Raw genomic sequence first — 72,089 nt, forward strand, 5'->3', positions numbered from 1 at the left:
TGATTAGTAGCAAATCGCTAGTTGACGTAGATGTGAAGAGTTTTTCTCCCTATATATATGTACTAACCCTTGGTCAAAGTACACCAAAACTACATAAAGAGAGTCTAGTTTGGAAATCTCTTGAAGTAGTAAATAATATTTTGTCTCTCTGCTTCATACTCCGTTGCCGGAACGTGCACATACATCTTCCCCGGCCGCCAGTGGTTGTCGTCTATCCATCACTGGATCCGCGCTGTGGTGGTCATCCTCTCTAAGCTCCAACCAAGCCAATGCACCGGGCAAGTCACTATCTTTTGATGGTGCCGTTTACCTCCAAGTAACTATGTGCGTCATCTACATGTGAAGTCGGATCAGCTGGTCTTATTCTCCGTCATCGGCTTTCGATTGGAACAATTGCCCCTGCGATGTCGATGCTGCTGCCCTGACTGTCATCAGTAACCAAGGCCAAAGTAGCTCCATCATAATTTTCATCAAAGAAACAATAGTTGACATTCAGTACATGACTGGATGACTCAAAGTACGTATCTACTTCTCTCTTAGTTTTTTTTATTATCCTTAGATGTTTTGTATCGTTTTAAATTGCCTTAGACACATAGTGGTGTAATCTACGTCTTAGAACCAATAGTTCATGAAGTCACGTTTGTGAATTTTATAAATAAAACATTAATCTGATTAAATATATATGCCATGGAGTTTCTAATAAAAAGCAATTAGGGCTCAATCTCGGCTTTTCATATTTAAATATTATCTTGATTAATATCATGAAAATGTATCTTTATTAATTATAATTTGCTTGGTTTAAACATGACTCATAAAAAGTCCATTTTGAAGCTGTCTCGCGTGCACTTTATTTTGCAAAGTCAAAGCTTAACGTAATTAAATTATAAAACAATGTCTATAAATAAAATGCGAGTAGTTTATTTAATCTAGATTTTGAATTAAATTATGTTTTTATTAATCTGATCTAAAGAACTTTTCACATAGTTTTGCTCAACTAAAATGATAAATCAAGCATATACAGGGTTTTTCTTTAATATAATATAAAAGTCTCTATAGTCGTTTCTTTTGAACTGTAGCTCCCACTAGAGTGTTTTTTATGCTTGTGTGCCGTAGCAATGCGTAGAGCCGTTTTCAAACCTTTTTATTGATTGGTGTACTGTTCTAATTGTAGTCTTGTTTGCTTCGTGTATGTTGTCTCCGATTGTTTGTATGTTGATGTATCGATGATCGAAATTAGACGATGATCGAAATTAGACGGTGAGCAATTCGTGGTGAACAAGAGTGCTTCAGTGATCAAGATCAGTACTTGGACAACTAAAAGGATCAACAAGAGCATTTGGATTAAGGCAAGTATAGCATTTGGATTTTATTTCTGTGACCATGATCCTGTGACTAGATTAATGATAAGTAATAAACAATAAAAATGACTTTTTAGCAACTTGATGATTTATCTGTACGTGATCACCCAGGACAACAGTGCAACCATGAGGGCTATAATGGCTCTGGCTTTAGCTCAGTATGAAGACCTTTTCTAGCTTGTTAGAGGTTACCCGAAAGGGCAGAGGGGCTGAACCGTTTTGGTATAGTGCGAGCCCCTATCCTTATGTGTTTAGGCTGCGCGTCATTGTGTCATTTGGAAGGGGGGCATCTATATCTGCGCGCAAAGGAAACCTTGCGGCCCTAACATGTTAGACGAACTTTTGAAAGGCTTCATAGTGATCCCTGCCGACCTTCCTTGGTAGTGGGTTAAGAGGTCGACGGGCCTCGGGCGAAAGGGTAAATCATGACTCATGGGTAAAGATGTACAACCTCTGCAGAGTGTTAAAACTAGTATACTAGCCGAGCTCACGGTCAGGAGCGGCCTTAGGGACATCTACATTAAGGGTGATGATTCTTGTGTGTTAAATATACTCATTGTTTATTGTTTAATGCTATACATTATTTATGTCACATTGATCATGAGATTGTGGGATCTATACAATCTAGTTGCTATACTTGTGGTGTTCGACATGGACTCACTCTTGCTATTTCCCCCAAACCTCAGGAGAAGTTTAGGCTTGTGATCAACCAGTCAGTTGGATCCTGTAGAGTGAAGTTAATACCCGAAGTTTGGAGTTATCTATCCGTTGTTTGCTATCAAAGGTTATCTCTTTTATACTAAGTACGTTATATATTTATGCATTGTCTTTTGATATTACCCCTTATTTGTAGCTATATGTGGGATTTGACTTCTAAAACTCACATATGGTGCATATCTGATTTTATCCTTAAAATCGAGTATTACAACCTTCCATGCCATCCCGTCGAAGAAACCGGGGTTGTAGGCACAAGTGTCCTCGAAGGTGTGGCCTTGTGGTGAAGGCTTCATGTGTTGATGGTAAAAATAACATGGTTTTCATCTTGAAAACACGGTCAACATACCTCGAAATAAAAGAAATTGTGCATGGCATGAGCATATTTTATTCAAATAACAAAGTTCCACTTGTCTTAAAATTTCATATGTGTAGGAATAAAAATGGAAGATAGTGGGACCAGAGAAAGAAGAGTGCTACCTTGTTTGCCTCCCTCCAAGATCGGGATTGATTAGATAGCTGATTCTAAGGGTTGGATTGAGTTGAACCAAACCAATAAGGGTTAGAATGGAGTTGGACCCAGTTCTAATTCAACTAGTATTGAAGTAGGGTTAATTAGGTATATATAGCTCCAACCAACTCTAACTGTTATAAGCTCTGGTTGTAAAATAGTGAGCACCAGATAGCTTTGATGACAACACCGGATAAATCTAGCACCCTACCATGTGGACTAGGCATTGTCGCTCGTTGGAAGCCTCATTTATCTAGTTGTTTCCTTGGTGTGCTGTTAAGAGACTAAGACTTCTTTGCAGGCGCGCCCCTATAGGGGTGCGAGCAGAGCAGACGAACTAGGCCCTTGAGGCCAGGGGGGCAACCCCAAATACGTTAGTAGTAGATATAGTATATAGTATTTAGCCCAAGAAACAAGGAGGTCATCATACAAAGAAGAAATCAGGTCATCGTACGTCTGTACATCTATGCGAGTCTACGTGACCGAGTTGAGTCGATTCAGCTGGTCTTCCGCAGTTCCACAACGTCAGCGACTCCGTGCCCTTGCGTCGCACGGTCACGACTTCCTGGTTCCTACGCAAGGTTGTGAGGAATTGGCCATCGACGATCCTATCATCTCGGACGAGTGCGAGCCGCCGCCAGCCTACATCTGTTCTGTCGTTGATCATGTAGCTATTGATCTGCATTTGCTTGGTTGCCTCCATATACATAGGTACAAAACTGCTCTTGTCCCCAATCTTTATTCTTGATTGATTTAGGTTTGGGATTTAGAAACCCTATATAATGCAGCGATCATGTTAAGTTTAATATGGCATAATTTTATTTAATTACCTACTACCTTTCTAAACTTACAGGGAACTCGTGTTGCCAAAAAAGCATGCATCTGAAAGTGAGATAAAGAAAAAAGAAAAAGAAAAGAAAGATAGAGGACTTCAAAGAATCACAAAAAGGAGCTTTTGATAAATTTTTGAAGAGCAATACAAGCACTACAACAAATCCAGATGGGTGGGCAATAGTTCTTGTGGAGGAACAAACTACACATCTAGAAGATGAAGGCCCTATAGAAGATAATGTTGGCATCGACACGGATGATGATAATGTGAGTGATCATAAGCCCATATTTAATTTCCTACAATGAAATCTACTCGTGTTTATGAAGAACTAGGTTTTACTATTGATATGTATGATCTAGTAAATTGGGATAATCTTCATAACAAATCAAGGGACATATTAGTGGAGAAGAGGCCTATAAGAGAAGAAAATATTATGTTGCCTATGGATGCAAGATCAAGACATTTTGCATACACTCATTATTCTAGAAGAATGAGCAATGGAGAGGTACGTGACAGGATTAGAGGAAATGGTTGGTCTATTCAAAAAGTGTTGACAAAGAGTTTTCCTTTTGTTGTAAGTTGTTTGGTTCTAGCAACAACAAGAATTCATTGGGGCATGATGGGTTTAGAGATTGAATCCATGTTAGTGAGAGACCAAAAGAGCATGAAGTTAGCATGGATCATATGGGCCATATGATCTTTCTGAATGAATTGAGAGTTAGATTAAGCAAACATGAAACAATTAACAAGGAGTTGCAATATCAAATCACAAAGGAGAAAGAACGCATAAGGCTAGTTCTACTAAGAATTGTTGCCATTGTGAAGTTTCTTGGTAAATACATTTTAGCTTTTAGAGGATCTAGTGAGCCATTTTACAATGATGTGAATGGTAATTTCTTAGCTTGTTGTGAGATGGTTGCTGAGTTTGACTTGGTAATGCAAGACCACCTTAGACGCATTCAAAACAAAGAGCTGCAATATCATTATCTTAGTCATAAAATTCAGATTGAGTTGATTTCGCTTATGGCTTCTAGAATCACAAACTCTATTATAAGGATTATTAAAGAGGCAAAATATTTCTCAGTTATTCTTGATTGTACCCCAGATGTGAGTCACTAAGAACAAATGAGTTTGTTGGTTTGATGTGTTGATATGTCTGATGGAAAAATAAAACTTGGGGAGTACTTTCTTGGTTTCTTGAAGGTGGATGACACATCTGGCTTGGGGCTTTTCAATGTATTGGTTGACTCCATCAAATCATTTGGTCTTAATGTTGATGATATCAGAGAGGTTGTGACAATGACTCTGATATGAAAAGAAAACATAAGGGGGTACAAAGTTGTTTGCTTGAAATAAATTGAAGAGCTTTTTTATATGCCATGTCACCCATGTGCATGCCACATTCTTAATCTCACTCTTTGTGATATGGCTAAATAATGCAGTAAAGCTATTTCATTCTTTGGAATTGTGTAGAGGATATACTCCATCCATTCTGTAATAACTAATAAAGTATTAAAGTGCATTCTAGCATTCAAAAATTATTCTCAAATATAATGCATTTTGAGGACAAAACCCGATTTTATATTATATACTTTCCACTTAACCACTAATCATGTTGATGATAGTGTCTGATTAGGAAATAAAATAAGGGTACATGCGTCTTTTATGTTCTCTCTTAATTTGTCTAAATTTTTTTAGAATGCACTATATTATAGGACAAAGGGAGTATGTATTATTTCCAGGTTCTACCAAAAGATGGAATGTTTTGCTTGAACATGTTCCTAGATTTAACCGTAAAATCATTGAGCAATACTCATTGGGAGAGTCGCATCAAAAGTGTCTGAGCAATTAGATAACAAGCTCCTCAACCGAGGTCAGCTTTGTTGTGGCTAAGTGAGGATGGAGATACTAAACCAAAGGATAGAAGTGATGCAAATTTTTTATATGATGTGTTTGGCAGCTTTGAGTTCATACTTGGTATGGTTATTTGGCATGACATTTGTCAGTAAGAAGTTGCAATCCATTGCTTCTAGAACTATAGAAATACTGGGTTTGTTGATAGTGTGGTTGCTGCCATAGAAATTACACTTGAAATGGGAATAGAGGCATCCTTTCCAGTAAAGCATTGTTCTATTAGAAAGAAACAATTTGATGAAACTAGATGCAATGAAGCTATCTTGCAAGCTAAGGGGGTTTTTAAAGCTTTTTAGTTCATTGAAAAACATATTCAAAGAACTCTAATCTTTCAACGAAAAAATCAGATTTCTAATGAATTTAGCATGCTTGAAGACATTGGATGGTGTTGATCTAAAATACCATTGCATTAAATTTGCAAAAACTTTCTCTTTAGATGGTTCGTCGGATGTTGATGTAAATGACATAGTTTTTTAAGTTAGCTATTATGCAGTCTACTTTGCCAGATAAGCCAATGTCTGCTATGGAGATTTTTGAGTTTGTCACAGAAGTAGATTGTTATCCTAATATTTCTATTGCTTATCGGATCCTATTCACTATGCCTGTGACTGTGGCCTCAGCTGAAAGAACCTTTTCGAAACTGAAATTAGTGAAGAATTATTTGAGGTCTATAATGTCCCAAGAAGATTAAATGATTTGACAACTTTATGCATCCAGAAGAAATTATTAGATGAAACTAATATTGAGGCCTCATTAATGACTTCGCAACAGCAAATGTTAGAAAAAAAATTTAAAGTAAGATAAGATGTATAACTTGTTTCATAAGAATTTTTTTATGTATTGCACTTATTAGAATCATCATTATATTACTAGAGGTGTATTAAAGGGCCAATCGCTTATAGCTTCGCTCCAAGTCTATAATTTGACAGGGTCGGACTTGCTTCTTTGGACTGCACATTTATGCTTCAGTGCATGCATATGTAATGTCTCTATACTTAGACTCTGGTGTTGAACTCTAGTGCCCTCACCAGAAGTACATCGTGCACTGCTTCCATGTTTGTCTAGGGCTGCATGTTTGGGCCCACTCCACTTCTCTAGTGCTCACACATGAGAGCTTCAACGCACACCAGGAAGCTCTCGTGCTCATTTTGAGTGTGTTTGTTTATGTCTAATTGTCTGATCTTCACTTATATTATGTCTTGAGCTTTTTTCTTGTCTTTTAGGGTCTTCAATGCTCTTCTTTGATCTCTTCACTTGTATGATGTCTTGAGCACCTTTGCTAGAAGGTCACAGAGATCTCTAATTGTTCGATCTTCAATTAACAAGGGAGACCTTTTGTTCTTGGTGTGGAATGTCATTGTATCGGTGTGTAGGGGACAAGGATACCCCCCTCCCTTTGCATGGAGAAGCTTCATAGTGTACATGGTGTCAAGGTGACTCGAAGAGCCATGTGGTTATGGTGAGACTTCGTGACTCACGACACTACCCTTTGGTTGGTGGCCAAGATGGCAATGGGGATCCGAAACCCGATTCCCCGCGGGGAATTCCTCAACTAGGGATCGGGGATGGGAGAGTTTTGCTCCCCACAGGGAGACTAATGGGGAAAATTCCATCCCCATCGGGTGTAACGGGTTCGGGGATGTCCCCCCTGTCCCCGTACCCAAAACCCACATACCCGCCCCGCTAATAGACACAAATGTACAGAACATGGATGAAAGAGGCCCAAAACGCTAGATCCAACATCGAGCCCAACTAGCAGAAAGTATATATTGCAACAACTAACCCTAACGCCATTCCCTCAGGCAACCAGACCATCCAGCCGCTAGCTGCTCCCATCCCACCCAGCCGCCAGCTGCTCTCACCCACCCGACGGCTGCTCGCAACTTCACAAGCGATTCTCCAATCCAGCAGGAACAGGAAGCTAGCAAAGTAGCAACCAGCACCCAACGGCTGCTCCCATCCTCATTGCCATTTGGATCACCCCATGGCTGCTTCCATCCAGCAAGCAGCACGGACTGCAGTGCAGCACGGCCAGGCGGCTAGCGGCGAGGGCGTGACTGCGTGAGGCCATGACTACCAGAAGTGTCGAGTGTTGTCTGCAAGGTCGCGAGCGCGAGCGTGATGGCGCGAGGCCACAACCCTCGGGCCCTAGCAGCCTGCCCTAGCGCATCTGGATGCGGGCGAGCAGAGGAAGAGGAGGGAGGCCGGAGCTGAGCCAGGCGAGGGCGTGGGCGCACGAGCCGCAAGGCCGGAGCGGCGGCGGCGGCGTGCAGGGGGCGACGCCGCGGAGGGGGGGGGGGGCGTGCGAGACGGGCGCATGCGAGCGAGAGGGACGGCGCGCGGTGCCCCTGGAGGCTGAGTGACTTTGGTTTGCCCTAATTTTTTCTTGATGAGCTTCATTCTTGGGCCAAAATTGAAGACTTGCTCCCAAAAATTCTGGGCCACGACTAGGGCCATGGCCCTACTGGCTCTAGGCCTGGGCTCGCCCCTGCCCCGCGGGGAACGAGGATGGGAGAAAAACTTCACCCGATGTTCTTCGCAGGGACGGGGATGGTTGGTCAATCCCCGACTGGGAATTCCCCATTGCCATCTTGAGTTGGTGGAGCTCTAACATGTGGTGACCATGAGCGTATGGTGGAGCTCTAACATGGACTTGGAGTTGTGTTTAGGCAACCAATACCCCTCTTGGATGTTCACTGGACCTTAACAGAGGTAATGTGGATTCAGATTTTACTTCAAAAAATTGGTATACAATGTCCTCTTACATCCAAGTTATGGTGGTGTGATAATCTTGATACCAAATATCTTTTAGCTTATTCTTGATGCTCGAACAAGTATAGAAGTTAGTTATCTTTTTGTTAGTGACCAGGTATCTAAGAAATTGTTGGAGATTCCTTTTGAAGATCAAATTGCATATGGCTTCACTAAGGCATTATCGGTGAGAGTATTGGAAAAATTTCAAACAGTCTTAATCTTGTATGATTGTCATTGAGGTGAGGTGGGTTTGCTAGATAAGTTATATAATCAGACTATATATAGTTAGTATGTGTGAAGTAAAGTAGACATTTCTAATAATGTATGATATCCGAGTTTCGCGCATCGTGTACATGTCATGCGAGAGTCTCATCCATAAAACATGCAATCGCCAGGCAAAAGAAGGTCACAATGTTTTAACTAAAACTTACACACCTATGAGGTTTTACACACTGAACAACATGGGCCAAATCCTTGGTGGTGTCATGGTGTGGGCGACAATGAGGTGGAAAGAGTTAGGGGGAGGGTTGGCAAAGGTGGATGGATCATGCGGTTTAGTTGGCGGTTCACAAGGAAGTGCCCAACTAATTAATTACTTGTGCTATGTATAGACTTGCATGTCTTTGATTTAATTCAGGAACATACTATGACCGGTGTGAGAGGGAAAGAAAACAAAAGAGTGGAGCGCCGTAAAACAGATTTTGTTTTCATGCTATGTACTTTCACATATGGGTCTGGGTTTCATGACTCAGTTTCAGCGCAGAAGAGTTTCATCCTTACGAAACTCTCTCTACTTCCATAAAACTTTTATCATCTCTTATTTTATTAATACGATGTCACATCAATATATTTAATATTCATACAATTCTATTTAAATCCCATTAAAATTGGCTTTAGATTTGATCGCCTTTTCCTCTAATGTACTTCGCCACTTGGGATGCGACACTCTGACAATATATGTGCATATACCCATATCCATGTTACGCAGCCACAGCCAAAGTTGAAGATGCCCTGTCGATAATCCACCCACGGTTTCTCAGCTGCAAAAACAACGGGCTCGCGCGATGCCTCTCTTTTCTATGGGCCGGGCGTCGTCAGGGCGATCTGCTCGGTTCTTCTAGCTAGGTGCGACCGCGGTGTCGTGCCGTGATGCTTCCAAGGCACTCTCTGCGTGATTCTTCTGTCGTAAAGAATGCCACTTGCGTAAATATGTGAATCAATGATGTGCTCGTTGCCTGATTCGTTGTTTACTTCTACGGTGACAAATTCTACCTCAATATATCGACCGAGACTGTGCGTGTGAATAATTCTATATGATTTTTTTTCACTTCGATATATAATAAAATGGCCGTACAATTTGACATTCTATACATTCTCCCCTCCAAATTTAGAAAGAAAAGAAAACGAGTGTTCAATTTTACTACAAGAATCTACGAGGGAATGAGTTGGCATGAATTTCGATCATATGCATAATCTCATCATCGACAGACATATATTGTTTATCACTAAAAAAATAAAACTACTAATTTGCTAAAATGTAACACCCTAAATATTGCTTCTTTGAAAATAAAGCTAAAATAATTTATCTTATACTTCTATGCTCATGAAAATATAGTAAAATAAAAATTTTCCTAAATTAAAATTCATCATAGGGTTTAGCAACGTTGTTGTGCATACATACTGGTACATATGTTTTATGTGATGTTTATTTATTGCTCCTTTGTATGTTGAGACTAAGCAAAGTTTTTCAAATTGCGATTAGTAGAACGATCTTCCTTGGTCAGTACATCTTTATCTTTATCTACAACCAAATTCCTTGTTTCTAAGCTCAAATTTTTATTAGAAGCTTCCTAAAATCTTTTCTCTATCACTCAAAGCACTTCTTTTAGTTCCTCGTCCATCAATCAATCTCTACAAACTTTTCGGGAATTTTCCATCTTCTGTTCTCACTTTTCTCTGAGCATGATCTAATTTTTTTAGATGCTCCAAACAATCCTATCATGAGCTCCAAAATCTTTATTCGGGTTCCCCATGTTCTATAATATCTCTAAGAATTTTTCTCGAATTTTTGGAGCTTTCGAAATATTTTTCGTGGCTTAAATAATAATTCTGGACTTTTCTAGAATTATTTTATCCACGAAATTAATTAATTTCGAAAATAATAAATCTCTTATTTTCCAACAACTATCAAAGGCCTTTGACTTTACTTACTAATGGGCTTTAATTTTATTTAGGCCTATTAGTAAAGGTGGAAGATGTATCATCAATTAGTACCATATTGCTAATTGATTTAGATGTGAAGAGTTTTCCTCCCTATATATACGTACCGACCTCTTAGGCAATGCATATCAAAACTACTCTAAGAGAATCTCTAGTTTGAGAATTCCTTAGGTAGAAAATTTATTTTGATCGTATGCACATGCTTGACGCCTGCCGACATGTGGAAGTACTGAGGTTTATCGCGTCCAACCTTCATCATCGGTGGTGTGTCGTCCTTCTCCTACCACGGTGCACCTAGCCGAGATCCTGCTGGCATGCACCTCCTGTGTGCGCTCACTTCCGTGCCACAACTCACCGTCGCCTATAGCTGAAGTGCTTCTCGCTGGTATGCCATGACTCCCAAACAACCATCCTTCTCAATATGCCAATAGCAGGTCCTTCAATATTCATGCGTTTCCATGCATATCAGGTCCGGTAGCCCATGCATGCTCAGTCAATCTCTTTCATCTTTGAAGTTCCAAGATCCAATCCTCTAGAAAAGCTAATGCAGAACACAACATCAAGCAAATATCAAACCGTGTGCTCTGCAAGCAAGTGGCGCTCCGCACCCATGCCTATACATGGCCAGTAAAAGGATCAGCAGTCAAATATGTCCATGGACGGTACATATCTACTCATCTACTTTAAACCTTTGTTTTTCTTGCTAACTCCCAATATTTATAGTTAATCCCGCTTAAGAAATCATTTAGCGTTGGACTTTGTAGCTCCGTTTTGCTCTGTTCGTTAGTTTAATTTCATACGTAGCAGCAATGTTAATTCGTCACATGTTTCCATACATAAATAAATATAATTTTATTAGTAATTGTTATGGGTACGATTAGCTTTCTATTTTTTTTTAAAAAAATAATAACATATGAGTTACACTTCAATAAGTTATACGCAAGTGTGAAAACAATTTGATTGCTATCACTAATGTGTTCTGAAATTAAAATTTGATTAAATTAACTCACGTCATATGCAATTGAAAGGGATGTTTTCATATATTTATTTTCTTTAACAACTTAAGTTTAACTAATCTGAATACTACTTAAATATTTCTAAATAAAATTTGATTAGTTTTACCTTGGCTTTCTAAACATAATTTGACTTAACTCAATTTAGGTGTTTTTCTCTGTAGTATCTTATACATATTATATATATATAAATAAAATAAATAAAACTCATAGTTTTCTTTTTCTCATAAAATAAATCTTATGGTAGTCGTTTAGTTCTATTACGCTCTCATTAGCGTGCTTTTTACGTCTGTGTGCTCGTGGGCTCGTGGCGATACGTGGATTAGTTTCAAATCTTTTTATTGTTTGGTGTTTGTTCTAATTTAGTTCTATTATTTGCTTCGTGTATGGTTGGCTCCGATTGCTTGCGTGTTTCTATTCAATGGTCGAGAATAGACGATGAGCATTACTACAGTTATCAAGATCAAAGCATTGGCAACAAGTAAGATCAGCAGAGCTAGCAAGACTAGCAGGAGCAATTGGATCAAGGCAAGTATAGCATTTGGATTTTATTTCTGTGACTATGATCCTGTGACTAGATTAATGTTAAGTAATAAATGATAAAAATGATTTTTTAACAACTTGATGATTTATCTGTAAGTGATAACCGGGACAACAGTGCAACCATAAGGGCTATAATGGCTCTGGCTTTAGCTCAGTATGGAGACCTTTTCTAGTTTGTTAGAGGTTACCCGAAAGGGCGCTAGAGGGGCTGAACCGACACGGGTATAGTGCGAGCCCCTGTCCCTATGTGTATAGGCTGTGCGTCATTGTGCCATTCGGAAGGGGGGTATCTATATCTGCTCGCGAAGAAAACCTTGCGGCCCTAACATGTTAGACGAACTTTTGAAAGGCTTCATAGTGATCCCTGCTGACCTTCCTTGGCAGTGGGTTAAGAGGTCGACGGGCCTCGGGCGAATGGGTAAATCATGACTCATGGGTAAAGATGTGCAACCTCTGCAGAGTGTTAAAAACTGGTATACTAGCCGTGCTCACGGTCAAGAGCGGCCTTGAGGATTCTTGCATCGACGATGATGATTCTTGTGTGTTAAATATGCCCATTATTTATTATTTAATACTTTACATTATTTATGTCACATTGATCATGAGATTGTGGGATCTATACAATCTAGTTGCTATACTTGTTGAGTTCGACATGGACTCACTCTTGCTATTTCCCAAACCTCAGGAGAAGTTTAGGCTTGTGATCAACCAGTCAGTTGGATCCTGTAGAGTGAAGTTAATACCCGAAGGTTGGAGTTGCCTATCCGTTGTTTGCTATCTAAGGTTATCTCTTTTATACTAAGTACGTTGTATATTTTTGCATTGTCTTTTGATATTACCCCTTACTTGTAGCTATATGTGAGATTTGGCCTTTAAGACTCACATATGGTGTATATCTGGTTTTGTTCTTAAAATCAGGTATTATAAAGTGGTATCAAAGCAATGCTGACTGTAGGACGCAAGTCTAGTTAGAAATTGGTCGTCTTAAGGTTTTGGAATTGTCATAAAATCCTTGCTCTATAAACCTTGGTATTTTCATCTATACTATATCCCTATCCTTGCTATTTGTCTCTACCTTGTTGCTTGTTTTAAAAGTACTTGTTCTCACCTTCACTCCTTGATTTGGTATGCTTTTAGAACCTTTTCTTACCACCTTCTTGCGTCTTTGAAATATAAGTTTTAGGATCTTTACCCTTAATAGGAAGAGAACGATAGTATCGCAAGTTAAGTCAATGTTTGAAGTATGAAACTTTAATGCCTTGTTGGTTTGTCATTATGCTTATGCTTGATTTGGATCTTTGTAACGAGTGCAATGATCTTGTGGAATTTTTTCACAATTTCATTAGTTTATAGACCTAAGGCATAAGGATTAATGAAATAAGTAGTTGGGTTTGGTTATATCTTGTTTCTATCCCCTACTGATTTCTGGAGCAGTCTGCGATGATTCTGGAGTATCTCAAGTTTTGATCGTGCAAAGTCTATCAACTTTTTCTGGTAACAACTAGACTTCAAGATCTTTCCCTGACCGCAAGAAGCACCCTCATAGCTATTATGGTTTAGAAGTTACAAAAATCACAAGATGATACAAATGTGCTGTCAAGAATCTGGACCAGTTTCGGTTGGTTACTGTTTAGACATATATAACTATAGAATTTGAAAAAGTGTTCTATAGAAAAGTTATAGACGATTTGCTAAGCTTTCCAACGGTATAAGCTGGAACTTATTTGGATAAGTAGAACCTGAGATATGATATTTACACCTGGATGTTTCTGTTCTATTTCAAAATCTGGATAGATCTTGTATTCCCTATTTTCAGATACCTTAACGTCAGAATCTGGGAAAAAGTTGTATATGAAAATTGTAGAGGATTTTCTAAGCTTTTCAAATATGTAAGGATCATCTCCAGATGAGTTAAGTAGCTCGGGATATAACTTCTGGAAGCTGCTGCACCTTTGCTGAGACATTTTTAGGATGGATATTAAGTTTGGTTGTTTTACCTGAGCTTAAAGACAGAACCTAAGGAGGTCTTCTACAGGAAAGTTACTGGAAATTTCATAAGTTTTCTAACGGTATAAGCCACAACTCTATTGGATTCACAGAATAAGAGTTATGTCCATTTTACTACGCTGGTGTTTTTCATATCGCGAGGAAATTTCAGGATACCTGTTTGCTCTATTGCACATAAGTTCTTTGGAGTGTCAGAGGTTCTCAATGTTAGTTAACTTGTCTGGAAAAATATGCAAGCTAACTTTCTTGTGTCCCCTAGTTGACCCTTTTAAGGGGGGTAGTCCAATTAAAGGAGTTACAATGAGACGGATTGGCTAGTGTTGGATCATATGTGAGGATCACAAGCGCTTGGTAAATTGGTTTTGATTCAAGATATCATCCCATTCAGAGAATATTAATGGAGATATATGTCATTGCTGATACTCATGGATTGAGAGTTATGGTTATGAGGATCAGATGACACCAAAGGTTACGAAGTTATATGTACAGTATGAGAGTGAAACAACTTAACCGTGATAAAGGTACCGATAATTGGAACTTGGTGATGAAACTAATCTTGGATTAAGAGACTCGGTACAAGCAAACTTAAAAGACTATATGATGTGTAGCATCTAAAAAGGAGAAGTGGCCAAGTGATTGTAGAATAGAGCCATTTGGAGTACCTGTCAAAATCTTAGAATCAATTGAGCTCAGTTGAGATAGTCACATAGAGAAAGATTACCAGAGGATGCAAAGTAAAGCCAAAGCCTCTACAGGAGGATGGAACTACTCGAGGAAGTGAACAACATCCAAAGTGAGAGTATCCATATCTCTTTGATCACCATCTTTTCGAATCTCGAGGACGAGATTCATCTTAAGGGGGGTAAAATTGTAACACCCTAAATATTGCTTCTTTGAAATAGAGCTAAAATAATTTATCTTATACTTCTATGCTCATGAAAATATAGTAAAATGAAAATTTTCCTAAATTAAAATTCATCATAGGGTTTAGCAACGTTGTTGTGCATACATACTGGTACATATGTTTTATGTGATGTTTATTTATTGCTCCTTTGTATGTTGAGACTAAGCAAAGTTTTTCAAATTGCGATTAGTAGAACGATCTTCCTTGGTCAGTACATCTTTATCTTTATCTACAACCAAATTCCTTGTTTCTAAGCTCAAATTTTTATTAGAAGCTTCCTAAAATCTTTTCTCTATCACTCAAAGCACTTCTTTTAGTTCCTCGTCCATCAATCAATCTCTACAAACTTTTCGGGAATTTTCCATCTTCTGTTCTCACTTTTCTCTGAGCATGATGCTCCAAACAATCCTATCATGAGCTCCAAAATCTTTATTCGGGTTCCCCATGTTCTATAATGTCTAAGAATTTTTCCCGAATTTTTGGAGCTTTCGGAATATTTTTCGTGTCTTAAATAATAATTCTGGACTTTTCTAGAATTATTTTATCCACAAAATTAATTAATTTCGAAATTAATAAATCTCTTATTTTCCACCAACTATCAAAGGCCTTTGTCTTTACTTACTAATGGGCTTTAACTTTATTTAGGCCTATTAGTAAAGGTGGAAGATGTATCATCAATTAGTACCATATTGCTAATTGATTTAGATGTGAATAGTTTTCCTCCCTATATATACGTACCGACCTCTTAGGCAAAGCATATCAAAACTACTCTAAGAGAATCTATAGTTTGAGAATTCCTTAGGTAGAAAATTTATTTTGATCGTATGCACATGCTTGACGCCTGCCGACATGTGGAAGTACTGAGGTTTATCGCGTCTAACCTTCATCATCGGTGGTGTGTCGTCCTTCTCCTACCACGGTGCACCCAGCCGAGATCCTGCTGGCATGTACCTCCTGTGTGCGCTCACTTCCGTGCCACAACTCACCGTCGCCCATAGCAGAAGTGCTTCTCGCTGGTATGCCATGACTCCCAAACAACCATCCTTCTCAATATGCCAATAGCAGGTCCTTCAATCTATTCATGCGTTTCCATGCATATCAGGTCCGGTAGCCCATGCATGCTCAGTCAATCTCTTTCATCTTTGGAGTTCCAAGATCCAATCCTCTAGAAAAGCTAATGCAGAACACAACATCAAGCAAATATCAAACCGTGTGCTCAGCAAGCAAGTGGCGCTCCGCACCCATGCCGATCAGCAGTCAAATATGTCCATGGACGGTACATATCTACTCATCTCCTTTAAACCTTTGTTTTTCTTGCTAACTCCCAATATTTATAGTTAATCCCGCTTAAGAAATCATTTAGCGTTGGACTTTGTAGCTCCGTTTTGCTCTGTTCGTTAGTTTAATTTCATACGTAGCAGCAATGTTAATTCGTCACATGTTTCCATACATAAATAAATATAATTGAATTAATAATTGTTATGGGTACGATTAGCTTTCTATTTTTTTAAAAAAAATAATAACATATGAGTTACACTTCAATAAGTTATACGCAAGTGTGAAAACAATTTGATTGCTATCACTAATGTGTTCTGAAATTAAAATTTGATTAAATTAACTCACGTCATATGCAATTGAAATGGATATTTTCATATATTTATTTTCTTTAACAACTTAAGTTTAACTAATCTGAATACTACTTAAATATTTCTAAATAAAATATGATTAGTTTTACCTTGGCTTTCTAAACATAATTTGACTTAACTCAATTTAGGTGTTTTTCCCTGTAGTATCTTATACATATTATATATATATATATAAATAAAATAAATAAAACTCATAGTTTTCTTTTTCTCATAAAATAAATCTTATGGTAGTCGTTTAGTTCTATTACGCTCTCATTAGCGTGCTTTTTACGTCTGTGTGCTCGTGGCGATACATGGATTAGTTTCAAATCTTTTTATTGTTTGGTGTTTGTTCTAATTTAGTTCTATTATTTGCTTCGTGTATGGTTGGCTCCGATTGCTTGCGTGTTTCTATTCAATGGTCGAGAATAGACGATGAGCATTACTACAGTTATCAAGATCAAAGCCTTGGCAACAAGTAAGATCAGCAGAGCTAGCAAGACTAGCAGGAGCAATTGGATCAAGGCAAGTATAGCATTTGGATTTTATTTCTGTGACCATTATCCTGTGACTAGATTAATGTTAAGTAATAAATGATAAAAATGATTTTTTAACAACTTGATGATTTATCTGTAAGTGATAACCGGGACAACAGTGCAACCATGAGGGCTACAATGGCTCTGGCTTTAGCTCAGTATGGAGACCTTTTCTAGCTTGTTAGAGGTTACCCGATAGGGCGCTAGAGGGGCTGAACCGACACGGGTATAGTGCGAGCCCCTGTCCCTATGTGTATAGGCTGCGCGTCATTGTGCCATTCGGAAGGGGGTATCTATATCTGCTCGCGAAGAAAACCTTGCGGCCCTAACATGTTAGACGAACTTTTGAAAGGCTTCATAGTGATCCCTGCCGACCTTCCTTGGCAGTGGGTTAAGAGGTCGACGGGCCTCGGGCGAAAGGGTAAATCATGACTCATGGGTAAAGATGTGCAACCTCTGCAGAGTGTTAAAAACTGGTATACTAGCCGTGCTCATGGTCAAGAGCGGCCTTGGGGATTCTTGTGTGTTAAATATGCCCATTATTTATTATTTAATGCTTTACATTATTTATGTCACATTGATCATGAGATTGTGGGATCTATACAATCTAGTTGCTATACTTGTTGAGTTTGACATGGACTCACTCTTGCTATTTCCCAAACCTCAGGAGAAGTTTAGGCTTGTGATCAACCAGTCAGTTGGATCCTGTAGAGTGAAGTTAATACCCGAAGGTTGGAGTTGCCTATCCGTTGTTTGCTATCTAAGGTTATCTCTTTTATACTAAGTACGTTATATATTTATGCATTGTCTTTTGATATTACCTCTTACTTGTAGCTATATGTGAAATTTGGCCTTTAAGACTCACATATGGTGTATATCTGGTTTTGTTCTTAAAATCAGGTATTACATAAAATAAATCTAACTAAAAATAGCACACGAATTGTTAAAATAAATATAGGAAAATACAAACACACATGCTAAGTGTGTAGAATTTGAGCCTTTAATTTGTAGACAGATCTCCCATAAGGCTACAACGTGTCTAACTAGTTGAGATACACATGATTCACAAATGAGTTATCACCTTCTTGGCTCATAATGTCATTGCCATCGTCACATGATTTATTTCCAAATCTGTTTATGTCGACGTGTATATTAATTGATTTGTGGACACTATTTCTGATTTAAAAACTGTTCACTGACATTTTCAAAAAATGTTACCCAGAAGCTTTGAAAGGAATTACGTGACCTCGAGCGATTCAGTCTGGGGCACAAAATACCGAGAACCGAACCGAAAGTACCAAAACCAATTTTTGGTACCTTATTCGGCACTTTACCTCGGGGAACCGAATTTACTGAAATATGCTGAGTTTGAGGGTAGTTATATTATTAATAGCACTATTTTAGTCTATTATATTTTATACATGTGGTACTATACTCATATAATTGTGTGGACTTGTATATGTATGTATTTTACACTATTATTCTTTAAGAATTATTTCCAAATTATGTCAAAATTAGCTTTTGAACTTGCTATTATATATTCATGTGATCAGTTCGGTATTTTTTGGTAAATATCAGAACCGAATCGAAAGTACCGAAACCGAATTTCCTCGGTAGCATTTTTTTCGGTAGCATTTTTAGAAGAAACCGATCAATACCTATTTTTCAAGGAACCGAATTTCTATAAAAATTAAAGTACCGAATGCCCAGGTGAGATGTGATACCATCAATCGATGTCATGCATGCGCCCCGTGGTTAATTCTGCATGGTTTTGATTAGCCAATGCAATATATCTATCTAGGATCTTGTGTACTTTTCTAAGTGCTTTAGTTTAGTTTATGATTGGACAATATTTATCAAATATAAACGAAAGTGTTATAGTGTCTATTTCATAAAAATTGTAACTAAGGCCTTTCCCAAAAATTTAGGTTTTTTTGTACTATAGCACTTTCATTTTTATTTGACAAATATTATCTAATCATAGACTAACTGAGCTTTAAGATTCATCTCGTGATTACAGGCAAACTGTATAATTAGTTTTTGTTTTTATCTATATTTAATGCTCCATGCATGTGCCGCAAGATTTGATGTGATGGGAAATCTTGAAATTTTTTTTAAACTAAACAAGGCCTAAACAAACTCCAACAATTTTGCAATTGAGTTAGGCATTCTTATTTTTTTAGAAAAAAGCCCAAAAGTTACTCTCCAACGGTTTGGCAATTGACTTTGACAAATTTGATAACTTAGCAAATGGAGAGTCAAACTGTGCATATATGCAAAAGTCTGCGAGGCTTGTCATTTGTGTTTTTGCGCGACGGAGAGACTCCTCTTCCGCACGTGTATCCTTTTCCCGCACGCCAACTCCTTCTCCTACGCGATTGCTCCATGTGTCGCCATCTTCATTGCTCTGTGATGTCGTCATCTTCTGTCAAAATTCTCGTTGCCGGTTTGATGGAGTCTCTAGTGACCTGAAATCTATCCGTGCTATGCCTGCTAGTTAGCCTAGACGTGCCTCTCCCTAGGAAGACTTATCGGGCGGCTAGATGCAATTGACGGCGAATAGGCAAATTGGCAAAGGAAAACAAAAACTACGTGAATACGCGAACTCACAGCGGTGCACGAGAAAAAAAAAAGCGCGGATAACAAGTGAGTCCATAATTCTATTTTTACAAAAGAATTATAAAAACGGTTGGAAATAGACTTTTTTACACTTTATCATTTTCATTTGTGAGTCGGTAAACTTCATATTTTGAATTTTTTTTTGCAAAACCGTTGAAGTTAAGCCTAATTGCTGCGTAGTTTCTGTCGCCGGACTAATCGAGCTGGTGTGCCTGATTTACCAACCAACTCCACTGGGCACTGGCACTGGCCTCCTTTTTATACGTGGTGCCGTCCGTGGTGGCCGTACGCACCCACGAGACGAGAGTCCAGAGAGGGAACCCGGTTTCTATCTCGCTCAATCCTCTTCATGGAGCAACCTGCAGCTGCACCTCCCCGGCAAGCCGCTGCCGCAGCGGCAAAGAAGAAGCCTACGACGCTCCTCGACGCGTACGAGGTGGAGTGCATCCGGCGGGAGCTGCAGCGGCTCGTCCTGAAGCACACCCAGAGCGCCTGCGCCGGGGGCGACACCGCCGCGCCGGGCGCGCACGCGCACGGCCACCATAACAACGTCGGCGGCCACCTCCACCACCATCGCGCCAGCAGCGCGAAGAAGGCGACGAGCGCCAAGAGAGTCAGCCCGTCACCGTCGCCGTCGCCGCACCTGACGACGACGACGACGCCGGGGCCCAAGAAGGACCGCCGCCACGGGGTGCGGCTGCTGGGGCGGCACGCCGTCGCGATCTGCAGCGGCACCGTGCCCTTGGCCGCTGCCGCCGCTCCCGTAAGCGGCAGAGGGCGGCGCGCCATGTTGATATGCAGCGGCACCACCGCGCCCGTGACCGCCGGCGGCAGAGCGAAGCAGCGCGCCGCCGCGTTGTGCAGCGGCACCACCACCGCGCCCGTGGGCGTCGACGGCAGGAGGCGGCGGCCGCGCGGGGGCTACCGGGAGGTGGAGAAGGTGTAGCATGCCCATTTCTCGTCGTGCGCGCGTGGTTTTTAGGGGAGCCGACTAAGTGACAAACACGCATGCCCATTTCTCTAGTTTTTAATATAACGGTACTTTTTCTGTCCGGCAATATTATTTTTCTCTCACAATAACGGTACTTTCAGCCTTGATTTTGCAAATAAACGAACATACTCTTATATTCTGATTTCCCCAATCGCATATATAAGAATTGCGTCCCCGGCCGTGAACCTCTGAATTGCTGTAAATTGCTGTAAGATAAATAAGTTAGGGCCTCTTCGATCTTCTCGTCTAAATTCAGAGCTAAACTTTAGAGTAAAGTTTTAAAAAGTAATCTAAAATTAGCTTTAAATTTTAGCACACCTTATATTAAAGTTTTTGACTTAACTAATAAAGTACTCTAAGAGCTTTAAAGTTTAGAGGAGCAGATCAAACAGACCCTTAGTATATGCCCATGAAAATTAAAAAAAACTCGACTTGCGGAGGACACATAACCCTGGGCATTGTGTTTAAGAAGAAGAAAACATTCTCACGCAGGTCGAAAAAACCCTCGAACTTCTGCCCTACCCATACACAACGGCACCGCAGCTTACGTGGGATTGGACTGGCCTTAGACTTGTGCTTTGACATGGGACAGATGAGGAGATTTTTTTTTCAACGCGCAGATAAACCGTACCACCTCTGGCCACCAAATTCGCCCCAATGTGGATTCGAACCATGGCCAGCAGGGTGAAGGCTCAACGCCGGACCAACTGGTCTAGCGGGCTCTTGAAACTGCCGCGCTAACATCTACGGAAGGGAGTAGGGGTAAAGTTTATTTTGTTATTGAGGGCATGTGCCCTCACTCTCCTACCCATTGGATTCGCTTTGAGAAGTGTGCAAACACACATCTCAATGTGAAACTGCTTTGAGATGTGTGTTTGCACACTTCTTAAAACGAATCTAATGGCCGGGAGAGTAAGAGCATATACCACCCTTAAGGGCAAAAAAAAAAAAAAACCGCGTCCAGGGAGTAGGTACTAGAGTTGTTTGCTTTGTCTGGAACTCTCTTTGCTCTGGTGGTTTCTGGTGGTGCGCAGCGCAGTGATTGGGAACAAGAGCATATCTTGGGGTTGACAGCATCAGTGCAAGGCATCTGATATATGAGTTGTTCGGCTGATGAATTTTGTGCTTGATAATTCTGCTGATGCTATTTTGTTACTATGACTGATAAGTTTAAGTGAATAGGATCATAGTTTTTCTTTTTTAGGAAAAAGCATCTTATCTAATGCAAGGCAACTCTTACCCGCTGCAGCGCAAAGGGCAACCTATTTCCAAAGTTGGTCCATCTTTTTTTGTTTCAAAAAAGGCAATGCATTATTTTGCACGTGCGCATTTCTTGGCAAACAGAAAATGTCCGCATATGAGCAACCCCGGTATTTCTTGCCAAACAGACAAGACAAGCTTCTAACAAAAATATGGTACTGCCTGAAATGTGGAAAGGCAGCACCACACAATCCTTAGATAGCCATACAACTTCCTGACAGGTGTATATACAAAAAGGTGAAAAGATGTTACAAACGTCTTTTCAACGATGAAATAAATATGCATGGCATCGAAATACGGTGGGTGGCAGGCTGACTTTGTTCATCACCTTTTTTAAAAAAAAAGTTTAGGTTCATCGCTTAATAATAGAGTATTCAGGAAGTTGTATGGCTATATTTATTTCTCCCGGTGGATTTGCATCCTGAAACATGTCCCAGTAATACAACCCAAAATTGCAAAAAGGCGCATTTCAGCTTCATTATATTGTTAACAATTGGATACAAACTACCTGCAATCATGGAACCATAAGAATGCTATGAGGAAAACAGCATCGACCAACCAGTTCCTAATATACTCCCTCCGCCCTAAAAGAATACAATTCTGGAACAATGTCGTGTCATGTTTTAGTATATTACGTTTGACTAATTATTAATAAAATAGTATAAATATTTATCATATTAAATAAACACCATTAGATTAGTTACGAAATGTATTTTCATAATAAATTAATTTAGACCATAAATATGAATACTATTTATTAGAAACTTGGTCAAACGTGAAGTACTTTAACTGGCACATAACCCATAGTTGCATTCTTTTAGAGGCAGAGGTAGTGCATTACGACTGAAGAGAAGCAAATCAGTTGTTAGTTAACAATAATATGAACTTTAGTGTCCAAAGTACTTGGTTACAACAGAATGCCATACGTTAAGCAAAACTATCTGGGATAACAAACGTTGAGATGGCTTTCCGAGCTCAATTTACATGTCCCCAAGAAAGCTTGCCACAAAAATAAATCTTACCGCTTCAATCCTTCCTTTTGGTGGGCTTCTGGTGTGGCAAACAAGAAAAGAAGCCTTGGGTAATTTTCTGCAGCGGATGAATCAGAGCCTCTTTTCATGTTAGGTGATATGCCCCGACAGAAATCCTATATGCGGATGATGGAGGCGTTGGTCTTGTCGATGCCCTCATTGTAGTAAAGCTCCACAAATGTGCCCCCACCAATACCCTTTGCCAACCTCCCAGGGTTCACACAGATAAACCGTTTCTGGTCGTCACTACCTTCTCCAAGGGAAAGCACCTGCACATAATAGCTGTTCAGTATCATTCCATTCAGTTGAACAATGAGCTCGCAGATGGGCATAATTCAAATATATGAATATCAATTAGAAGTTTACAATAAATGTGCTGCCTGTACTAAAAACTTGTTATTACCTTCACAAATGGTGCAAGATCAGAAGGAAGAAGGAGAACATCTGGTGCTGATGAGATCTCCAGTGCTTCCTTAGCAAGTGAGAAGTCTAATGGCACACCAGCAGCAGAAGGATATAGAGGATAGTAACTGTAGGAAGAGTGCTACATCAGAACTCATAAACTGCACACGATCCGTCCCAACTGATACAACATAAAAAAGCTAAATGGAATCACCTTTGTTGCTTTAATATGTGTGAGGCAAGTCTACCAATCCTGTCTGCAGGCTTTCCGACAGGTGGCTTGCGAGAAATTTCCTCACCACTGAGCTGTTTCAGAATGTCCACTGTACAACAGCCAAAATGTATCTGGAAAGAAGGAAAACAAACATTTTCGGGTAAGACGACACTTATCAACACATTTCTAACAACATATAAGATGAATTTTGCTCATAATATGCATGAGAAGTATTAAGAAAACCATTTCCATTCTTAATATAATGGCACACAGCTCTCCTTCGTGTTCGAGAAAAAAAAATCCCAACAAGTTACAAATTTGGAGAATATCTCATGAGCAAACACAGGAACAGTGTGGCAGTAGGCCTGGTAATCCCTAAGCATTGAATGGATTCCTCTAGACAATGAAACATGAGAGAAAAATGCAGAGATGAGGAGCATATTAAGATCACAATATGGAGAAAAAGATTCTTTTGAGTTCAATGACCATGTCTCAATTTTATTTTGCAGGACAATAACAAAAATAACTTAACCAAAATAAAGGCGTACCCATTCGATAATAGACAAGGAAAACCATATATATTTTGCATGCTCCAACCATTACATTATTTCATTACAACTATTAATATAGCGTACCTCGTTAGAACTGAAGAGGCATGGATTTGCCAGACAAGTAATCTGCATAATGTATGTAAACCTTTTAAAAACAAAGGAATATTATTACCAAATACTCCCTCCATCCCAAATTGTAAGTCGTTTGACTTTTTTTACCCCAAGTTTGACCGCTCGTCTTATTCAAAAAATTTGTGTAAATATAGTCAAATTTAAGTCATTCTTGAAGAGCTTTTATTAATAAACCAATACACAACAAAAAAAAGATGATATTTTGTACAAAACTTTGAATAAGACGAGTGGTCAAACTTGATATTAAAAAAGTCAAACGACTTACAATTTGGGATGGATTGAGTACCTCACAAGAGCAACCTTACAGAGTAACATATATACCTGATGTGTGATATCTTCTGGAAAATTCAAATCAAATGCAGGCTGCAAGTAGCGTCAATACAGATATATCATTAGAGATTCTTGTGCTCAGAACATTACAAAAAGGCTTAAATAACAATAACACAATTGATTTGCACATACTACCAGACTATAAAGCCTAGTACATTGGAAGTAAACTTGTTGCACTATGTCAGCAAAATTTGCATCTAACTTTGCAGACATTAATTGATAAGTAATGATACAGCAATATGTTTATAATTATTAAATCAGATTTAAATCTCAATAAAGAAAATTACAAACCTGAGGGAAAACAAAGTCATGGTGAGCATCACGCACTGATGGAATGAGAATTACACGGACAGTGTTCCCCAGATACTGGGTAAAGTCTTGAATCTGAACACAAAAATATAACACACATGAATAACTATTGCATTTGACAATGTGCCAGCATTACACCTTCAGAAATCAGCATTTACCTACCTTTCTCAGAATTTCAAAATGGAAAATGTCATGAAAGCTCTGGTCAACAGTTCCTTTTTTTATGTCAGGATGATCAGAGTCAATGAAGGGTCCCATCTGCCAAAGAACAATTGATATGTACAGTAGCAGGGCATTTCAAACATCAATATGCTGTCCCATCTACAGAGTTGAGAGGCCTCACCAATATGAGTAGCTGAGGCTGCTTACGACAAGCATATGAAAGAAGTTCTTGCAGTGGTTCAAACAACAGATTATCGGTTGTTGTATAGGGACCTGCTGCGATGACCTGTAAAAGACATGAGGTAGTTTTTTTTCTCAAGACATGAGGTAAAATGGAAATTATTTAAATCATTAATGATTGGCGTACTCTCCTTTGATTGAGCATGTCCATGCAATAAATGAAGAAAGTATAAACATGCGATTCATAATTAAAATAGAAGAACAATGAACTGATATCAGTTTAAGCTTGGACAAAATATACTAATTGTTCGTTAAACAGATATGTTTGGTGCAGCATTATTTCGAACAAAAAACAGACAAGAACTAACCGATGACAATGCTCTTGACAGAGTGCCAGCGTCGGAATTTTGGTTGCTTTCATTATCAATAGCTTGTTTCTTAGCACTAGGAAGTTGAGCATCCACAGAGACCGGTATGGAATCAATTAATTTTGATGCAACAAAACAGTGTCCACTGGGATTGTGGCCTTCGATACCCACCACCTGTTATTTAAATTTGTGTTAATTTAACTCAGTAGATAATGTATATGGCATTAGAACTGGCTGCGCTTACCTGCCCAGGAAACAAAGAGAAGTGATCAAGATCCTTCAAGTCAAGGCGCACACGCTGTCCCCTGGAGTGTTGAACACTAGAAAAAGTTGTTTCTGTAGTTAGCCAAAAGAAACAACAAAATGGTGACTAAGCAAAGATCATCACATGAATGAGTCCAAGAAGCACACTCACCTGCCCTGTAGCAAGATAGACTTTTCATTCAAATGACCTTCCCCATCACAAGCTACTGTACCGACTGCAAACATTTTCTCCTGCAGTGGGCAAATAATTGGATATCCTATCAAGGAAAGGGGTGATGATGAGTTAAGTAGTTAAAAGAACAAAACTAGGCAGTGCAATTACCTCTGAAGCAAGGGTAGCATCTGCAGGTTGTCCACAAAACCCAGATGCAGAAAACAAGCTTGCTGATTTTCGTATCCGATCTTCCAAGTAATTAAACTGGAAAAGGGATGCAGTCAAAGAGCAGATGCTTACGACAATTAATAAAACAAATTAGCAATGCCCTTACTCTGTCTTCCATTCTGTCATACATGAATCTGCAACCTGGTTCAGGCTGTGAACGCTGAACTTGTAAGGAACATCTTTGACTTGGTTGAATTCTTCTAATTACTTCATCTTCTGTGATTTCAGCATTTTTACTTGGCACACTAACTGCATTATCAGCATTGAGAACATACTGTTGGGTAAATTTATTTACTCGTGTTGCAAAAGGGGTAATACGATCAGCATTTGTTTTGGCCACTCTGCTGGATGATGGTCTGTCACTTGTCAGAGGAGTTAACTCAGAGTTAGATGACTCTTCAGGTGGCTTTTCCTGTTTAGAGCCTGGCGTGTCATGAAATGCCACTTCATCTGCATGTGAATTGCTCAAGAGCCTGCAACAATTACTTCTAAATTATATTTATATTTTTTCCTTGACAGTGAAATAAGAAACAAAGGTACTTCTGTGACAAGCATGCACGTAAATGAATCTGATATGTGGAACTAACATGTCGACATCGTTACTGGAGTAAATGTGAAGGTTGGCTTCTTCTTTTATTATCCTTTCTTTAACTTCATTCTGAAGATGTGACAGAAAACCATCAAGATATGAGCTTTCAAGCTTTAAGCCATCCAATTGCCTGCATAAATTAGTTCTTTCAGTTTCCTTAGCTGCATCATGTAAAAGAACAAAAAGGAAATATATGGACCCTGGAATCACAATCATCAGGGAGGCATCTCTTAACACAGACAGGAGAATATTGAACTTATGAGCTGCAAGATTTTAGTCACACCAAAATGTTGACGGGATTTAATGACTCATCAAGACATCAAACAAAGTTTGATCATAGTTAATAGAAAGTGGTTGTTTATGCTCCAGCCAAAAAATAAACATTGGTGTTGAGATGTTAATCATCAAATTTCATAGAAAGCAGACGCCCTTTCTGCAGAGCACTCAAACGACCTACAGTCACGAAGACTAGCCTAATCTAAGCTGCAAAAGATGCTACAATATTGTTATTCGCAACATTCTTATCTGGGACGAGCTGACCTGTTGAGGTAATAGACCTCCCAGTTGGAGACGAGGTCCGCGGGGCTCATCTTGTAGTTGATGCAGTAGGTGAGCACTGCAAGCAGAACCACACACACCACAACCATATAAACATAAATGAATCAGCACCAACTTAGAACCAGGTAAGGGCAAGGGGGAAGGTGGGGACGCTTGTACTTACGCGTGGAGAGAATCTGGGCGGCGTCCTCGGAGCTGGCTCCCCCGATGGAGAAGCCGCTATTCTGGAACTCCGCTCGGATCTCCTCCTCCATCGCTTCGCCGCCGCCGCTTGCTCGTTGCACGGCCGAGGGAAATCGATGAGCGGGGGCGGCGAGCAGGTGGCGTGCGGGAGCGGAGAGGGAAAAGGGGGCGAGGGATCTGGGGAGCAGAGCGAGGCGGGGTGGCGGGAAATGGAAGGACGAAATGGCGGGAAACAGCGGGGGCGGGGCAGGCGGCGGAGTGGCTAGGGTCAGGTCGAGGTGGGCTCCTGCCGCCTGCACCTTGTTGGGCTGGTTGGGCTTGGGCCGTATCCAACCTGTAGATTTGGTATTGTGAAAGTTTTTACCAGTTGCTCTGTTATTTCGTATAAGCAATTGAGATGTTTGTTCTTACCAATTCCGAATAAGTCACATAATCAGTTAGGCATTTCTTTTTTGATCCCTTTTTCTGCCCTTTGGGTAAGCAATGAACAAGAATTGACAGTTTGTATAATTTGTTCAACAAAAACACCAGTACTCAGGTTCATATATTGTGCATCGCAGCTCTGTTCACTAGTCTGAAAAGTCATGATTGATTTATTGTGAGAGAAAAACACTGCTGGCTGGCAGAAAAAAGTACGGCTGATATGCTGGCTCATGCTTGTTGTGTGCTATCTTTTACTTAGTGGCATTACCTGTCCTCAGAATTTATACTAATAGCTCGCTGGAAGAGATTTAGTTTTACATGAAACTTGTTTTCCCCCCATTTGTTACACTTAAAGAAGTACACAGCAATATACATTTTCCTCTCTTGAGTTCGTGCATGCAATAACTTGTAAATACAGTGGCCTCCATTTTTGCTAAAACAGACCAACAAATTTGATTCACTCTATTTGGATTTCTGTAAAGTAACATTTCTAATGAGCTGTGTATGTTCTATCTTTACCTGAGGTTTGTTCTTGGAAAAGCATCTAAAAGAGCATGCTCGTTCATGGTCATCTAATTCTTAAGCTTTTATATTCATTTTCCTTTTTTTAGGGTGGAAAAGAACTTGAAGCTGTTGAATCAGCAGAGTTTGATGTTGAACCATCAGAAAATGATGTGGAAGATGAAATTGGAGACAGCGAGAATGAGGATACTCAAGCTCGCGATGGATCCTGGCGAGGAACAGCAGAGGTAATTTTCTGAACATCCACACCATGGGAACACAGAATTAAGTGATCAAATACCCTTACATTTCGAAAAAGAAAACTGCAATGTCAAAAGTTTGCAAGTAATCATTTGTTCACATCAGGTGTGATGCCCAGCTTGAGGAGATGCTTGATGAAGCTTATGAGCGCTTTGTAACTAAAATGATATACGAGTACAGAGCACCAACTGAAAGCATACCTCAATGTGGGACAACAAAAATTGAACCAGACCTGGCCTTCAAACAACAGGGAACGCACATTCTAATTTCTAAGTGCCGCGGTCAGAGAATTTTTTACCCCACATTTGTGAGTGTACAAATGTCCATAGTTTAACAAATAAAAAACTCTGACTTGGTCACTAGGCCTGGGGCTTATCTTCGGCTTTCTTTGGCTGTCAAAAAAAACAGAATAATTCAGTCAATAACTGAGAAAATAGAGAGGCATGTGCAAAGAAACCCGTTGAGGATATCATCCACAGCACACATGACAGACTTTTGATATAAAAGTCCTGTGGTAACGATGTAGAATATTCAACAGAAGTTGTCTTAATCAATTTCAAATATAAATGAAAACATTATAAATAATTCATATTGCACAATTATCCACTAAATGTAGATTAATTGGCCACGTAAAGACTAATCACATAGCGGTATCTGGTAATCAGACAAGCACATACTCTTTTTCTTATCTCTGGTATGCAATTCTCACATGCATATGGAGCACATTATAAGTATATTTTGTGCATAGTTGCATACAACCTGCATGTCAGAGTTAGATTTTAGGTCGAATTAACTATAGTAGAGTTGAAAAATCCTGAATATATACCCTGGACAACTGTTGAGCAACCTTATCATATGCAAGCAAATTGGACATATATGGAGTGTGAACAACTTAAAGTCCTAAAGGTGCTGCTGTGTAACTTTAATTATAGCTTGCTAGAAATTCTCTCAACCACGAACTGCTACTAGATTCCTTTCCTGTAATCCTTTAGATTTTAACTTGACCTTCAAAGTTCAAACTAGCTACACCAAATTCTACAATCTCATGAATATCCACATCTCCAAGAATGAATAAACCAATGATCCAGGTGACACTAAATTAAACGTTTGCACAAATGTGCTCTTTACGACTAAGAACCTATTCGCTTGGTAGAAAAGTCATGGCTGAAAGTACTATTCGTTGATTTAGTGTGAATGGCTGGCAGATTCGGCAGATAAGCTCAAGCGAATAGACTTCCGCATTTAAGCGTTGCATGGACATGCTTTTTTAGACTAAGTATCATATACGACAGCAATATTTATTGTAACTCTTGCTCATAATGAACTGTGACTAGGTGCTACTCCCTCCATCCCAAATTGTAAGTCATTCCAAGAATCTTGGAGAGTCAAAGCATTTTCACGTTTGACCAAAATTATAGAGAAAAATACTAAGATTTGTAACGTAAAGTGAGTATACTATGAAAATATAATTAAGAAAGAATCTAATGATACTTAGTTAGTACCATAATAATAATTATTTTATAATATAAATTTGGTCAAACTTAGAAAAGTTTGACTCTCCAAGATTTTTGGAATGACTTACAATTTGGGATGGAGGGAGTACATGAGATGTAATAGAAACAACATGAAACCAACCCAGATGATACCATTCCAGGCAACTACTCCCGTTGTCCCAAATTATATCCTATTTTGGCTTTTCTAGGTCCATAACTTTGCTATGCACTTAGATATATAACTTTTGTTATGCGTTAGATATACTCTATGTAAAGACTGTCTAAGTGTCTAGAAAAGCCAAAACGCTCAAAAATACGCACGAAAGGGAAAACATGCCGTACCTTGATGCCAGGGAACGACATGCCGAGCTCCTCCTCGGGGATGACGACGGGCCACTTCTCCCCGCCGTCGCGGAACATCTGCTCCGTGTCGATGAGCCGGCCCCGTGCGAGGATCTGTTCCCGGATGCTCTGCGCCGTAGCGCCCTCAGCGGCGATGATAGCCTCCTCGGCTCCGTTGAGGTAGGTCACGAGGACCCGCGGAGGCGGGAGAGTCGGCTCGACTTGGGGTCCGTGGACAGAGACGGGGAAGGGAGGCGGCGGAGCTCGACGGAGCAGACCGGGTTGGAGTCCTTGGCCTTGCGGCCGTTGCACTGCGCGAGGAGCTCCACTGCCGCCGCCTTCCGCGGGTCCAGAGGGCAGTACTCCACCACCACCTTGGACAGGAACTTAAGCATGACTCCTCTCGCCGCTGGCCCCGCCGCCTTAGTCGTCGTTGTCGCGCACTCGCCGCACCGCAGCCGCCTCTTCGCTCCCCGGAGATTTGGTGGCGGCGCTAGGTTTCGTGCCTGGTTCCACGTATGGGTAGGAATCTGGGCAGCAGGTAGACGCGGACCCTCAGCAATCACCACTCGCCGTCGCTGCCTCGCCGGAGTCCAGAGATCGCCGGATCAACGCGATGTCCCGTCGGTGGAGAAGGAAGAAGAACTCGCCACCTCGCCGGTAGGGCCGCAGGATTCCGCGGAGGCTCGTCGCCGGCGGCCGCTGAGCGACGGCGCCTTGCCTGCGCGAGCCACGACCCACGAGCGCGTGCGGGAGGCGGCGCGAGTGAGGAACGGGAGGGGTAGGGTCAGCCGGTCAGGTCCAGGTGGTCAGGTTCATGCCGGCTGAACCTTGTTGGGCTGGTTGGGCCGGATCAAATGGCAACCTGTAGATACGTATCGGCCCACGCATCTATAATTGATTAAAGAAATAAAATAAAATATATCTATAATTGATTAAAATACAGATACTCCGAGGATACGCATATCCGAGACAGGATAGCCCCTGACCTGATATGTCGACTATCCAGATACGCTCGACATGAAGGTGCCATTTGGATATTGGGATATAGGAAATGGGATAGGGAAAGGAAAATGAATAACTATGATTAAATGAGGTACGAAGAACAGATAACTAGAATGTAATATTTTCTATCTCTATCCTAATCCCTATCCTTATCCCCATCCAAACATTCCCGAAGTACATGCGAGTTCTTTTATTTACAACAGCAATACAACTACAACTATGCGTCCCGGGGAGAATGAGACTCACCCCTGTCACCATATTGCCTGGCTGAATCTGGTGACGTTTCCAGGCATCCATTTTTAACACTCCTACCAGTACTAGCGACAATAAAAGAATATACTCCCTCCGTCCCTAAATACTGCTATTTCTAGGAGAAAATTTTGTCCACAAATACTGCTATTTCTACTAGCATACTCAGTCCACCAGCCCATTTAATTATCCTCGGAACTTGCGTGGTTCACCAACTCATTTAATTTCTTCTAGGAAGTAGTACTTTGACGCATGGTAATTGGTTGAGTCTATTCAGTTGACATTAAATGCAGCTCGTTGGAACCAGAGAATCATGGCTTAACGTGCATGATTAAATGGTGGAACCTAAATTAATTAAGGGTAGAATGGTATTTTGTTTGTCACACTAATCTGTCTGAAATCTGCTAGAAATAGCAGTATTTAGGGACGGAGGGAGTATATACCATTGGCCATAGCCATAGCATAGCAAAGTTCTAATGTTCACAAAATCTCGCGAGCTGAAACATCAAGGTACTGGTCTAATATAGGAGACAGATATCACCATACTGAAATGTCAAATGTGACGGCCTGGCACTAACAAGAAATCCAAGTGTATCTATATGTTATTGCCAGAATGTACTGGGAACAAAGGGTGTAAACAGTTTGGCTATTGAAATAGGCTAGCATAACGGCAGCTCTATAAAAGTTATTGACACAGCTGACATTTTCTGCAATCACACCACCAAGAACACCGAAACCCCTTGGCTGGTGGCACCTTGGCTCACATCTTCAGTTCCGTCGTCCATGTCCCCTGAACACTGGGCCGTTTCGTTACGTGTCTGGTTCGCAGCTTCACCACTTTCCTGCCCAGGGAGTTCCTTAGCCTGGTGGCTTGCAGGAGTATTTCCTCTGGCGGTAAGTTTCTCACACAGACCACTCGCTCGTTATGGTTTTCTGCACAACAACAAGGCTCATTAGAAAATTGAGAACAAAACAAAAATTAATCATTTCATGAGAAAACAAAATCAGCGTAGTTGTGGAAATTACAAAGATAAGGCAACAAGAAAACAGCAGCTATAGGACAGCTGCATTCGAGGAATTGTACAATCCAATCCCATAATAATTTTTTTCACTAGTGGAAAATACAAATCCGATCCTACAGGATCTTGCTTGCTTAGTGCATGCAATATTGTAATGGCCCCATATATAGGATCAAACTGACAACACAAGAATTTGTATCAATCCAAAGAATTGTTGGTTGGTGTCCCTCTTATCGCACAAAAATTGCTAACCAATCCTATTTCGTCCAATCCAATATGGGTGTGACCATCCATCCTCCCAGCATTCATGAGGATCATGAAATGTGCACAATTGCAATGGAGGTTTTATCTTGACCATGGTATATTGCTATATTTAACTAAGATATGTTCACCTTCAGGCATGCTATTCCAAACAGGTATTCAAGCTTGTGCAGAGAGAACAGACAAAAATTTAGCCAATAAGGATTCAAGGAGGGATGCTTTCACATCCTTGACAGATAGATGATAGATGGAACAGGAAGATGGAAGTTCAAGTTCACATTCATATGATGAGACTGAAGGCTGATAATTATATTTTCCATTTCTTTTTTATTTCCCTTTACTTCTTTCTTTCACACTTCATCTCTTACCCTGTCTTTAGGTTTTCCTTTCTTCTTACTTTCTCCTCTCTCTCTCTCTCTGCCTTTCTTTTACTTTGACATTCTTTTACTCCTCATCCTTCTTTGTGCTTGCCTGTTGCACTTATTTTGCCAGTTCGGTTTATACATGTACAGCTCTCTTCTTTCATTAATGAAATTAAGACAGGGGCCTCCCCTCCTGACTTCCACCTTCAAGAGAGAGAAGAGGAAGGCCCAGAAATGGCCATGCTGTGCAATTTTCAACTGAAGCTACATTGTATTCCTATAGCGTCTTCTCAATGCCAATCCATACCATAAGTTGTATCCCTATCAGGAAACTAGTTCCACAGAATTCATAAATTGCAATGGAAAAGGAAAGTAACAAAGATCTTACTGTAAATTCCCTTCAAGTTAGGATGTTGACCACGGACAAGCTCTGTCACCACTTCTAAGTGTGGATTCTTTTCCTTAAAGGCTGGAAGATGTGCCTCCATGAAGGCCCTGCAATCAGAAAAGGTGCTAGTTGTTAAAGAGTAGAAGCAGGCATTGATATCCAGTAATAAATAGTACTTTGGACTAACCAGCACCATGTTTGATCTGAAGCCCATACAGCTGCCACTAAACTATAGTGTACTGCTGTACAAGGAAAGCGCTATAGCTCGATTTAAAATCTGATGAAGGAACAGAAAAGCACAGGCATAGAGTGCCTGAATCTATTGTTGCAACAAATAGCATGTAATTGATCTAATTCGTGACTAAACAGGCGGCTCTTTTAACTCATTCCCAGACATCAGTACCCGCTAGTCCCACAACACATTTCTGTCTAGAAATGAAATTTCCACGCAGGAATGCCCTAGAAAAGCTAAAGAAGCAACAGGATAGTTGTCTTCAGTTTCCAACTACCAAATTGTAACTGCATACACAACACACTCATCTGCAACGACGAATCCTTGGCTGGGCACAGTCAACCAACCATCCGACCAATTCCCAAATTGAAGAACATGTATTAGCAGTATCTCGACTAATCCTAGCAACAGAAGTAAGGAAATCATACGAAAACACTATGGTCTAATGGTACTATTACCGAAGTGAGGAACCAAACTATACCATCGTACCTGATGCCCCTACTGCTCCCTCCCCAGTCGCAGTAGTTTACCACGAGCTTCTGCAGCTGCCAGACTCCCCTCAGCGCCATCCTTCCGAAGCCCAGAGGTCTCCGGATCCACGCGCTGTCCCGTCAGTGGAGAAGCAAGAAGAACTCGACGCCTCGCCGGTAGGGCCGCTGAGCGACGGCGGCGCGTTGCCTGCGCGAGCTGAGTGCGTGCGGGAGGCGGCGCGAGTGAGGAACGGGAGGGGCTAGGGTCAGCCGGTCAGGTTCCTGCCGCCTGCACCTTGTTGGGCTGGTTGGGCCGTATCCAACCTGTAGATACGTATCGGCCCACGTATCTATAATTTATTAAGGAAGAGGTCTATTTTTTCTCACCCATAACTTAAACTCCATTTTTTCTCAATCAACTTCGAAACCGCAAACCACCTTCCATAATTTTTGAAGACGGTTTAACTAAAGTAAATTATGGTTTTGCTACGGTGACAATAATTTTATATTTTTTATTATTTCAGCTAAAATCGATCTTTAAAACAACATAGTAAATCACAGAATCATAAAATAGAAAATCTAATTTTGTTGGACTCCACATAAATATATATATATATATAGTAATATATAATATAGTATATTTTAGTACAAAGTTTTTATTATAAAGGTTTTGCCTTTTTTATTTATTTTAGCTAAATCTTTAAAAAATCATAGTAAATTACAAAAAATTATAAAATAGAAAATCCAAAATTGTAGACTTTAATAAGCATATCTACATAGTAAATATATAATATAGTATGCTTTATTTACAAAGTTTTTGTTATAGCTTTAGATTTATATTTTTCTATAATTGTTTGAAATAATTTATAGTTGCAGCTGCTATAACTATTTTGTCGGACTAAAGCATATCTATATTATATATTCATTGTCTATATGTACTCATATGGAGTCCAACAAAATTAGACTTTCTATTCTATGATTTTTCAAAGATTCAGCCAAATAAATAAAAAAATAAAAAAAGGCAAAATCTTTATAGCAAAAACTTTATACTAAAGCATATCATATTATATATTTACTGTAGATCTACTTATATAGAGTAAAAAATAGATTTTTTATTTTATGATTTTTCTGTGATTTACTATGACTTTTCAAAGATTCAGCCAAAATAATTATAAAAGAAAAAGACAAAACCACCGCCACGATAGTGAAGCGCCCCTGGTAAACCAGGAACTCAAATGTGATACAATACTAGTCCCAGGAGGCTAGTAACACATTTATTACATCAGATAAGTTTCAGCGCAGTAGTCTTGGAAAGCGTGGACAAGGAAGGCACGCTATAATAATAAGACACCAAAATACAACATAGGTCCAAAGGACCCAGAAACAAACGATATCGCCATCGAACATCTGACGAGTCCCAATGCCACAGGCTTAGTTGGGTGCAGACACGACCTTACTCGAACGCCACTTCAGGATCAAAGTCTGGATCTTCCTCTGTTTAATAAAGCAAGGGTGAGTACAAAGTACTCAGCAAATCCAACCTTACCCTACGGAAGGGGATAACAGTATATATGCATATGGATAGATCAAGGATGGGGCTTAGTTTTATTTGCATAAAGCTATTTTTTACACATGCAAGGTTTCATTTCACAAATACTGTTGTAAAAGAACTCTTTTTCTATATATGATAGTATTTCTGAAAATGGGGGTTTGATCACAATTTTAAGTTTTGTTGAACCCTTGTTCCCACAACACAATGGCAGTCAACCATTTATTTTCAAAATCACACTCACTCTCATGTTTTCACTCATCCCATCTCATCTAGTTGTTGAAACCAAACCATAACCCGTCCGAGACCGCGGACACGGCTATCCAGATAGATTTACACTCTGCAGAGGTTGTACACATTTCCCACAAGTAGGATACCATAACTTACACCGTCGTGCAAGCACAGATCCATCAAAGTCATTACCCTCCATAGCTAAGTAATGGCGCTCACCACGGGAACACTAAGGCCACATCTCATGATACCACAATAATTCACAAAGCTCTTTTCATACATTTCCACAATTTCACATACATCACTTAGTGTCCCGTTGCACACCTGCCTCCAGGTGATTGCCATACTAACTAGAGGGATTTAGACTAAGCCTTTCTCATGCAAGGCGAGTGGTTGTACGATAAATGAGTTAGGCAAGATGAATCATCAACTCAGTCCTTAATCGAGACAAGGCGGATATCTTCACGCTTAACCCTACAAGGTATAAGCCACAACACCAGGGCATCCCCAAAAGAGATCCCATCCGCCCCATCTCCATAGTAATCACAACTATAACTTGTTCATTAACCCTTTCACAATACCCACAATTTATTTTCACCACTCACACCTTTTACTTTTAAAATCATTATATTTGAGAAAATATAGCGATGAGTATCCAGGATGAGTAACAAGTCCTAAGCATACTAAGTAATGATATTTCTGTCATAGCATATTATTTGTTCCTAGGTTCAAACAAGACAAGGGTAATATCAATTCAAGGATGGTTATTCAACATGTTTTAACTAAGCAGCGAAAATACTTCGTACATATATCGTACATACAATATTTTAAACGGCTTCTACGGGTTGTGTTTAAAAATAGGATCAATATGCATCAAAGGAGATCGGTTGGACTTGCCTCCGTCGGCGTCCTCAGCAAACTCCTGCTGACAGTCCGGGTCCTCGGCGTCAAACTCGCGGTACTCGTTTCCAACGTTCTCGTTTTCCGGCTCGTTCACTCCGTCAACTAAAATACGCGACGAACGACACAGACAACAGGCACAGATAAATAATCATATAAATTCAAATGAGCTCCAAAAATCATAAAATTAATATGGGAGGTAGATCATGATTTTAGATGAATTTAGGAAAAAGAATTATTGAAATCAGAGTTAGCATGTGGCATTTATGAAATGACCGGACTTTAATCATGCGAAAAAGACTAACGATGATTAAGAAATACATGCTTCACGAGATGAATTTTGGCTGGTAGTGCATGTTGCATGCATGCATGTACTATTTGGAGTTAATGCTTATGGCCCACGCATGCATGGTTAGAGAGAAATTAGCAGGGGTCATTAGAGCTCTTTTGTATGTCATGGTTCTATTCGTGGAGTTCTTAGCAGTGAATCGGTATAGACAAATACAAGAAAAAATACAGGAAAATACTACAGAAAGAAAGAGAAGAGCAAGGAGATGCTCATGAGCTGCTCAACTCGTCTTGCGACGACAGTCGAGCTCGGCTTGTGCGTATGGCCGTATACGGTATACGCGATGTGAGAGCGAGTGAGCGAGTGAGTGAACGTGTTTCTCGGGTGGTGAGAGTGAGCACCCGAGGCTGGCTTTTTATAGGCCAAAGCGCTCAGCTGCGTGCCATTAAAAATGCTACTGTAGCGCATGGTCGGTGCCTAATTTGCATGCACGATTGAAAGGATCAAGATGCCCAAGAGGGGGGGTGAATTGGGCTTCTCTAAAAATTTAAACAACCTATAAGCTCCAATTCAACCCCTTGTGCCTAGTGTGTCTTAGAGAGCTAACGGATAAAAAGTTTTGCAACCTAGTTTCAATCCTATTCTAGCGTGGCAATTCTAAGAATATAAAAACACAATGTAAATTCTAGAAGATAAAGGAGTAGTGGAAGAAAATGCTCGGCGATGTTTTGCCGAGGTATCGGAGAGTCGTCACTCTCCACTAGTCCTCGTTGGAGCACCCGCGCAAGGGTCTTGCTCCCCCTTGGTCCGCGCAAGGACCAAGTGCTCTCTACGGGTTGATTCTTCGACACTCCGTCGCGGTGAATCGCCCAAAACCGCTCACAAGCTTGACACGAGCCACCCACAAGAACTCCGGGCGGTCTTCGTGCCTCCAATCACCACCAAACCGTCTAGGTGATGGCGATCACCAAGAGTAACAAGCAATGAACTCTCACTTGACCCAAACAAGGAACTAGAGAGTGGTGGATGCACACTTGACTTATGTTACCCACCGTGCCCTAGAGCCGCCTCCTTCATTCGATCAGTGGATCTCGGCGCCCTTGGAGTCCTCCCCGCGCAAGATCCACTCCAAGTTTCCTCCCCCGTCCTTCTCCATCTGCTAAGATCCAAATCTCGCGGGGATTTGAGGGATTGGGTGAGTTTCTCGAGTTCTTGCCCTCAAGGTGTTTGCTTTAATGTGTGAGTGAATCTAATTGTTGTTTTGACAGCGATTCGATTCATTCTATCTTTATAGCACCTCGAGGAGACGATTCGAGTTCTCCGGCGCCTTTCGATCGTGTCATCTCATCCGGAACGCGTCTCGTCCTTGCGCTTTAATCTCCATTGTCAGTTGGTTGTTTATCGGACTTTTGATCAGTCGATAGTTCTTGCAATGGCACGTTGTAAGAACGTTAGTGGTCCGACAGCTGGCTCAGGAGGTTCCCCAGGAGGTGATGGTGGAGGTGATCCTCCCCGTCGCCTCTCAGCGGCAGAGAAGGGCAAGGGCAAGAAGCTTGCCACCAAGAAGCGCAAGGCCAGCGACAGAGAGGCAGAGGCAGTGGCAGCAGCAGCAGAGGCAGCTGAGAGAGGTGGTCGTGCAGGTGGTTTGAGGATTGGGGCAGACCTCACGCCACAGCAGCGGCGTGCAGTTCTTGAGACAGAGGCATTCCATGGATCCCCTCCAGGCATCGTGACGATTGGAGGACAGAGGGTCAGGCTTGTGGTTAGAGATCAGGCTCAGGAGGATCCAGACACTGAGACAGAGACTCAGGCAGAGGGTCCAGCACAGGAGCAGGAGCAGGAGCAGCCCCTCCGGAGGTCGACTCGCGCTCATACCCAGGCCACTCCTCGGACTGGTACGCAGGGTCAGTCCACCTCCACTGCTCGTGCTACACCAGCTAGAGCACTCCAGCTTCTCGACCGAGGCCAGTCAGGATCCACAGGGATCTCACTCTTGTGTCAGCCAGAGAGATCCAGCAGCTGCGGTTTGTTCCGTTTCCTACTTGGTTCCCAGCTGCTAGGGATCCCAGAGCCGGTGCCAGGTTCTTCACAGTCGTCCAGGAGGACATCTACGAGGCACTGGTTCGCTCTCAGTCTCAGTTCAGGGAGCACGGAGTGATAGACCTAGAGATACTGGGGAACGTGGTTGGAGCAGACATTCGTCAGTATTTCACCTACCTCCACGGACTTCCAGAGTTACTTGCACTCCCTGGCACTTACTGTGAGCAGTGGGTCAGAGAGTTCTACGCGTCAGTGTGGGTTTCTCCAGATCATAGTTATATCCACTACGCACTGGCGGGGACAGACTACAGAGTGACAGCTCAGAGGGCTCGAGAGGTGCTTGGACTGTGAGCCTCTCCCACCAGGATTCACCAGTTGTGTTACGGGAACGTGGATCCCCCTCGTCGTCCTCACGGTGGTGACATGCCACCGGTTGACTTCGTGGCTCCCTGTTTCCGTCCACCTTTTGGGGAGGGTTCTAGCAGGACAGTGGGAGATTTGACACGCCCAGCTAGGATCCTCGACTTTGTGTTGAGGAAGACTCTTCTCCCCAGGACAGGTTACAGAGATGGATTCACTCGTATCCAGCAGTGGTTAGTTGCTCACCTCATCTCCCAGACAGAGTTCGATTTGTGGGATCTGATTGTCTCAGAGATAGAGGACACCTCTCAGAGAGCTTCAGGGGCCGGCGTCAGTTGCCCTACGCACATTGGATCACCTTGCTTATACTCCGTGCTAGGCCACTACCCTTGCCAGCTCACTTACAGAGGGAGTTGACAGAGTCCGACACCGTCTTCCCCCACTACGACCCCAGGCAGATGTTGAGAGCGCACCACGACCTTCGCGGTGCACCTCCTCCTCGTGCTCCACGTGGACCGGTGCCCCCACCTTCTCCTAGGGGCACCCACAGTACAACAGCAGTTGCAGAGACAGAGGAGCAGCAGGACATAGCGATTGGAGCTTTCGCCGATGCAGAGGCTGAGGGAGAGTTTGATTTTGTGTCAGACAGCTCAGATGATGACTATCAGCCGCCAGTGACAGATCTCCCTCCCAGAGCACACGACCACGAGGCAGGTGGCTCTTTGAGTGTTTTAGACCCCACCCTGCTTGCTATCTTAGAGGGGATGAGGGCAGATCAGCGTCGTGCAGCTGAGGAGCAGGCGAGGCAAGACAGGGATCAGGCTGCTATCAATGCAGCCATGCAGGCCAGGCAGGATGAGCTCCAGCGTCAGCTTCTCACCTTTCAGGAGCAGCAGCTTGCTTTCCAGGCCCAGCAGACAGCGATGATGGCCGCTCTCATGGCCGCCTCCAGGATTCAGCTACCGCAGATTCAGCTCCCAGGCACGTCGACTGTCAGGCCACCTACTCCAGCGCCTCAGACACAGAGCCAGTCACAGCAGCCTCTCCAGCTACCAGCTCAGAGTCAACCGTTTTCGACGCCACAGCACCAGGTCTCTCAGGGTGCTATCTCTTCAGGCTTTGAGCAGGTACCTCAGTTTACTCCTCTCCGCTCAGGTTTCACCCCTCAGTCAGCGTCAGCGTCACAGCTTGTGTGGGATTCGCAGACAGATCCGCATCTCAGCTTCACCTTCAGTGCTCTGACTGGTGACCCTACGCCTCCTCCTCTGCAGGCCCCTGTAGCTTTTACGGCGCCAGTTACCACTACAGAGTTTCTGTCGTCGTCTGTAGCGTCGTCCGAGCAGCTTGCTCCATCTTCTACCGTGCCAGAGACGACTGCTACCGCGACCGAGCCCGTGCCTTCTTCGTCAGCCGGACTCGAGCAGCCAGCACAGCCTGTGACAGCTCCAGAGCAGACCCGGACCGCTTCACCAGCTCCTGCAGCTTCCGAGGGTCACTCTACTTCCTCTGCCTCGACGGCCGATAGTTCAGATGATGCAGCTCGCTTCGTGGCCGTGCCGAGGGACTCCACTGCTCCGCCTCCTCCACCGGCTTCTTAGGTTTTTGGCGCTTGATGCCAAAGGGGGAGAGAGTGCGTATGAGAGTTAGGAGTTAGGGGGAGCTAGAGAGGGTGTTTACAGTTTTCCTTTTGAGATACTTGTTATGTGTGCTTCTTTATCATGCACCACGTTTACTTTCATGCATTGCACTCATGTGAGATACTTTGGTTGTGAGACATGACTTGTCCTTAATGTGATATCTTAATGTCATGTGTTTTGGCTCATATTATCTTTGCTTCCGCGTTGTACTCCGATGTTCTTATGAGCCTTATGTTTATATCCTGTCGTATATCTCTCACATATTTGGATGCAGGGTATTGGACTTTGTTGATATAAGCATGACTAATCCCGTTGTTCTTATTGCAACATGCTTATTGAAACCAAGTCACTTTAAAAACCTCAACTCTTGTCATACACGAGGTTGTCATCAATCACCAAAAAGGGGGAGATTGAAAGAGCATCTAGGCCCCTAGTGATTTCGGTGATTAATGACATTATTGATTACTATGACTAACGTGTGTTTTGCAGAGGCAAAGTCATAGGTAAGGTCATGGTAAATAGGTTCTCGATGGACAGGGACGTACATGCCTACTTAATAGTGGAAATCGTTTCGGTTTTCAAAGGATGGATGGACATCGTCAAGACTAGACTAGGTCTAAGTGCCATATGGTGAAGAAGGGCACTTAGAGTAGTTTAGGACTTTGTTTTCCTTTGACCGTACTATTAAGAGGGGCTTTGATCTAGTAGCTTGACTTAAGCAAGGCTTTAGGTTTAGGTGCGGTGCACACTTGGTAAACCTAGCACTAGGCAGCTCAGAGATAGTCCTTAGATCGAGAGGAACCAACTTCGTTTCGGAGCGATCGCGTTTCGATGAAGTTTGTTTGCCCAAAGGGGCACCGGACGCTGCACCGGACGCTCTGTGAGTGCGTCCGGTGAGGTCCTTAGTCGTTAGAACAGTGTCGTGCTTAGGGTTAGGCACTAGACGCTAGCACCGGACGCACCGGGTAGCGTCCGGTCCCATACCCAGGGAGCTTGTAAAGTTCCTATGAGCACCGGACGCTAGCACCGGACGCACCAGGTAGCGTCCGGTCCCGTGCGCAGGGAGCATGTAAAGTTTCCCCGAGCACCGGACGGTGCACCGGACGCTGGGAGTTAGCGTCCGGTGACCTGTCAGAGCAAAGTACAGGTAGCCGTTGTGTAGCACCGGACGCTCGGTGCAGTGCGTCCGGTGCAACATAATGTGCGTCCGGTGACCCCATTTTCAGTGGAAAACGGTTGGCCGACCTTTGGACTTCGTGGATAGTATTTATACTCCTCCACCTCGTCCATGAGACCGCACTTGCCCATTTGAACATCAGAGAAACTTGTTGTGGAGCAAGAGAGTTGCAAGAGCCTAGAGAGGATTAAGATTTGAGTGATTTCTTGAGAGAATCCTTCTCTAGTGAGTTCCAAGAGTCAAGTGTGCATCCACCACTCTCTAGTGCCTTGTTTGGGTCAAGTGAGAGTTCATTGCTTGTTACTCTTGGTGATCGCCATCACCTAGACGGTTTGGTGGTGATTGGAGGCACGAAGACCGCCCGGAGTTCTTGTGGGTGGCTCGTGTCAAGCTTGTGAGCGGTTTTGGGCGATTCACCACGACGGAGTGTCGAAGAATCAGCCCGTAGAGAGCACTTGGTCCTTGCGCGGACCAAGGGGGAGCAAGACCCTTGCGCGGGTGCTCCAACGAGGACTAGTGGAGAGTGGCGACTCTCCAATACCTCGGCAAAACATCGCCGAGCATTTTCTTCCACTACTCCTTTATCTTCTAGCATTTACATTGTGTTTTTATATTCTTAGAATTGTCATGCTAGAATAGGATTGGAACTAGGTTGCAAAACTTTTTATCCGGTAGCTCTCTAAGACACACTAGGCATAAGGGGTTGAATTGGAGCTTATAGGTTGTTTAAATTTTTAGAGAAGCCCAATTCACCCCCCTCTTGGGCATCTTGATCCTTTCACACGATGCATGCAAATGGACGGTGCCTAATCACCGTGTCCTTGCATGCAGGTGCATGCAAATGGACGGTGGCATGTCCTGCATGCATGCATGAGATATATATTCGTGTAGGTGCACTGCTATGTTTTCTTGCATGTAAGCTTGCTAGTACTCGCTGTTTTTTGTGCGCGAAAAATATGGATGGTTTAGATGGAGATACTATAGAGCTCAAATTATTTTATAGTTTTTGAAATATATTTTGAAAATAATTTTTAATGTGAGTGATTTTTGAATGTGAATTTTTGGGATGTTACAAACCTACCCCACTTAAAAGGAATCTCGTCCTCGAGATTCGGCTGGGTCCTAAATAGATGGGGAAACTCTTTTCTCAGGGCATCTTCTCTTTCCCATGTTGCTTCTGCTTCAGTGTGTCTACTCCACTGAACACGACAAATTCGGACTGTTGTCGTTCGAGTTTGCTTGGTGACTGTATCTAGGATTTTTATTGGCACTTCTTGATATCTTAGGTCGTCCTGTAAATCAACTGTGTCTGGCGATATCTGTTCCTCTGGTACTCTGAGACATTTTTTCAATTGGGAGACATGAAACACATTGTGTATATCTGACATTTCTTCAGGTAGTCGAACACGATAGGCTACAGCTCCAATCCTCTGTAATACTTGATATGGTACAATATACCGAGGTGCTAGCTTGCCTCTAACTTGGAACCTTCGAGTTCCTCGAATAGGAGAGACTTTGACATACACAAAATCTCCAACTGCAAAACTTAACTCTCTCCTTCTTTTATCCGAATAGCTCTTTTGACGTGATTGTGCCTCTTTCAATTTTTCTCTGATTTCAGCTACACGATCTTCTGCTTCTTTTATAAGGGCTGGTCCAAGCAAGGTTCGTTCTCCAACTTCTGACCACATCAATGAGGTTCTACATTTTCTTCCATACAGGGCCTCAAAAGGTGACATGCCCAAACTAGCTTGGTAACTATTATTATAGGAGAACTCTGCATAAGTTAGGCTTTTCTCCCAATCTTTACCATACGTGAGCACACATGCTCTTAGCATATCTTCCATAATCTGATTTATTCTTTCAGTCTGACCATCTGTTTGAGGATGATAAGCTGAGCTAAAATCTAGCTTGGTTCCCATAGCTTCATGCAAACTTTTCCAGAACTTAGAGGTAAATTGGGTACCTCGGTCACATACAATCCTACTTGGCACACCATGCAATTTGACTATGTTATCCACATATAGCTGGGCTAACTTGTCTCCACTATATTTGGTGCGTACAGGTATGAAGTGAGCAACCTTGGTAAGGCGGTCCACTATTACCCATATTGAATCATTTCCTTTCAGAGTTTTGGGTAATCCATTCACAAAATCCATGCCTATCTCATCCCATTTCCAAACAGGAATAGGCAATGGCTGGAGCAAGCCTGCTGGTTTCTGATGCTCTGCTTTAACCCTTTGGCATACATCACATTGTGCAACAAATCGTGCCACATCAGCTTTCATTCCATTCCACCAATATCTTTCTTTTAGGTCCATGTACATCTTGGTGGCACCAGGGTGGATAGAATAAGCTAAGTTATGGGCTTCATCAAGGATTAATTCTTGAAACATTCCCTCCTTGGGCACACAAATCCTGTTTTTACACCACAATACTCCTTTGTTATCCACTCTAAAGTATGGAGCTTTATTTTCTCCAGTTTGCTCACGAATCTTCATCAGATCCTTATCCTTATGTTGTGTCTGCTTGATTTCGTCCACAAGAGTTGGCTGCACCATCAGACTGCCATTTTGAGGTTGGCGTACTATATGCATGTTCAACTGTGCTATCTCTTCTTGTAGGTGAGTGTTCTTAGGCACCAACTGCTGACCATATGACCTTCTGCTTAGGGCATCTGCTACCACGTTGGCCTTTCCTGGGTGGTAATGAATCTCAAGGTTGTAGTCCTTGATTAATTCTAACCATCTTCTTTGCCTTAGGTTCAAGTCTGACTGTGTGAAGATGTACTTCAAACTCTTGTGATCAGTGTAGATTTCACACTTGTTTCCAATGAGGTAGTGTCTCCAAATCTTAAGAGCATGTACTATAGCTGCTAACTCCAAATTATGGGTAGGGTAATTTTGCTCATGAGGTCTAAGGTGACGAGATGCATAAGCAACCACTTTTCCTCCTTGCATGAGAACACATCCTAAACCTTGTCTTGAGGCATCACAATATATGATGAAATCTTGGTGAATGTCTCGCAAAGTTAACACTGGTGCTGTTGTCAGTCTCTTCTTCAACTCTTGGAAACTCTTCTCACATGATTCTGTCCAAGTGAATTTCTTGTCCTTCCTAAGAAGCTCTGTCATGGGTCTGGCTATCTTGGAAAATCCTTCTATAAACCTTCGATAATATCCAGCTAATCCAAGAAAACTTCTAACCTCACTCACATTGGTGGGTTGCTGCCAATGGGAGACAGCTTCTACTTTCTCAGGGTCAACTGCAACTCCTTCAGCTGTCAAGATATGGCCTAGAAATGCAACCTTCTTAAGCCAAAATTCACACTTGCTGAATTTAGCATACAACTTGTGTCTTCTTAGCTTTTCCAACACTACTCTCAAGTGTTGCCCATGTTCTTCAGCACTCTTAGAGTAGATAAGTATGTCATCAATGAAGACTACAACAAACTTATCTAACTCTTCCATGAATACCTTATTCATGAGGTTCATGAAATAGGCAGGGGCATTGGTTAATCCAAAAGACATCACTGTAAACTCATATTGTCCATATCTGGTTACAAAGGCTGTCTTGGGAACATCACTATTCTTGATCTTGAGCTGGTGATAACCTGATCTCAAATCAATCTTAGAGAAATACTTGGCTCCTTTAAGCTGATCAAAAAGGTCATCTATCCTTGGTAGGGGATACTTATTCTTGATGGTGACTTCATTTAGGGACCTATAATCCACACACATCCTCATACTTCCATCTTTCTTCTTCACAAACAAGACTGGGGCTCCCCATGGTGAAGAACTAGGTCTGATATAACCTTTCTGCTGCAATTCTCTTAGCTGCTCTTTTAGTTCAGCTAACTCTGCCGGAGCCATTCTGTAAGGTCTCTTGGCTATGGGGGCAGTCCCAGGGATAAGATCAATGATGAACTCTATATCCCTGTCTGGTGGCATTCCAGGTAGTTCCTCAGAGAATACATCAGGGTATTCTTGCACTATTGGTACTTCCTCTATGGTCCTTGCATCCAAATTGAAGACCATTGGATTAACTTTAGACCCTCGGGTTTGGCATTTCACTTTAATCCCTTCATGGTTAACTAATGATACTTCTTTGGTTGCACAACTAATAATTCCATTGTGTCTGGTTAACCAATCCATTCCAAGGATAACATCTATTCCTTTGGACTTGAGCACTACTAAGTCTGCTAAGAAAACTACCCCACTTAGAATGATCATTACATTTGAACATCCTAGATGACATTTGATGTCAGACCCAGGTGTTCGGGTTATTAGGGGTAACTTTAGTAGTACTGTGGGTATTTGATGCTTCTCAACAAAACTTGATGATATGAAGGAATGTGATGCTCCAGAATCAAATAATACTGTTGCAAGTACTGAATTGACTAAGAACTCACCAAGTACCACTCCTGAAGCAGTCTGAGCATCCTGAGCATGAATATGGTTGACACGGGCTCTACCATAGGATTGTTGAGGTTGCTTCGTCATCTGGCTATTATTGTTGGTGTTGCTATTGTTGCGAGGGAAACCACGGTTGACTCCAGACACTGCAGGTCTTGGTCCATTAACTGTGTGGGACTGAGTGGATACTGCTGGTGCGTTGTTCTTGTAGGGACAGTTGGCAATGTAGTGTCCAGTCTCATGGCAATTAAAGCAAGTCCTAACATTGTTTGTGACTTGACCAGTGCTGTTCTGTTGAGTCTTGCCATAAGTTTGATTCTGATAGGTTGTCTTAGGCTGATATGATGACTGCATTTGGTTATTGGAGACACTAGCAGGAGAGCGAAACTGCATTGGGGCTTGAGTCTGCTGGCTTGGTTGGCTAAAGGTTTTCAGCCTCTGGGATCTAGCACCATCTTGACCCTTGCGCTCTAGAAACTTGCGCTTGTTCTCTTTCCTTTCTTCAGTCTTGGCCACATCGGTCAGAATGGTCCTGTTCATCAAGGTGTTGAAGTCTGGATAGATCTGTGGGGTCATGAGGGTTCTGAGCTCACAGGTCAATCCTTCTATGAACTTTGTCTGTTTCTTGGCATCAGTGTTGACCAATTCTGGGGCATAGCGAGACAACTCAGTGAATTGGAAGATGTATTCACTCAGAGTTTTATTTCCTTGCTTCAAGTTGCGAAATTCATCAGCCTTCAGCTTCATGATCCCATCGGGAATGTGGTACCGGCGAAATTCGTCCACAAATTCTTCCCATGTGATCGTGTTGGCATTGTCCACAGCTCCACTATAGGCTTCCCACCAAGAAAGGGCAATTCCTGTCAGCTGATGAGATGCTAGCAGAACTCTATCCCTTCCATCACAGTGGATTGTGTCCAATTTCCTTTCAATCACCTTAAGCCAATCATCTGCTTCTATGGGGTTGTTAGATCCAGTAAAGGTGGGTGGCTTAAGCCTCATGAACTCAGTCATCTTGTCTTGGACTCCGGCTCCACGGTTGTTCCTGGGGCGGTTCATGCCTTGAGCCAAGGTCTCTAGAAGGCGAGTCTGAGTTGCCATGACTTGTGCTAAGTCAATTGCTGGTGGAGGGGGCAAGTCATCTCCTTCATTATGGTTCCTAGTCTGACTCACTTCATCTTCATGAATACCATCAACATTTGCATTGGCTTGACTTCCATTTGGATTTTGGCTTTATCTACTAGCTGCACGACCACTTGGTTGAGAGCGGGTAGCTGGTTTGGGAGGCATCTGTTGGTTAAGATGAGAAAGCATTAGATAAGGGTTAGATCTATTGAGTGATGTTTTTTGTTAAGGCGTTATATTTTAAAAAGGTGTAATTTTTAAGACTTGCTATCCCGTAAGGGAACAACATAGAGCACTCAATTATTTAGCACAACCAACAAGCACAAATATATATTTTGAATAAGAGGGCGGTTTACAACATAGTAATGGAGGAAATAAGCGTACTACAATACGATTCATCTACTTTGGGGGTTGAACAAAAGTGAAGTAAACTTCACTTCCCCAAGACATAAGGAGGAACTAGGTGCTATTATTCTTCAACTTCTTCGGACAGAACGGCTTCATTCCCTTGGTGTAGAGGTGGATCATGCTTCCGACATTTGTGGTTCTTCTTTTGGACTAAGAGGTGGGTCACTGTCTTCTTTTGGTGCTGGCTGGGTGAGGAGGGGAAATCCTTCTTCCTTAGTGGACTCCAACTCTAAAGCTTCATGAGAGGCTTCTGTGGGTGGGGGAGCTGATGGCCCTTCTATGTCCATCTTTCTTTTGGTTTTTAGGGACATGATTGGGATACCTTTTAGGACTATGGGCTCTTGGTCTTCCTCTGCTAACATCCTTCTTTTGATCCTGGTGATAAGGTAGGCATCCTTCAACTCCTGAGCATGGCGGTCTTCAGCTGCCTTCAAGACTTCAGCAATGGCAGTTTCACGACTCTCGGCTGCAGCTGCTTGGGCCTGAGCTTCCGCGAGCTGCACATGGAGCTTTCTAACTATGATCTCGGCTTCCTCCGCACGATGGATGCACTTCCTTAACTCTGAGGCCTGCTCATCATATTGCTTATCTAGAGCAAGTAGGTATGTGGTCATGAATACCACAGTTGGGTCATCTTCAAGTGAGTAACGTCCTTGCAAGAGCTCTATGCGGGTCCTCCAAACTGGTCGGTCTTTTTCGTCGGGTGGAAAGAACCTCATGGGTGTACGGGTGATGGGCTTCTCGTAGATCTGGCATAGGTACCTCAAGGCTTTGCGGGCGACGGCTTGATATGTATCTGTAAACTGAAATCTGGTCGCAGTCATACTCCAAGCTTCGGCTATGTTAGGGAAGTCCTCACTTTTCCCAATATAGACGGTAACTTTACACTGCTCGGTCTCATGCTCTTCATATTCTCTGCCTTCATATTCTGGGCGATCCTTGATTCCAAGTTTCTGCATGGTAGCATATAAGAGCTTGGGAAAGCCTTCTACACTTAGACAGTAACTGCTGGTCCAAACTCCTTCTGCCATCTGAGAGACATAGATGAGAGTAAATATTTTTTTCAAATAGAGGGAAGAGGGTAAGAACTTTTGTAAAATACGTTTATTTAGTAAAATACTGGTCCAGAAAAGCCTAAGGTCGCGCCCTACAGCCAACTACGGCTCTGATACCACCTGAAGCGCCCCTGGTAAACCAGGAACTCAAATGTGATACAATACTAGTCCCAGGAGGCTAGTAACACATTTATTACATTAGATAAGTTTCAGCGCAGTAGTCTTCGAAAGCGTGGACAAGGAAGGCACGCTATAATAATAAGACACCAAAATACAACATAGGTCCAAAGGACCCAGAAACAAACGATATCGCCATCGAACATCTGACGAGTCCCAATGCCACAGGCTTAGTTGGGTGCAGACAAGACCTTACTCGAACGCCACTTCGGGATCAAAGTCCGGATCTTCCTCTGTTTAATAAAGCAAGGGTGAGTACAAAGTACTCAGCAAATCCAACCTTACCCTACGGAAGGTGTCGACGAAAGCTAGTCGGCAGTCTACCTTGGGGTATACCCACGGTAGTAGTTTATCGGTAGACGGTGCGCAAACTACGAACTCGATGGTGACGCAAGACACGGACAAGCTTTTTATCCAGGTTCGGCCGCCGAGTTGGCGTAATACCTACGTCCTGCGTCTGGTTGTATTGGATTGTGTTGAGAGAATATGATGTATATGACTTGTCCTCTAGGGGACCCCTGCCCCTCCTTATATATCCTGAAGGGACAGAGTTACAAGCAAAGTATCCTATTTGGTACAAAATCTTGTAGCCTTGCGGTGCACGCCGACCAGTCGTGCGCCGCACGTCTTCATCTTGTGGGCCGAGCCACCTCTGATGGTGCGGCCCATATAGGCCCATGAGGGTATAGGGGTTTATACCCCCACAGCTAGTCCCCGAGCACCATGTATTATGATGTGACACGCCGTCTTGAGCTTCTTCGATCAGTGAGGCTTGACGTCTTCAATAAGTAGGAAAGTCGCCCAAACAGTTGCAACGGTATTCTGACCAACTCAAAAGACAGTTGATAAACATTGACATCGAAGAAGCAGGTTGTTCGAAGAATGCATGGTGCTCTTAATCAGAAAAGATTTCTTTCCTGGTGAAGTGTGCCCACTTTACTTTTCTGAAAAAGTATAGTCTTTCAAAAAGCAAGCATATTCACCGCAAGGTGAAGTGTGCCCACTTAGTCCCCGAGCCTGGTAGTAGGTGACGTAGGCACGTGGTGCCAGGGTCAAAAGAAAAGTCCTCAAAGAAATTCTGAAACTGAGATGCATCGCCAGATGCATCGTACCGAAGTATGAGCCTTGTAGCAAGGTCTAAAAAATTGAATTTACCAGTCCCGAGCATATCATGCTCGTATGCAATTGAATAGACTAATCGACCAGTCCCCGAGCATAGAACGCTCGGTGGTCGGTACAGTCCCCGAATTCTCAAATTGGTGGGCTGGTCGACCAGTCCCCGAGCGTATAGTGCTCGGTGGTCGGTACAGTCCCCGAATTCTCAAATTGGTGGGCTGGTCGACCAGTCCCCGAGCGTATAGTGCTCGGTGGTCGGTGCAGTCCCCAAGCTCTTAAATTGGTGAGCTGGTCGACCAGTGCCCGAGCGTATAGTGCTCGGTGGTCGGCACAGTCCCCGAGCACGGCGTAGGGACCGGTGGACAAGTCCCCGAGCGTGGTTGGGAACGTAAACGTGCTCGGTGGTCGGCACAGTCTTCGAGCATAGCATAGAGAGTAGTCGACAAGTCCCCGAGCGTGGTTGGGAACGTAAACGTGCTCGGTGGTCGGAGCAGTCCCCGGGCACAGCGTAGGGAATAGTCGACGAGTCCCCGAGCGTAGCTTGTCGACTGGGCCAAACTCCTGAAAAATAAATATAGAGAAAATAGGTAGTACATGATGTATAAATAAACTCTAGATAAAAAATCAGCACTGAGATAAGTTTTAGACTTTTTATTATAAAATTAGCACGAGTAGTTAATTCATCCTAGAGCTTGTACCAGCTCTGGTCTAGCCAACAATCAGCATGAGGTGCGGAACCTAGACACGCGTGGGATTGCCAGCCTCGCCAGAGAGCTACTGCCGACCACCCGGAACGCAGAGGGCGGATCTCGTGCACGTGTAGGGAGGAGTCGGAGACAGTACCGGCTCTGGAAAGCTCGTGTAGGAGAAAAAACTAGTGTGGCTAAACAAAAAGTTGGTTTTGAAGGATAATAAAAAATATTATGCCAAAAATAAATAAGATATTAGAAGTGTACTTATCTTTGGATGAAAGTCTGGTCGGTGACGACAAAATTGTCTGGCCCTCGAGCTTTTGGACTTGTTATCGTGACGGTGGTCGCGGTTGTCGTAGCGCCGTTCTTCACGGCGATTATTATTGCGACTGGTGGTCAGAGCAAGTAGGCCAAACAACTTGGTCGTTAGCCCGAGCAGATCGATGTCGTCGATCTGCCTCTCTTTGTAGTAGGGAAGCAGGTGACGCATTGTCGGCGTGGTCGGAGACGCTGCTGGTGTGGTCGAAACCGTAGCCAGCGTGGTTGAAGCCGCCGCCGACGTCGATGAAGAAGTGGTTGGCGCAGATCGGATCTACACCTCCTACGTGGTCATGGCGGTGAAGTTGTTGAGGCTGACGGTGAACGTGAAGTCGCCCGCCATGGCCGCGAAGTCGGGGATGATGGCCATCTTGTTCGTCGGGAGAGCTGTACGCACACCCCCTACCTGGCACGCCACTGTCGACGAAAGCTAGTCGGCAGTCTACCTTGGGGTATACCCACGGTAGTAGTTTATCGGTAGACGGTGCGCAAACTACGAACTCGATGGTGACGCAAGACACGGACAAGCTTTTTATCCAGGTTCGGCCGCCGAGTTGGCGTAATACCTACGTCCTGCGTCTGGTTGTATTGGATTGTGTTGAGAGAATATGATGTATATGACTTGTCCTCTAGGGGACCCCTGCCCCTCCTTATATATCCTGAAGGGACAGAGTTACAAGCAAAGTATCCTATTTGGTACAAAATCTTGTAGCCTTGCGGTGCACGCCGACCAGTCGTGCGCCGCACGTCTTCATCTTGTGGGCCGAGCCACCTCTGATGGTGCGGCCCATATAGGCCCATGAGGGTATAGGGGTTTATACCCCCACAGAAGGGGATAACAGTATATATGCATATGGATAGATCAAGGATGGGGCTTAGTTTTATTTGCATAAAGCTATTTTTTTACACATGCAAGGTTTCATTTCACAAATACTGTTGTAAAAGAACTCTTTTTCTATATATGATAGTATTTCTGAAAATAGGGGTTTGATCATAATTTTAAGTGTTGTTGAACCCTTGTTCCCACAACACAATGGCAGTCAACCATTTATTTTCAAAATCACACTCACTCTCATGTTTTCACTCATCCCATCCCATCTAGTTGTTGAAACCAAACCATAACCCGTCCGAGACCGCGGACACGGCTATCCAGATAGATTTATACTTTGCAGAGGTTGTACACTTTTCCCACAAGTAGGATACCATAACTTACACCGTCGTGCAAGCACAGATCCATCAAAGTCATTACCCTCCATAGCTAAGTAATGGCGCTCACCACGGGAACACTAAGGCCACATCTCATGATACCACAATAATTCACAAAGCTCTTTTCATACATTTCCACAATTTCACATACATCACTTAGTGTCCCGTTGCACACCTGCCTCCAGGTGATTGCCATACTAACTAGAGGGATTTAGACTAAGCCTTTCCCATGCAAGGCGAGTGGTTGTACGATAAATGAGTTAGGCAAGATGAATCATCAACTCAGTCCTTAATCGAGACAAGGCGGATATCTTCACGCTTAACCCCACAAGGTATAAGCCACAACACCAGGGCATTCCCAAAAGAGATCCCATCCGCCCCATCTCCATAGTAATCACATCTATAACTTGTTCATTAACCATTTCACAATACCCACAATTTATTTTCACCACTCACACCTTTTACTTTTAAAATCATTATATTTGAGAAAATATAGCGATGAGTATCCAGGATGAGTAACAAGTCCTAAGTATACTAAGTAATGATATTTGTCTCGTAGCATATTATTTGTTCCTAGGTTCGAACAAGACAAGGGTAATATCAATTCAAGGATGGTTATTCAACAGGTTTTAACTAAGCAGCGAAAATACTTTGTACATATATCGTACATGTAATATTTAAAACGGCTTCTATGAGTTGTGTTTAAAAATAGAATCAATATGCATCAAAAGGGATCGGTTGGACTTGCCTCCGTCGGCGTCCTCAGCAAACTCCTGCTGACAGTCCGGGTCCTCGGCGTCAAACTCGCGGTACTCGTTTCCAACGTTCTCGTTTTCCGGCTCGTTCACTCCGTCAACTAAAATACGCGACGAACGACACAGACAACAGGCACAGATAAATAATCATATAAATTCAAATGAGCTCCAAAAATCATGAAATTAATATGGAAGGTAGATCATGATTTTAGATGAATTTAGGAAAAGGAATTATTGAAATCAGAGTTAGCATGTGGCATTTGTGAAATGGCCGGACTTTAATCATGCAAAAAGGCTAACGATGATTAAGAAATACATGCTTCACGAGATGAATTTTGGCTGGTAGTGCATGTTGCATGCATGCATGTACTATTTGGAGTTAATGCTTATGGTCCACGCATGCATGGTTAGAGAGAAATTAGCAGAGGTCATTAGAGCTCTTTTGTATGTCATGGTTCTATTCGTGGAGTTCTTGGCAGTGAATCGGTATAGACAAATACAAGGAAAAATACAGAAAAATACTACAGAAAGACAGAGAAGAGCAAGGAGATGCTCATGAGCTGCTCACCTCGTCTTGCGACGACAGCCGAGCTCGGCTTGTGCGTATGGCCGTATACGGTATACGCGAAGTGAGAGCGAGTGAGCGAGTGAGTGAACGTGTTTCTCGGGTGGTGAGAGTGAGCACCCGAGGCTGGCTTTTTATAGGCCAAAGCGCTCAGCTGCGTGCCATTAAAAATGCTACTGTAGCGCATGGTCGGTGCCTAATTTATATGCACGATGCATGCAAATGGACGGTGCCTAATCACCGTGTCCTTGCATGCAGGTGCATGCAAATGGACGGTGACATGTCCTGCATGCATGCATGAGATATATATTCGTGTAGGTGCACTGATATGTTTTCTTGCATGTAAGCTTGCTAGTACTCGCTGTTATTTGTGCGCGAAAAATATGGATGGTTTAGATGGAGATACTATAGAGCTCAAATTATTTTATAGTTTTTGAAATATATTTTGAAAATAATTTTTCATGCGAGTGATTTTTTAATGTGAATTTTTAGATGTTACAGATAGTAAAACCGCAGCAAAACCGCCTTCGAAACCGCTTCAGGGAGGTAAAATGGACGGCTTGAAAAGTTGAAGGAGGCGATTTGCCCAGTTTTAGAGTTGAGAGAGAAAAAACAAACTTTCACGAAAGTTGAAGGAGAAAAAATAGAATTTTTCTATTTATTAATGAATAAGTAAATTTTTTTGAAACTATGAATAAATAAATTAAATAAGTGTGTCTGATGCATATCGGATACATGATACGTCCCTGACCTGAAGTATCTGTGCTGCGTAGGTCGGCAAGAGACCAAGCTGAAATTTTGGCTTCTCTATATAGCATTGTTCGCTTGACTGGAAAACTATGGAAGTACTATTTATTAATTTATTATGAAAGAAAAAATACTGCTAAACAATTGACAGCAGAAAAGCTCAAGCGAAGAGGCTTTATATCCTAAAACATGATGAACCACATAAATAATAATTAAATGAACAAAATACGCTTATTAATCTCAAATCATCCCAGGTAGCTCAGCATCTAATAAAAAAAAAGATGGGTTCAACTGAGGAGTCATATTACAGAGCATATGCCTGTTTAAGGGAGAAACCACAGCAACAAGGAGCGTGATAACAATGTACTGAAATGGTGTAAACCTATTATTTTGCATCATCTAGATAAAGTAAACATATGTCGGGAAACTTCCAAATCTTTGGCTTTGGAGAAAATATTTCTTCACATCTGATTTGTAGTAGCCTAGGAGGAACATATACTAATTTATACATCAGCGGTTTCAAGTTCACATTGTTCAGTTCACCAATACCAGAAAAAAGCAAAGTACTATGCCATCTGCAAAAAGATGATTTGCTAATGCCTCCATCGATCAAACTATTTTCGGGTTCAACATTGGAATGGACACAACAAGTTCAACAATAATGATATTCAGGAGCATCGTCTTGACCACACAGACAAAAATATTTACTAAAATGTTCTGAGCATCTGAACCTGACTCTCTCTGATTTATAGTTCACGAGGACAGTCAATGACATTTAAAGGTAAACAAAGCACAGGGGAGATACATTTAGAAAAATATGAATGATCTTTGCTAATATCTTGGGGTAGTAAGCAGGACTCATAGGGAGCTTTGACAGTATCCACTCCTTGATATCATCCACCCCATTACCAAATTTAGCACTTATTGGTATAACATCATCACATCATCAATGTTAGTAAATTTTTTGTACCAGTGTCAAAGAGTTGTCTGGAAATAAATACCAACTGCATGCAGAGGAAAGCACAAAAGAAATAGGGAACCACCTTCCAACAATCGTATCAGGTTCATACCTCAAGTTTCTTTGTGATTTTTCTGGGTTTTATGAGATCTTTCTTGATCAATACAAGTAGTACAGGGAGTCCAATATCTTTGTTTCCCACACCTTCGTCAAGCATTTCATCAATCTAGAAGCTCAAAGCTTGCAATATGTAAGGTAAAATGTTTGAATGTCAGGATGGATTACTTTCTTTCTTACTGCTGGCAATACCTTTTCAGGTGCTTTGCAAGCATCAGCAACAACCCAAACACAGAGTCAGCGCTGCCGATAGCGCTCCTAACATTCTTCATAATCATACTGTCCACCTCATGCATCTCCTTTTCAATAACACCAGCAGTGTCATAAAGTATAATCTGCAAACTAAATGATAACTTAGATTAGCAGTGAAAAGCAACATGATCCCCTTTGATGGTAATCGAACCACAAACTTCCGAGGATCTAATTTGCATTGAACTGAATTAAATTCTGATACCTGGTACTCTGGTTCCAAACATATATACCAAGAATGCAATGTCTATTTGTTTGCGGTTTATCTGTTACAGCTGAAAGTTTCTGACCAACCATTTGGTTAATAAGTGTGCTCTTGCCAACATTTGGCTTCCCCAATACAGCAACATAACCTGAGGAGACACCGTATCAGTACGCCAATCTTTCAATATGGATCAATTTCCTTTCTGGATCTTTGACGAAAATGCTCTGCGCATTGCAACTTTGCAAGCTCCATAATTTTATTTACGAACTAGGACGAAATTTGGCTAATAAAGTTTAGAACTAATTGCATGACCTCAATTCCTAAGCTTAATCAATACTAAACCTGACTAATTTCAAACGCGGAAAGCACAGAAGTGAGGAGCCTAACCGCTGCAGTGATTGGCGCAAAGAGAGGAGCCCAGTTCCTCCATCTCGTACTCATCCAGCAGCGCCAGGCTCCGGTCCGGCTTCTCCGTACGGCCTCGTTTGGGAGCACAGAATCCGGATTCCCTATAAATTCCTAGAGAAAGAAAACCTCGAGGCAAGCTTTCCTGAGCTAATCCACCACGCCCTTTGAAAGCCCACTGGACGCGGGATTAGCCCATATCCCGTCGATTTTCACGGGGCAGGAAGCCACGAGTCATGTGGCCGGGAGCGCATCCCCTCTCCGTTGCGTCACGCATCTGTCCCTCGCGCCTTGAGTGAGACTGCCCAAACAACAGCAGGGAACAAAGACCCTCGGAGGAAAGTGGTCACAGGGAAATAAATGTAAAAAAAAAAATCCGTGTCAGAGGTTTTGTTCCCTAGGATAGGTTCCACTAACTTCCAAAGTAGCCCTACAGGAGAAGATAGAGGCGGGTCGTGAATCACTGTTTAGTTCATTCCAAAACAAAAAGTTTTCAAGATTCTTTGTCACATCGAATTTTGTGGCAAATGCATGAAGTATTAAATATAGACAAAAACAAAATCTAATTACACAGTTTGCCTGTAAATCACAAGACGAATCTTTTGATCCTAGTTAGTTCATGATTGGATAATATTTACCATAAACAAATGAAAGTGCTACAGTAACGAAATAGAAAAAGTTTTCACATGTAAATGAGGCCTTAGAGCAGGGAGGAGCGACGGATGACGGACCAAGGGGTGTGGACGCCGCTGTGCATATGCAAGTGAAATTCATTATTTTCATATGAATTTGTATAAAATGAGTTTGAATCCCAAATTTTGTGACAATATATACCTATATATGCATTATCGGTGTGCAAAGTTTCAAAATTTTTAAAAACACCTAATTATGATTTTAATGGAGTTTTCATGGATTGACCGAAGATGTGGTTTGCACAGTAACAGAGGCAGAGCATGCACAGCACAGCACCTATCCTGCTTTTTCTCACACAGTACCAGCGCTCAAGACCCAAACCCGAGACCCAGATACTTTCACATGTAAATTATAAGAGATACCATCGAAACCATGTAGCCAACAATAAAAGATAGAAACCTTGTGGCATACTAATATATTCTGAACTCGACAAAAGGCCTGCGAAAATAAGCAGCAGCCTTAAGATTCATCTGCCGGCTTAACAAAATCAGCACATATCCTTCCCCGGCTTAACAAAATCAGCACTTCTGACTCAACAGTCTACCAGGCAATCACAAAACTAATTAAAAATGTGTGCTACAACATGAAGGCTCGGTTCCAACATAGCACTAGTACCAGAGCAGATTAAACTATAACCAAATTCCAGAAGAATAAAAAACATCTGGACCAAACTTCCTGACGCTTCCTCATTCACAAGCTTCTTCCCAGTCATCCACCTCTACATCCGGCTGCAGCTTAGTCACAGATGGCCCAGCATTCCCAGCGTTTGGTATTGCGCTGTAGGCAGCATCTGTCCGCGGAGCAGGCTTCCGCTCATCGCCTGAACCAGAGCTTGCAGCAGTGTCTGATTCCAGAACATTCCATCGGTTCGCAGTCCCCATGACTTGAGTGGCAGTGTTGGCACCTCTCCATCCAGGTGCTGGAGCATGGCCAGCAACACCAGTCCAGTCTCCAGAGGGCAGATCAGGCTTCTTCCACGGATTGCTCCTAGCAGTGAGCCCCCCATCCTTATGCTCTCCAGTCCAAACATTGCCTGAAGAAGATGCCTGAGCGCTGCTTGGCATAAACATCGCAGCGCCCTGGTAAGCAGACCCATAATCCAGCCGCCTCAGCGCTGTTGCTGCTCTAGCTGGATCATTGAATACAGCTATGGCATTCTTGTCGTTCAGCCAGACCAATTCACATTCCCCACCAAACCTTAGGACTAGAGCATTGACATCAGCATCCCGTGGCAGATCAAGCATGGTGACAACTAGCCTCGGATCCATGTCAACAAGTGGATCAAAGTAAGGATGGGCAGCTGTAACAGGTGCTCCTGCCTTGGATCCCAGGATGCGAGCAGGCGGTTTTGATTTGGGTGTGACATGGATAGTAACAAAACGCTTAGGCTCGCAACAAGCTGACTTGACAGAAAGCTTCCACCGTTCTGCAATAAGCCTGATTGCATCTCTCTTGTCCTTCAACATGGGGCAAAAGACATGCAGTTTCAGATTGCTTGAAGAACTGCCTCTCACCTTGCCAAGTACAAGGAACTTGCACCTCTCTTCTATGGCCAGCACCCACTTTGGCTCACGCCGGAACAAGTCAGAAACCAAATCCGATGAACCTGAATTCTCACCAAAATGCAATGCATCCAAATTGGGTGGAGTGATGTCAAATGCTTCAGCAAGGACCCTCTTCTTCTCCATCTTTGCACACTCCTCATCACAAGAAATCTTCCTCTGCCCAAGAGGCACCCTCCTCCCATTTGATTCCACTGGCTGGAGAGGCATTGGCAGCTTCTGTATGATGGAGACTTCAAACATATTATCACTCATGGAGGATCCACCAGCACCGCAGGGAACAGTTGCAGTGATTCGGCCACAAGAACAGGTAATAGTCACTGCAAATTCACATCTCAAATCTGGGCATTGGGAAGATGGGTGGCATGGGGCAGTGCATGTGTGCTTGCATTCTCTCCTCGCAGCACCACATACCTGCCCACAAGAAGCTTTGCCACCAGAGCTTGAGCTAGCATCTCCATTTGCAGGTGTCTGATCACAAGGGGGAGGATGGCAAGGCCTGTTGCAAGCATGGATTCCACATTGACGATTCTTCCCACATGGTTGGTTGCACCTGATATCCTTCGATCCGCAAGGGATATTCCTCAGCATCACATGCCCCCCAATGCATTCTCTCATTACTGGCACGATACAAGGCGGGCAGTCCCCAAAATGGCATGAGTGCGAGGCAGGATGTCCACAAGGCTGGGGAACTGAGCACTGATGTGGACAAGATGGTGTTGGTGTTCCACAAGGCAGAGGTGGCGGGAGAGAAGTTCTGCCACAGGCACAAGTGAGATCAGTGAATATAGTCTCCAAGCAGGGTGGGCAATGACCACTGTGGCAGAGTAGCTGGCAGGCATGCTGCCCACATCGGAGCTTCTTGCCACATGATATCTGGCAGAGATGAGGATCCCAGTTGCCACCTTCAATCTGTGCAACTTTCCTAGACAGTGGACAACAGAGCTCACTGCACCTATGCCTCCCACAGTTCTTCTTGCGACCACAAGGCTTGTTGCAGCGGAACTCTTCCATTGCGACCTTGTAGCACTCCACCATTTGACCTGATGAGCCACAACGGCACTTCTGCTCAACGCGGACCAAACAAGGTGGACATTCTCCCTCATGGCAATTGACCTTGCACCTATGCACCCCACATGGCAATTTCTTATCGCATATCTTGTCACAGGTGGGGATTGCGTCCAAGCAGCTCGCCCTCCTCTCCTGCAGCCTGGTCTTGCCGCAATGGCATGTACTGACCTTCCCCGGCATGAGCTCACACTCTCCACAAGGCCCTGGGTGGCACAAATCCTTGCAAGCATGATTGCCACAGGCAAGTGTGCGGCCACACACCTCATTGCAAGAAAACACCCCGTCCTCCTCAGACAACTTCCCCTTCACCATCATGTCTCCACATAGCAATGTCTCATTCTTCTTCCCGCAGAAGCACCGCGCAGAGATGAGAACAGCACAGTCCCCGCAAGAACCAGTGTGGCAAACCTTCTCACAGCGATGCCTTTTGCAAGGTAGCATCTGTTCACAAGGGCGGCCACAAGTCACAGGCGTGCTCCGGTCCGCACACCTCCGCACGATGATCTGCTTCCCGCAGGGGCAGGGTCGATCAGGAGCAAACGCTTTGCAGGGCGGGCACGGGCCAGGGTGGCACTGAAGGACGCAGACATGAGGACACCTGGTGGCGTCAGCATCCTCCCCCTTGGCACCCGGCGGTTCCGCCCTCTCGAGAGGCCTGGAGCAGGGCTCACCGCAGGAGTGGGGTGTCAAGAAATGGTCGTTGGGGGGATCTCTCCGGCTCCCGCAGAAGCAGGTGTAGGCGAGGTCGCGGGCCGGAGTGGCGTACACGGACTGACACCCCGGGCAGCGCCAGGAGGGGGAGGCGGGGTCTGCTGCTGCCGGAGATGCATCAGCCGCGGAGGCCGGGGAGCGCACCCACTTGCGGATGCAGGGGAGGTGGAATATGGAGAAGCAGCTGGCGCAGGACCAGACGGGCGCCGAGCGCCGCACCATGTCGTAGCATATCATGCACTCCACCGCGCCGCGGGCGAGCTTGTCCTGGATCTCCTGCACCAGCTGCGGCACCGCCCCATCGCCTCGAGTCGCCGCCGCCGCAGGCGCGGGGGCGGGAGCGGGAGCGCGCTCACGGGCAGGAGCAGTTGGCGCGGGAGCCGGCCTCTCCGGCGGCGGACCGCGGCGACGGTATCTCGCGTTGTCGTTCTGCTCCTGAGGCGGGGCCGGGGCAGAGCGGCGACTGTGGTTGTTGTTCCCGTTGTTGTTGCTGCCGTGATTGGAGCGGCGCGAGCGGCGGTGGGACGGCCGGGCCTCCGAGGCCGGGGTAGTAGGGAGGGGCAGGATCGGGCCGGCGGAGGCGTCGGGGCCCGCGGCCGGGCCGGGGGCAGAGGCGGCGCCGGCGGGGCTGGGGCGGGGGCGGGGGCGCCACTCGGAGCGGGAGGCGGTGGCCACGGGTCCACCCCCGCGGCGGCGATCGGTGGAGGGCTGCATACGGCGGCGGGACGGGAAGGGTGAACCTAGGGTTGCGGCGCCGCCCGCCGTCGGGTCGGTGGGGTGTTGGGGGTGGGGTAGGAGCGAGTGTTGGTGCAGGGGTGGAGTGTGGGGTGGGGGCAGGGGAGGCGGAGGCGCGGAGTGGTAGTGGTGGTGGTGGTGAGGAAGGGGGGTCTCTATTTGATTGGGAAGAGCCTTGGAGAGGACGGCGACCGGAGATGGGGAAGGGAAGGAGGAAGAGTAGAGGCAGGCGACCTGCGTCGGTTCGGGGATGGTTCGAGTTCGCTCGAGATGACGAGAGGTCGGGTCTCGGGTGCGGTGCGATCGGGTCGGTTCAGTTTGCGGCTGTGACGTCACCACGTGTGTATTACAGTACCACTCCTGGCGCTGCGGTGGTAGCCGGTAAAGCGGTGCATCGTCAATCAATTATATATAAAATAATAAAACTAAAAAAAAAAGAGAGAAATCAACATAGGCATTGTTTACTTCCACCCAAAAACCCAAAATTTTTCAAGATTCTCCGTCACATCGAATCTTTAGACATATGCATGGAGTATTAAATATAGACAAAAATAAAAACTAATTGCACAGTTTAGTCGAAATTGACAAGACGAATCTTTTGAGCCTAGTTACTCCATGGTTGAACAATAATTACCACAAACAAACGAAAATGTTACAGTGTCACGAAATATTTCTCCTCAGAAACTAAACACGGCCATAACCAATTGCCAAGGCCGAAAATATAGCTACAGTAACTTCAATCAATTTCTACAACATTAAATATATGAGTCTGACTGATTGGCTACCAAAAATTTTTATCATGCCAAGAATTTGGCAAGCCAAAAGTTGAGAAAAAAAAATTAGAGCATCTCCAAGAGACTCTCTATATTGTTCCTAAATGTTAGGAATAGCAATTTTGATGAAAAACTATCCTCCAACAACTTCTCTAAATGGTCATCCAAATATAGCCATTGTCTATTCCGGATTTTTCGCTAGCCAAATATAGAAGACGAGAATGACTTTCTAGAGTGCGCATGAGATTTAGCAAAACTGTTGGAATGTACAAAAATATAAAAAGCGATTTTTATGCAAATGACTCTCCAAATGATGATTTAGAAAGTGAGATTTAGAAAGGCTCTTGGAGATGCTCTTACTAAGGCCTTGTTTAGTTGCAAAAAATTTTGCAAAATGGGTACTATAGCATTTTCGTTTGTATTTGATAAATATTGTCCAATCATGGACTAACTAGGCTTAAAAGATTCGTCTCGTCAATTCCGATCAAACTGTGCAATTAGTTTTTATTTTCGTCTATATTTAATACTCCATGCATGCGTCTAAAGATTCGATGTGACGGGGAATCTGAAAAATTTTGCAAAATTTTTTGGGAACTAAACAAGGCCTAAAGATTTGGCAACCCAAATTTGAGAAGTAGACAAATTTTGGTAGCCAACAAAATTATAGTTAAAATTATGGATTCTCAAATTCTTGGTATGACAAATTTTGATAGCCAACCAATCAGACTCATATATACAAGCCTGAAAATCTGATCTCCTTGATAAAACAATTTTCCATATAGATGCAAGTTCAATTCGTACAAAGAAACCGAAAAATGTGCAGATATATACTTCTCTTAGCAAGAAAACTTTGTGTTTTCTGTTTGTTTATTAGAAGGACGATTGGATTCTATAATGTGTGTTTGTGTTTATAGAAAAGTTGTTTTTGTCCATGTCTTTGTGACGTGGACAGCGCACGCTCTGCGGATAGTCAAAGCTAGGGAGGAGCAAACTTGGGCGCCACGGACATGGAGAGGCTTCAGGGCAGACCGCCTCCATAGTTTACTTTATTCTGGTCGCGCTAGTACAAATACAAATCCAACTGGTGACACGAAGCAGGAGTACACGAACACGACATCAACGTGAGAATTGGAGTGACAGCAAGTCCAAGGCTGGTGTGTGTGTGTGTGAATTATTTCCATACACATTAAAAGGAATAATATCATTATAAAACACTGAAGATATTCAAAAGGAAGAAAAAAATAATTAGTACTCTACTCATCCTAAAATAAGTGCATATATCACGGTTCAAGTGTCAAACTAATTTCAACTTTAACTAAATTTATACAACATAGTTTTAAAATTTGTATATTCAAATAGGTTTATTATGATTATATGATGTGATTAATCTGATACGTGTATTTGCTACCATGAATATTAGTACTGGTTTATATACATTTAATCAAATTCCAATTGTTTGATTTCTAGAAGTACTAGATGTGTAGGGACGAAGAGAGTAAAAGGGGTACATGTAATCAGATATTTTTCGCGACCGGGTGTGCACCCGTATTTCATTAAGAGAAAAACAAGTACACAACGAGCGCGAAAGACGGATCCAAGGCGAGAGGCCTCGGAACCTTACAGAGGAGGAAGCGAGCTAACTAGAGCTTAGCTGAAACAAAAAAAACAGCGCGAGCTAGTTTTGCGACAACAGGGAACTCAAAGCAGCAAGAGGGGCATAGCCGGCCAAAGCCCAAGCTTCCCCTTCCTCAAGGATGTCATCGAGTACTTGCAACTCAGACCTTGCCGCACCTCTGAAGACTCTGGCATTCCGCTGCTTCCAAAGGGACCAAGACACGAGCAGCAAGAGTGAATCGAAAATCGGCCTTGAAGCTTTGTCGATCCGCCGGCGCTGCTCAGTCCAGAACACGGCAACGTCGACCTCACAAGTCGGCAGCAGTGCGTCCAGCCCGAGCCTGTTGAAGAGGTTGAACCAGACCTGTCTCGAGAAGACACAGCCGAGGAAAAGATGTGAAGCAGTTTCCACAGCCTGGGCGCAGAAAACGCAGGAGTCATCATCCTGTAGCCTATGCCGCTTCCGTCGTTCTGCAGTCCAAATTCTGGAACGCAGCACCAGCCAAAAGAACATCTTCACCTTGGGCGGCGCCTTGGTTCTCCAGAGCTCCTTTGCACCAAGTAGCTCAGTGGATCCAGCAAAGAAGACGCGATAAGCTAAGGAGGCCGAGTAGGTACCGCAGGACGACCATCTCCAGACAAAGCGGTCTGGCTACAGGTCATCAAGCTGCACTTCCTCCAGAACGCGCCAAACACGAAGGTAGTCACAAAGTACATGAGTGGTGAGTGCACCAACAATGTCGCTCACCCACCGGTGTTGTTGAAGGCCCTCCCGAAGCGTTCGCTTCCTACCAGCCCTGGAGACCGCTACAAACAGAGCCGGGGCGAACTTGCACAATGGCCCCTCCGGCCTCCAGCAATCAGTCCATAAAAGCGCTGAAGCTCCATCACCCACAACCACCGACATGCTAGCAGCACACATAGCCGCGACAACTGCCTCCGTCTTCGCTGCTAGAGCAGCCCAACTGCGGTCTGGCTGTACACGCCTCAGCCATTCCCAGCGCAGCCTGAGCGCAAAGCCAAAATACCGGAGATCAGGAACCCCGAGGCCGCCGAGCTCCAACAGGCGTGTTGATGCAAAACTGATCTGCAAACACAAAGGGCTAATACCCAATTCAAACGTTAAGGCGTGCCAGCCGATTTGACCTTACTATCGGCAAAGGTGATAACTCGAATACTTTAGTCCTGACAACAGCGATGCGCCCGGATGTCACGGCTAAGAGGTACTCACGCGGAACTCGAGAACACGCCGAGCTTAAGTCGACGAATTCCTAAGAACTCGTAATAAAAGGGAAAAAGTATGACGAAGTCGTCGAAAAGTAGATGCTGGAATATGAGTAAAAACGTGTGTTTGATTGATTGATAGATGTCTCATTACAAAGCCCTAGGGTCCAAATTTATACCCTGCTCAAAGAGCTATAACTAAACACGACCAGAATTCGAATTCCAAATTACACGGAATCCGTATACAAAACGACTCAAACAAATAAGGAAATAACTCAGGTATCCCTCGTGACAAATTGAAACTCTTCCACAACCCGATCAGCAGCTTCCAGACTCCCCCTCTGTATCATCGGCAGACTCTTTTGCCATGGTCATCGGCAGACCTCCTCATCATAGTCATCGGCACAGACACATCATCACCTGTAAACTTAGTCACGTCCAAACTTCCCTTTATCGGCAACCATCCTCATCGGCAACTCATCCTGTAAACCACATACTGTCATCTTATCCTGCCATCCTGGACACGTGCCCAAAAACGGTGTCAACACATGCCCCCCAATTTCAGAGTATGAAACTATTAATGCTCCGAAATTTTCTGCAGTAATGATGCCTTTTCCCGCAATTAATGCTCCTAATCTGGTAACCGACAACCTCAATCCAAACAACTCCGATCCTATTCTCCTGCAGATTCCTCGAAATCCTCACCTTCCTGAACGGGCACTTCCTTCTCATCCGCACATCGGCAATATTACCGTTACGAAGATCTACCGATGGACTAATTAGACCGTTCGTACAAATGGCTACCTTTACTTTATCCGCCCATCGGCAATATGACCGTTACAGTATGCTGCCGATGGACCGACGAGAAGATCCCGCACAGTAAAATATCTCCAGGTAATGACCGCTCCCCGTCAAATCACCTGCACAATCCCTTGATTACCGTGCGAACAGTTACCATATCTACCTGAGCATCCTCGGGTTTCTCGGATGCGGCAAAGAGATAAGTCAGATTTGCCCTTGCCCGTTTTTTCCTATAAATAGTTCCTTCTCGGGTACTCCTTCTCCATCACATCATTTCACCATCCCTACTTTTACTTTTCCAGCGGCGGCGCCATTCACAACCTTCAAGACCTCCGACAAGCACTCCTCTTCATCAACTCCGGTGCCCTCAAACGTTCTCTTCACGACAAGATGGCCATTGGCTTCGTCGTCCCTGAGGTCAGATCTCCATCTCATCTCCTGTATTTTTCTCGTATTCCTGTTCATCCGCGATTCATCTTACTGAATATCTTCCTTTTTCCTTTTTCTTTGTATATTTTTTTATTCTCCAAAACACTAGGAGTTGTCCAACAAAATTGTCATCCCTACCGATCAACCACACCTCCAATGTCTCGGCCCTCTAGGGGATCCAGATCCAACTGACTTTATCAATGCAGAAACCAACAGGATTCCCTTTAGAGCCGAAAAATTTTCTTTAGATCTGTGGAAAGACACCTTTCGCTCTTGGCCCAGCCCTACTGTAGGGTGGAAAGACTGGTTCTTGAGAGTCAGCAATTCGAATGAAGTCCAGTGGGGTGAAAGGAAGCTAGCCCAATGCATCAGGCTATCTATTGCCCATATGCACAAGAACGAGTCGCTGTTGATAGCTGCGTCTTATTTTTGGTCAGATACCCTTAATGCTTTCGTCTTTGGCCACGGCCCTGTTTCTCCCACTCTTGCCGATGTAGCTATGCTCACTGGTCTAGACGTCTCTTCTGCCGATAGCACCCACTTCTTTGATACCGCTCCTAGTGCCAAAGTGGAGACTCGCGCTATCGGCGGTTGGTCGGGGTACATTCAGAAGTACCGTGGGAAGGGGTCTGTCACCATAAAGGAACAAACCACCTTTCTAAACATGTGGCTGGACAAGTTCGTATTCTGTGGTCGATCGGCAGGACCGACTTCTGTCTATCTATCGGCAGCAGAGAGACTGGCTAACGGTGGCCAATTTCCTCTCGGCCGATACTTGCTTGGCGCTGCTTACCATCTTCTCCATCAGGTAGCCTAGAAACTCCTGCTTGGTCTGTCTATCGGCAACTTGGGAGGTCCCTGGTGGTTTATTAACATGTGGCTCAATCTGCACTTGCATAAGCGCCTTGACTTCAACTTGTTCACACATCATTTCCTAAGAGATATAGCCGAAAATCATGTGTTGGGCGAAGAGGAATCGGCAACACGTGCCCCCCTGAACTTTGGCGAAGCTGCCATAGTTCTACCTGGTTCAGGGAGTAATCCGGATCAAATCTGCCGATTCTTCCAGACTTTGTATGAGGGATTGGCCAGAGATGAACGACCATGGTTGGCTTATGATGACCCAGACAGCATGCTCCCTCTAACCTTCAATCCATTTGATGAAGCTCTTGACAGGGATAATGAGGTGATGATGGCAATTGTGACTCCCAGAGCCATACCAGTGAATTTCTTTGGTAGCACAAAAACCTCTCCCCAAACCTATGAATTTTACAATCCATCGGCCTTAGCCCGTCAGCTAGCTTTCGGCCAGTTGCCGATTGCACTTCCTTATGCCGATGTGATAAAACCCAGAGAACCCATCACCAACTTTCTTGAATGGATTCGAGTAGCCCAACTACCACCAAATGCCGATACAGATGTAGATCTGTCAGAATGGGTTCCAGCTGCCTTTATTACTCAGGCATACAAGCTATGGTGGGCAGAATGGAAAGAGCATCTATTCTGCAGATCGGCCCTCTCATATCGCGGCATGATCGACCCCGAATACGAAGTCCCCGATGACACTGTAAGTATTTTAAACCGATGTTTCATTTTTCAATACTATTTCCATCGGTAACTTACCCTTGTATTCTTTTTGCAGGTTGACAACATCCCCCCATCGGTTAGCAGGAGTGGCAAGCCGATTGACTTGTTTCCATCAGGCCCGATCTCCTCAATCGGCCACAATGCTCCCACCCTGGCTGCCGTCATGCATCGGGGTGTGCGCCTCAGGAAAGTCACCACCAAGAGAGCTCAGACATTACCTACGGTAGCTGCTTCCACTCTGGCGCAGGCTTTCAAGGCAATTTGTCAAATCTTTTTTCTTTTACACCGACCATCTTTTATATCGGCTACATCTGCGCTTATAAACCCCTTTTCGTTGTTGCAGCAAACCGGTGCATCGGCAAAAGCCAAGCGCCAAAGTGCCGATGCCCCCCAGTCTAGCTAGCCAAAGAGAAAGGGCACCAAAGGTGCTAAGGCTGGAACAAAGCGCCAGAAAGTGGCAAGTCCCCCTCCTCCTCCGGTGTCTCCAATTCCGGTGGAGTCCTCTCCTTCTTCTCCAGGAGTCCAGACACAGCAAGCACCATCTTCCCAACCAATGCAGGAAGCACCACAGATGGAAGAACCCCAGCAGGAAGAACCTCAAACAGAAGGTGCATCAGCCGACGTGGGTGAACAAACAACTGGCCCGGCAGGTCCAATTATATCATCGGCGGTTCCCCCGATTCAGACAACTGTTGTTCCTCCAGGTAACATATTTCAACAATACTTCCATCGATAAACTTATTCTTATTTAGTCTCATAACTCTTCCTGTCTTCTTTCAGTCGATATCGTCCCATCGGCAACCTTAGCCGATCATCCTGCATCTCCATCGGCATCTTCCAGACAAAGGCAGGAAATAGCCTTAAAACAAGTAAGCCACCCAACCTTTACCAATACTATTTGCCGATTCTCCGAGTATGAACTAACTTTGCTTTCCCTCCCAGGAACAAGATTCTCCCGACAGCCTGTTCTCCTTCGCCATCGATCTCTCTGAAGAAGAAGGCGAAGATGCAAGCTCTTCTCAGACAGTTGGCATTACATCGGCAGAGATCAGGACCAGACTGGAGGAATTGTCAGCTCTCCTTCACCAGGACACAGCGCAGTTGGTTGACGACTCCGACCCTACCAAGACCCTGTTCAGAACTCTCAGAGGCCAAATCCCAGCCGATGTCGAAGAAACCCTTTTCCAAGCCGCTCATTTGGAGAGTCGCCAGCTGTAGTACCAGAGAGCTTCTCGGCGTCTTGCCGATAGAGCTGCTCAGACCCAACTCTCCGATGAAATGAGGAAAGAGAAGCTCTTGACCGATGAGAAGCACAAGAACATCGCCATCCTGAGATCTTCAGGAGACGCGCTGAAGCAGAAAATATCCGATCTATCGGCAAGAAGAGAATCTTTGTTGGTAGAACTCAAGGAAGTGGAGGACGCCTTATCCCAAGCTCAACAGGAAGAGAGCCAACTGCCAGAGACCATCAAGCTTCTTGAGCACGAGCGAAACGTTCATGGTCGCAAGGCACTTCAACTGAAGAAGAAACTGAAGCCGATAGAGGGTTCTGCCGATGATGACATTAAGGAGATAGAAACAGCCAACCAAATCCGGCTACGTGCTATATCGGCAATCCAGGCGCTGCTTAACACATAAAGTTTTCATCGGCATCATATCTGTGCTTTCCTGCTTTCTCAGCTTTTAGTCTAGCCGATAGGACTGTTATCGGCATCTTTTGAAACACTAAGCCCCCAAACATTTGAATCCAGCCGATAGGAGTGTTATCGGCATTTAAACTTTTATGCATCGACCCATATGCTGGGGTAGTACTTCTTTAAATATTTGCCATTTAATGCTCTAGGAAATTCAACTCCCTCGAGAGTTTCTAGAATATAGGCATTACCAGGAGCCGATCGACTTATCCGATAAGGACCTTCCCAATTAGGAGACCACTTTCCAAACTTCGCACTTTTAGTTCCGACTGGCAAAATTAATTTCCATACCAAATCCCCATCGACAAACTCCTTAGCCTTCACTTTCTTATCATACCATCTAGCAACTCTCTTCTTATTTTCTTCTATACTCATTAAAGCTTTTAACCGATGCCCTGCTAGATCATCCAACTCATCGGTCATCAAAGTAGCATAATCATCGGCGGTTAACCGATCTTGAAAAGATAATCGCCTGGATCCGGCTTTAATCTCCTAAGGCAACACTGCATCATGTCCATACACCAATTGATAGGGTGACACCTTGGTTGATCCATGACAAGCCATCCGATAAGACCACAGTGCTTCATTTAACAATGTATGCCACCGCTTAGGATTTTCTTCAATTTTTCGTTTAATAAGCTTGATAATCCCTTTGTTAGATGCTTCGGCCTGCCCATTGGCTTGAGCATAATAAGGAGAAGAATTCAACACTTTAATCCCCATACCGATTGCGAATTCATCAAACTCCCCCGATGTGAACATAGTGCCCTGATCGGTAGTAATTGTCTGAGGAATCCCAAATCGGTAAATAATGTGCTCCTTTACAAAATCGATCATATTGGCCGAGGTGACCTTCTTCAAAGGAACGACTTCAACCCATTTAGTGAAATAATCAGTGGCAACCAAAATAAACTTATGCCCCTTACTAGATGGTGGATAAATCTGGCCGATCAAATCGATAGCCCATCCCCGAAACGGCCAAGGCTTGATAATAGGATTCATAGCCGATGCGGGTGCTCTTTGAATGTTACCAAACTTTTGACAACCTTGACATCCCTTGAAATACTTAAAGCAATCCTCAAGTATAGTCGGCCAAAAATATCCATTCCTTCTAATCATCCATTTCATCTTGAAAGCCGACTGATGTGCTCCACATACCCCTTCATGGATCTCTCCCATCAAACTCCTAGCTTCATCATCACCCAAACATCGGAGAAGAATTCCATCAATAGTTCGATAATACAATTCATCTTCGAGGAGCACATATTTGGTTGCTTGAAATCGAACTCGTCTTTCAACTTTCTTGGATGGATCCTTTAGATAATCGACAATTTCCTTCCTCCAATCATCGGCACCGATTGTCGATAGTGCATTAATCATAGGCTGATATCACGAGGCATGCCGAGCTAACCGATTGGCCTCTTCATTATGTAATCGAGGAATATGCTCTAATCGGAAATCTTTGAATTCTTTCAACAGTCGCATGCTTTTCTCGAAATGAGTTATGAGAACTTCACTTCGGCATTCATAGCTCCCGGCCAATTGATTTATAACCAACAGAGAATCCCCAAAAATTTCAACAGCATCAGCACGAACTTCTCTTAACAACTCCAATCCCTTGATCAGAGCCTGATACTCAGCCTGATTATTTGTCGATGTAGCAACAATCGGCAAGGAAAATTCATACTTCCTCCCCTTAGGGGAAACTAATACAATGCCGATTCCTGCTCCCCGGTCACATGTGGATCCATCAAAGAAAAGTGTCCAGGGCACAATTTCCAAGGTTTCCACTACACCGCAATGCTGAGTCACAAAATCGGCCATAATCTGTCCTTTAACTGCCTTAGCCGATTCGTAACGCAGATCGAACTCCGACAGTGCTAAAATCCATTTACCGATCCTGCCACTCATAATCGGCATAGATAGCATGTATCGGACCACATCATCTTTGCAAACAACAGTGCATTCGGCCGATAATAAATAGTGCCTCAATTTAATACACGAAAAATACAAGCATAAGCATAACTTCTCAATGGC

The 72,089-nt window shown here is 43.3% G+C and overlaps 3 protein-coding genes and 2 pseudogenes across 3 annotated transcripts; all 5 read right to left on the minus strand.

Moving 5' to 3' along the window:
* Nucleotides 22,646–27,672, minus strand: LOC8061510 (DNA polymerase alpha subunit B). The gene is made up of 16 exons (XM_002438119.2): nucleotides 27,437–27,672; nucleotides 27,256–27,331; nucleotides 26,714–26,845; nucleotides 26,233–26,599; nucleotides 26,067–26,162; nucleotides 25,896–25,975; nucleotides 25,725–25,800; nucleotides 25,481–25,654; nucleotides 25,114–25,218; nucleotides 24,933–25,028; nucleotides 24,753–24,845; nucleotides 24,453–24,494; nucleotides 24,084–24,125; nucleotides 23,449–23,579; nucleotides 23,236–23,362; nucleotides 22,646–23,101 (listed from the first exon to the last, which is right to left on the minus strand). Exons 1-16 carry the CDS (start codon nucleotides 27,525–27,527, stop codon nucleotides 22,949–22,951), a joined length of 1,881 nt encoding a protein of 626 aa, XP_002438164.1. The 5' UTR covers nucleotides 27,528–27,672; the 3' UTR covers nucleotides 22,646–22,948.
* Nucleotides 28,666–31,263, minus strand: LOC8065730 (annotated as a pseudogene).
* LOC8065731 (54S ribosomal protein L51, mitochondrial) lies at nucleotides 32,210–34,730 on the minus strand. Its single transcript, XM_002438121.2, has 3 exons — nucleotides 34,482–34,730; nucleotides 33,761–33,867; nucleotides 32,210–32,663 (listed from the first exon to the last, which is right to left on the minus strand). Exons 1-3 carry the CDS (start codon nucleotides 34,559–34,561, stop codon nucleotides 32,491–32,493), a joined length of 360 nt encoding a protein of 119 aa, XP_002438166.1. The 5' UTR covers nucleotides 34,562–34,730; the 3' UTR covers nucleotides 32,210–32,490.
* LOC8065732 lies at nucleotides 56,250–57,348 on the minus strand (annotated as a pseudogene).
* LOC8065733 (NF-X1-type zinc finger protein NFXL1) lies at nucleotides 58,227–62,203 on the minus strand. The gene has a single exon (XM_021449624.1). The coding sequence runs from the start codon at nucleotides 61,907–61,909 to the stop codon at nucleotides 58,538–58,540; it is 3,372 nt and encodes a 1,123-aa protein (XP_021305299.1). The 5' UTR covers nucleotides 61,910–62,203; the 3' UTR covers nucleotides 58,227–58,537.

This window comes from Sorghum bicolor, chromosome 10 (assembly GCF_000003195.3).
Source record: "Sorghum bicolor cultivar BTx623 chromosome 10, Sorghum_bicolor_NCBIv3, whole genome shotgun sequence".
NCBI classification, from domain to species: Eukaryota; Viridiplantae; Streptophyta; class Magnoliopsida; order Poales; family Poaceae; genus Sorghum; species Sorghum bicolor.

Coding starts and splice junctions, on each gene's coding strand:
- LOC8061510 (XM_002438119.2), bottom strand. CDS start 27,527: ATGGAGGAGGAGATCCGAGCGGAGTTCCAGAATAGCGGCTTCTCCATC. Junction 25,801..25,895: donor TCTATCTTGCTACAGGGCAG/GTGAGTGTGCTT, acceptor AACTTTTTCTAG/TGTTCAACACTCCAGGGGAC. Junction 24,495..24,752: donor ATGACTTTGTTTTCCCTCAG/GTTTGTAATTTT, acceptor CGCTACTTGCAG/CCTGCATTTGATTTGAATTT.
- LOC8065731 (XM_002438121.2), bottom strand. CDS start 34,561: ATGGCGCTGAGGGGAGTCTGGCAGCTGCAGAAGCTCGTGGTAAACTAC. Junction 33,868..34,481: donor GGGAGCAGTAGGGGCATCAG/GTACGATGGTAT, acceptor TTCTGATTGCAG/GGCCTTCATGGAGGCACATC. Junction 32,664..33,760: donor TAACTTGAAGGGAATTTACA/GTAAGATCTTTG, acceptor GTTGTTGTGCAG/AAAACCATAACGAGCGAGTG.
- LOC8065733 (XM_021449624.1), bottom strand. CDS start 61,909: ATGCAGCCCTCCACCGATCGCCGCCGCGGGGGTGGACCCGTGGCCACC.